Raw genomic sequence first — 72,089 nt, 5'->3', positions numbered from 1 at the left:
CCACTTGGGACATTCTTTAATTTGGTGAGTTTTATCACCACATTTAAAGCATCCCACGGTGGAGTTAGGTCGTTTCTTAGGAAAGCGTTTTTTCGAGTAATTATTAGTGAACCTTTTGTTACCTTGTCCATTGACCAACCCGGCTAGGTTCCTTGTGAACATAGCAAACTCGTCTTCCTCCTCATCTTCTTCATCACTTGGAGAAGATGTGAGGGTGAGACTCTTTCCCTTTGATGACTCACTAGAATGCTTATCGAGATTAAACTCGTGAGCCATTAGTGATCCCATTAGTTCATGAAGAGATAGGGTTGACAAGTCTTTAGCTTCCTCTATGGCGGTGACTTTAGGTTGCCATTTAGGAGTTGGACTACGAAGGATTTTTCGAATGATGTCCTCGGACTCGAAATTCTTTCCTAGACTTTTAAGCTCATTAATAATACAAGAAAAACGTGAAGAGAAACTATTTAAAGACTCGTCCTTTGACATTCTAAACATCTCATATTATTGCATGAGAAGGTCAATACGGTGTTTTCTTACTTGGGACGTCCCTTCATAGGCAAGTACAAGGGAATGCCAAATAGATTTTGCCGTAGGACACCCGGAGATTCGACTAACTTCCCCCTCACCAACACAACTTGAAGAATCGACATTGCTTTGGAATTCTTTTCGGCAAGCTTGAAGTCGTTCTCATTGTAATTTCTTTCCTCTTTTATCTTGGTGAAACCGTTTAGAATATCGGTTTCCTCAATGGCAAGAGGTCCATTTTGGATGATGTTCCAACATTGATAATCGATACTTTTGATGTAATGTTCCATTTTGAGTTTCCACCATCCAAAATTCGAACCGGTAAAGACCGGAATCTTGGAGTGTTTCTCGGAATCCATTACTCACGAATCAAACTCTAAGGCGATTAGCCTCGATCAAGAGCACGAGGCTCTGATACCAATTGTTGAGTTTATGGATTCAAGTACCTAAGAGGGGGAGGGGGTGAATTAGGTACTATTTAAAAATTTATAACTCCAACTTTATTGAATTAAAGTGAGTTACGAGGACAAAAGAGATGAGAAGATACTTTGAATAATATTGAAAGATTGAACAAGTATCACGATGAATGTTTGCTGAAGTATGAAAGTAACAATCGTTCTGACTGTATCTATTTGTCTTAGTTTATGGAATATGACTGCAGACCAAATGCGACAAAGATGATGAATCACTTCTAAGGTTAAGCAAAGCAAAACAAACAAACAAAGTAAATTGCAGCGGAAATAAAGTAAAAACAATGAACACGAGATTTTTGAATTGGTTCGGCAAATACTCAAGCGCCTACGTCCAATCTACCTTTTTATTGCTTTCTTTTAGTGATCTACTCCGACAACTAAAAGACCCTTACAATAAAAGACACCAACCTACTCCGGTTGTAAAGCTAGTACAAGAACTACTCCGTTCTTATGACAAGCTAACTCGCAACCTACTCCGGTTGCCAACTCACAACCTACTCCGGTTGCCAAGAGTTACAGACTGCTCCGTCCTAAACTCTACTAACACACTTAGAATGTTATAGGATCAAGTTTCCACTAACACATTCTTAACAAAGAATAGAGATGGACAACTTTTACAAGATCAACAATTCATAAGCAAGAGAGTTTAGTATAGAAAAGCAACAAAAGAGCCACGATCGTAACAACTTGAAGACTTTTAATGGTTTTGCAAATAAACACGATTTTTATGCTTTAAAAACAATTTGCAAAGTTGGAAAAATTAATTCAGAAAAGTCTTGAGGATTTATGAAGGAGGGGCTCGCCTTTTATAGAGGAAATGGGTGAGGGGGTTGCTAGGGTTTTGAAGGGTCAAAGACCTCACATGTGAAGGGCAATAGCAACCACCCAAAACTTGCACCAAAAAGGGCTCTTTTGCAAAGGCAAGAATAGGGAAAGATAGTTTGAAAGATATCCTTAAAAACTCATGCAAATTCAGAAAACAAAGAGAGAAAAGACAAGTCACATGATGACAAGTTAACACTAAAATGGCAAAAAGCATTCTTTGTTTTCTTAAAGAACCAAAGGGTTGAATTTGCATAAAGAGGAAACATTTTGAAAATAATAATTCAAACCACTCTTTAATGAAGACCATCTCCTTAATAAAAATCTGATTTTTATCTTTGAAAAATAAGAGTCACGTGAAAGGCTTTTGAAAGATAAAATGGGACTTCCAAGTTTTACGAATTGTGGCAATAATCCAAGCAGCTGTTTACTCGTGAAAGCAACAGTCGTCTGGACTGTTTCTATTACTCTAATATACTCTACTTTCTCACTTGTACATTAGATGACACTTGACTTAATACAATGGGATGATTAACAACTTCAACACTTCTTAATCCATGCTTGATATGATCATATATCCTGAAAAGGTAAACTAAGATGACACAAATCAAATGGGCATGTTATCATCAACATAAGGAACCCAACACTTACCCCTTACTCAAGATCTCTGTGAACATCCGTATTCATGGGCGCCACGAGAGTCATTCTAGACATAGAATGTTAAGGGTAACGAATTTCATAGTGTTCATATCACTACTTTGTGTCTTGACATGACGCGAAGTATTGGAACGATTCCAATTTTCCATAAAAATTGGTGGCAACTCCACAAATGCAGGCTTGTCAAACCTTTCACCGGTTTTAATGCCTTTGAAATCGGTAACGACCCATGACGTGCTTTGGTCCTCGTGCCGGAGTTCCGTAGGAGAAGTGCCGGCGGCGGCACGGGTGGTTGTGTCCACAGTTTGGCGACTCCGCTGGGGATGATACACTTAGACTAAGTCTAGTGTTACCTAGGGCGAAACTTTAACAAGGTTAGGGAATAGTTTATATGAGACAGTTGTCAGTTTTCATTACTCGACCTTCTTAGGTCGTTTCAGCCAGTCTTCCTAGGCTTAACCCAACCAATTCGGCCAATCGTCTCGTTGGACGGTGCAAGTTCCTATTTGTGCTCAAAGATGGATAGCGATTGATGTCAACCATACCACGATACTTTCACTTGTTTGTATCAAGAGGTTTCACTGCTCGAGCGAATGCACTAGGAACCGACCCGACTCATGTTTGGCACAGACCTCTCTACAGACCAGGGTACGATAGCTTGGTATGGAAACCCACCCTTTAAACCAAAACCCTTCTAAATACACTCAACATACCGTTGTAATGCCTATGTTTGTGTTTATAACTTATATGTTATCACCTTTTGTAAACAAAACTATGACGAAATTTACAAAACCTTTCTTCAAAATACAAAAATGTAAATCTTTCAAAATGGCCTAAAAAGCTCAAAGTCAACAAAATCAAGTCGAAACTCTGTCAAAATTTCAAAAAAAAAATCAACCATTTTCAAAAATCAACTTCAAAATCAACACTCCTACAATCACGCACAATGATTGTTTAGGACAACATTTCAAAATCAACTTTCTTTAACTCACACGTGTCATTTTCCCCTTTCAGTCATTCCACGAGTCTCTTCTTGTTCGGGTAAGTGTGCAAAGTAGTCGATTGTATCTTGATTCGTCGTCGGTTAAGGCTCTTCAAGCTCACAACTGGAGAAGGAGAGATGTTCAAAGGAGAAAAAAAAAGACGACGAGTTCGAATCTGAGTCAGAATCGGAGTCGGAAACTGAGTCTAAGTCTAGGGAAGTTATTAGAGAGTCTCCTCATGTTGTCACTCCCTATCCCATCGTTTCTCCTAATTTAACATCGTCTAGTAACAGTAGCTCAGGGAATGCCCTAGCAACTGTCCCTTTACCACCACTGACTACCGTGCATATGGGTTCTTTGTTTCAGCTACTTTCAAACATTAATATGAATAAATTTGATTCTGCTTACTCTTCGTGTTATGTGCATTCGGAGTCACATCCTGCAAGCTATTGGGATATGTAGTCAGTAAGAGGGGAATAGAGATTGATCCATCTAAGATCAAGGCTCTAATCGAGATGCCAAAGCCGCAGACAGAAAAGGAAGTTCGAGGATTCCTGGGCAAGCTACAGTACATAAGCCGTTTCATTTCAAAGCTCACTATGATTTGCGAACCCATAGTAAAAAAGCTCAAGAAAACAGACCACACCATGTAGGACAACGATTGTCAAAAGGCATTTGAGAGAATTAAGGATATATTGGCCAAGCCGCTAGTTCTAATGCCACCACAGAAGGATCAACCTTTGTCTTTGTACCTAACCGTCACAGAAATAGCCATGGGGGCTATGCTCGTACAAGTTGTCGGGAAAAAAGAAATAGCTATCTACTACCTTAGCAAGAAGTTCTTGGAATATGAGACTAAATATACACCATTGAAAAAGACATGCCTCGCTCTTGTGTGGGCAACCAAGAAGCTACGCCATTATATGTTTAGCTATTTCGTCAAGGTATACTCAAAAGTGGACCCTGTCAAATACATTTTCGAAAAACCTGTCTTAAATGGATGTTTAGCAAGATGGACTTTGATGCTCTCAGAGTTCAATCTCAAATACGTACCTATGAAGGTCATCAAAGGACGAGCAGTAGCCAAATTCTTTGCAGACAACCCCATTCATGATACCCAAGTAATAGATACATGGTAGTTTCCGGGTGAAGACATTCTACATACCAATGCAGAATCATGGGACCTCTACTTTGATGGAGCTTCCAACCTAAGAGGGTATGGTATGAGAGTGTTGCTCATTTCTCCTGAAGGCGAGCATACACCAATTTCTGTCAAACTCGACTGATGGGCGTGTCGTCTATGCCTTAAAACAATATTTATAATCTCAACAAACTACTCTTAGAGGAGCGGAAATTAGAGGTCGGATCCCAAGGGACGGGTATTGAGTTAAGCTATCAAATGCTAGTAGCTATATCTTTTGTGTCACAATTTGGTTTGAGTTGAGAATGTAACCTAAACTACTTAACAAAGGAAATGTAAACAAATTGGAAAGCAAATCAAGGCAAGAAAATGTGGATGTAAACAATTGATTAAAGATACTACGGTGTTTTGGGTTCATAGGGGAATCATGATGAGATCTCATAAATAAGTTACATAGATGAAACAATTATTGTTGTAATGGAATCGAGTTAGTTTATATCTTACAATTCCTAGGGAGGCTCAGGTCTCGGAGCCGAGTTGATCAATACTTTACAACATCTACATCGACTTGGGTTCTCCCTATTCAACTATATGCATGGTCTAACAAGCCTTGAGTTAGGTTATGTCTTACAAGTCTTGTTGAAAGGATAAGAGAATCCTGCTAGGTTGTCAATCAAGCATTTCATCAAGCATAACATGTGTATAAGTTGAAATTACAACAAGCAAGCATTCATATGAACTTATTAAGTAAAGATCTACCCCATGATTAACTCCTCTAATCCCCCACTAACCCTAGTTAGGGAACTACTCACTCATTATCCTGGAAATCATGTTAACAATGGTGTCAATCATCTTAACAAGTATAAACATGATGTAAGAGTAAAGCAATAAACAATAATTAAGTAAAGAGTAAAGAAATTGTACCAAACTTATGATGAACAAATGGCAAGGAAAGAACAATAGAAGAAAACTTGATTGATGATGAAGAGTTGTCAGTTCTCCAATAAACCCAAATAATCTTCAATTACCCAACTAGATCTAAGAATTCTTGAACGATAATTAAGGAAGGACTAAAGTGTAATTAAGCTAATAGATTTCTAATTAGTCTCTAATGTCTCCTATAATCTACTCTATATCTTGTTGCTAATCTCCTATTACAAGGTAGTATTTTAACTAAGTACAAGTCTTAGGTTAACTAAGGGCTTAAATGACGATTAAACCTCTTAAATGAAGTCCAACGCCTTGCAAGTCCTAGCATGGGATGCACAACCTTCCTCTTATGGACGCTCATCCTGCACTAAGGGACGCTCGTCCTGCTTTGGGGACGCCCTTCCTTAAATTTGGGATGCCCGTCTTGGCTCTTGGACGCCTGTCCTGAAGGGCAGTTTTGCTTCTTCTTTCACTTGGCTGCCCCTTAACTCGTGGGGATCCTTGAGGGGTCCTGGGGATCCTTCATAATTTCCCATTTACTTGTTTTATTGACTTAGGCCTTTAGTATTGGTCTCCTCCTTTTTGCTTGGTCCTTAGATGCAATCAATGTAGCTCCGTTTTGCTCCATTTAAGCAAGGCTAGCACTCCTCTCCTACCAAGGGCACAAAACCTCATAGAATATGCATAATAAGAAGCTAAAGATAAGAAACAACCCTAATGCATCCTAGAAAGCATAGGAACGAGGCTAGTTAGGGGAGTAAATGTGCGTAAATACGAGTCACATCAAATATCCCCATACCGAACCTTTGCTCGTCTCGAGTAAAGAGGTGACTAAAACATTGAGCTTTATTTATACTACTCTAATAACATAACCCGTGAGAGACAATTAGCGGGTCTCACTCCGCCCCTTCAACTCACAACAAGACATCTATGAGGTAAGATGCCTTCTTGCAAGGCAAGGTGAGGCTTGCCAAAATGGCGATGCATCCAAACAATAAGCACACAAAGCACGTCAAAGAATGCATCTACAAAAGAATAGCCACTCTTCTCATCTAAGTGGCGGAAATCATCTAAAAAGGAAGCAATTTAAGGGTACACATTCCACCATAGATATTAGTTCTCCAAGTTACTAAGTCCAAGAGGATACGAAAAAGTCACCTCCAAGTTGTGTTAAACTAGGCTACTTTCGTCCACAATTGCTAAATGCTTTCATCAAGGGCGATCAGATGGGGTGAAAGGATGATCCTTATGATGTTAGTGGCATATGATATGACACTCAGATTCTCCACAAGTGTAAAGGCCAAGGAACATCCCAAGCTCAACAAGGTGGCATAACAAAAGGTTTTTGGGAATGAAGTGCTCAAGTGAATTAAAACAAAAGTAGTGGATTTGACTAGCATTCAAAATTTGGCCTCATTTCAACTTCCGCATTTCACATTTCAAAACATTAAGGTGAGGTTTGTCCCACATTTGCTAGTGTCCTTTGCTTTCGCCAATCGGTTATTAGGCAACCGGTTAACCTCTAGACAACAGCTTTCGGGGTGATAGTCACTTTGTCTTTGGGCGGTTGAATTCACAACCGTGTGGGGGCCGAATTCAATGGATCCATCACCAAAGCACATTGAAGTGGTATGCCTCCATCAAATTTCTCGGCAATTCAACAATTCAAAACATTTGAGGTTTCTTTAGCAATTAAAAACGATTCCACATAACAAAACTTTTGAAATGAGCACTTCAAGCTTATTAATGAAAAGTATTTTTGGGTTTGTCAAACCACCAAGTCAATAAAGGTCCCCTAGATAAGTAGATCAAGTCCATATCACATCATAAGGTTGGATAAATGACACACATGCAAACCCTTGACTAGGCTTTAGACCATGGAACAAAAGATACTAGTATGACACATCCTAGGGTGTCTTGAGATTATTCTAGCAAACAAAGTTTCAAGCAGAAAGATTATCTACAAGGGCCTTATATACACTTGTCAAGCTTTCCAATTAGGCATTTTCACAAAATTTTTCTACCAAGCAACTACATGCCATGATGCAACTAACATATATACAACTCTAATGCATATGATTGTATCAACTTGTAGATACCTAGTATCTGCTGAGACTCCAACAAACACCCGATGATTATCGAACTACAACATGTTTTGGAATCGCGGCGTTTGATCGACAGTTTGTGTACAACTTTACGTCGGAAAACTTAAAACGATTTCGAAAATAAAACATTTAAAAACATTTCAAAAATACCTGGAGTGTTTAATGCACGTGATGTGACCATAATCAGCGCATATTTAGCCCCCGAATTAGCCTTGTTCCCATGCTTTTTAGTGCATATTTGGGTCATTTATTGTCTTTAGTTCTTTGTTTTGCATATTCTTTGAGATTTTGATCCCTTGGTAGGAAAGGAGTAAGAATCTTGCATTTTCATGGCAAAACGAGACTAAATTGATTGAATTCAATGACCAAGCATCAAGGAGAGACAAGATTAGAAGGCCTTTGTACATATTATAGTAGTTGGGCAATGACGAGAAAGGATCCTTGCATCCCCGAGGAAATCCCCAAGGATTTTATGAAGAAAAGGGAAGAAAAGAAGAAGGAACAAAGCTGAGCAGCAATCCGTGCGGATTGCCCTGAATCCGCCCGTCCTCCACAGCACAATCCGTGCGTCTTCTGCCAAAGACGCCCGGGCAGCAGCCACCAGAATCCGGACGTCTTCTCCCAAAGACGCCCGTGCCCAGACCATGAATCCGCCCGTCCCGAGCCTAAGACGCACGGATTCCAGTCCAGCATAATTTCGACTTCTTCAAGCCTCTGTGAAAGAAGCCCTTCCTTCGAAAAATACCGGCGTCTCCCTGCTCAAATCTAAAAAGTGTAATTACTAGTTTAGCCCTTAGTTAACCCTAATGCATCCACCTAATTTCCACTATAAATACCTCATTAGTCTAATTAGAAGAGCATGTTCTTCTTATCAATTCTTAGAGTAGTTAATATCAATCAAATCTCTCTTTAGTTTTGTATTCAACAATTAATCAAGTTCTAATATAAGTTTTATTTCCTTAATCTCTCTTTTGTTCATCCTTTATTTTGGGTAATTGAAGATTATTTGGGTTATTATTGGGAGATTGACAACCTCTCAATCAAGCATCAAGTACTTCTTTTATTCTTGCTTTATTATTGGAATCATTAGTAGGTATAATCCTCTTAATCCCTTTTTAATTATTGTTAATTACCTTCATTTATTCATCATGTTTTACTTTGTTGGTATGATTGACAACCTTGCTAGCATGATCAACATGATAATGAGTGAGTAGTCACCTAGCTAGGGTTAATGGGTAATTAGGGGAAACCAACATGGGGAATGATTCATGCTTAAATTAATATGCTTTCATGGTTTATTTGCTTGCTTGTTTTGATCTCAACTCATGCACATGTTATGTTTGATTAAATGCGAGCCTATGAATCCTTGCATTTTTTACCCATCACCTATCTTTTCAATGAGACTTATAAGACATAAACCAACTCGAGTCTCATTAGACCATGCATGTTGTTGAGTAGGGAAGACTAAGTCGACTTGTAGGTGTTGTACAATCTAATCGATTCGGCTCCGGGACCCAAACTTTCCTAGGATTGTAAGATATAACCCAACTCAATCCATCACAACAATAATTGCTTGCTTATAATTTGAGAACATGTTTGTATGATCAATTCCCATGATTCCCCTATGACCCCATGACACCCTAGTGCTTTTTATCAATTGTTTACGACCCTTTTAATTCATCTTGCTTTTTTACTTTCATTGCTATTTAGTTTAGTGACCTTCTACATCAACCCTAAATTGTGACACCCCTAAGACACCACTAGTTGCAATAGAAATCTCATCTCAATTCCCGTCCCTTGGGATCCGACCTTTAGTTTCCTCTTTACTAATTGTAAAGTTGTTTGTGAAGCTATAAATTGTGTTTGATTGGACGTGTGACGACCAACTCTTGTCCACATCAAAATGGCGCCGTTGCCGGGGATGGTGTTAGCTTGATCTAGATTTTCTTATATTGTTATTAGTTATGTCTTTCTTTGCCTTGGGGAAGTAAAACTCCTTAAGGTTTGTTCTAATTGTTTTCAAGTTGTTTGATATTTTGCATGTCTAGAAGGTCACAAGGTGATTTGTTACCTTTTGATCGTGAAATTGAAAGAACTTTGACAACCAATAGAAGACTTGCTAGGAGGAATTTGAGAGGTATTGGTGAGGTTGTAGATATTCAACCAACTATTGAGTTCATCAACCCTTTTGCAAGAGAAGGTGAGGAGAACCCAACACAAAATACCACACAAAATTAACCCACAATGCCTAAGTTTTCATCACATTCCATACCCACCGAGGAGAACCTACCCAACGGTACTCCCACACCACAACATCTAACCGGAAATTTTATTGCCAAATCCGCATTTATCCAATTAGTCGAAAGGAGCCAATTTGGGGGGATGCCTAGTGAAGACCCTCATTCTCATATGGAAACCTTTTGTGACTATTGTGATGCGATCTCTCAAACCGGTTTAACTCAAGACCAAATTCGATGGGTCTTATTTCCTTTTTCTCTAATTGGCACCGCGAAACAATGGTTGAAGGGCCTTGATAAGGCCACTCTCGGAATTGATTCTTGGAAGAAGTTGGCTCTAGCTTTCTACAAAAAATTCTACCCACCGGAAAAGACTAACATGCTAAGAGCTCAAATTACGGGTTTTAAGCAAAGGGATGAAGAATATTTGTATGAAGCTTGGGAGCGGTTCAAGGGAATTTGTCGCTCATGTCCTCATCATGGACTTAGCGAGTGGTTCTTGGTACAACAATTTTGGAACGGTCTATATGAAGACTCAAGGAACATTCTCAACATGGGATCAAATGGAATGTTCACCGAAGTTGATGACAATCAAACTTGGAACAAAATTGAGGAAATGGCGGTCCATAACTCACAATATAGTAGACCTCGCAAGGCTACTAGAGGAGGAAAGCATGAAGTGGACTCCGTTACTCAATTGGGTGCTCAACTTAGTGCTCACATTGACACAATCAATTTGAAGTTTGAAAAAGCTATGGCTAGACTTGAAGAAGCCTCAAAATCACCAAAGCACCATGTTAATGCCATGACGGCATCTTCATCAATCCCAAGTGGGATATGTGAGAATTGTGGAACTTTGGGACATGACCAAAGTGAGTGTAGGGGAACAAATGAACAAGTGAATGCTTTCCAAGCATACAAGAGTGGTACCCCTTATTCCAACTATTACAATGAAAACACCAAGTTCCATCCAAATCTCTCATACAAAAGCCAAAATGTTCAAAACCCTCAAACAACATACACCCCACCTCCCATGAGAAACCAAAATCAAAGACCCTTTTACAACCAAAACCAAGGTTACCAAAATCAAAATCCATACAATCACCAAAATGACCAAGGTTTTGATGTCCAAAAAGCGGTCCTCCAAATGCAAAAGAATCAACAAGAGTTTTTCACTCAAATGCAAAAAGATAGTCAAGCAAAGGAAACCACCATCAACAACATCCTAGCTCACACCAAGATGTTGGAAACCCAATTGACTCAACTAGCATCTTCAAGCTCACAAAAACAAAAGGGTCAATTACCACCTCAAAGTAATCCCCCAAGACATGAAACGGTTAGTGCCATTCACTTGAGAAGTGGTATAAGGTATGAAGCACCGAAGAAGCAAGTTGAGGATGAAGTTGTGGAAGCTAGTGATAAGGAAGAAATTGTGCAAAACTCCAAAGATGGAGAATCATCAAGAGAAGAGATTTCAAAGAAAAATGAAGACAAGGTCAAGGAGAAGGAGCCCATTGTGATTAGACTTCCTTTTCCAAGTCGTCAAGCCAAGCCCAAATTTGATGACCAACTTGGAAAGTTTATAGAAATTGTGAAGAATTTGGAAGTCTCGATTCCTTTCACGGAATTAATCAATCACGTGCCGGCCTATGCGAAATACATGAAAGACATCCTCACAAAGAAGAAGTCGATCCGGAAACTTGAGACTATCGCCTTCACTAAGGTGAGTAGTACAATACTTCAAGGGAGTTCACCTCCAAAACTAAAGGATCCGGGAAGCTTCTCAATACCGTGTACCATTGGCGACACCACGATCAACAAAGCCTTATGTGATCTAGGGGCTAGTGTGAGTGTTATGCCGTACTCGGTGAGTAAAAGGTTGGGGATGGGAGAGCTTAAATGCACCAATATCACACTCAAAATGGCCGATAGATCGACGAAGACGCCATTAGGGATATGGGAAGATGTTCCGTAAGAATTGGGAAGTTTTTCATCCCGGTGGATTTTGTCATTGTTGATATGGAGGGAGACTCCAACATTCCAATCATCCTAGGAAGACCTTTCTTACACACCGCGGGTGCGGTGATTGATGTGAAACGTGGTGAGCTCACTCTAGAAGTGGGAGATGAGAGTATAACTTTTAATCTTGACAAGACTATGAGAGCTCCACGTTTGCATGAACCATGTTTCATGATTGATCATTATAGCCGGAAGGATGATAGGAAGAAGTCGGAACTCCAATGGAAGAAGAAAATTGAAGATGCTCCATTCAAAGAGCAAGTGAATTGTAACAAAGAGAGCTTGCAAAGCTCATCAAAATCAAGCAAAGAAGAAGAGGATGGCCTCATTGGCCAAGACAAGAAAATGGGAGAGTCGTCTCCATCAAATCAAGAGATTTTTAATGATCAACTTAATGAAGTTTGTGGTCTTTGGGATAACAAATTTGAAGGGATTTTCAATCCCTACATTGGTAATGCCATCGATCAAGACCGACAACAAGGGCCAAGGTCTATTGAAGACCTTTATCATGACAATGAACAAGCTTTTGATTACTTTTTCAAGGTGTTGAGCAACATCAACAACACCTTGGACATGCCTCCTTGACATCTCATCAAGAATGAGAGTTTGGTGGAGTCCTCCCTAAACCACCATTTGTAAATATTTCTAACTCCCTAACTCGCATTTCAATTCTTGTATTGCATTTTTGTTATTTTTGGATTTTTATACCTTGATCAAGATAATTGTCATGTTTGAGAGAAGTGAGGGAGGGACTAATGATTTCAATTGATGTGTAGTGCTTTAGCTTAGTGTGGAGATAGCAATTGCCTAGGCTATTCATGCCTTAGTAGTGCCCTCACAATGAAGAACACGAGATATGAAGAAGAATGGAAGAATGACAAGGGATATGCATAGTACACGGATGAAACTGAATCCGGGTGAAAAGGGGTCGAGTCCAAGCGGAGTCAAGAGAATCCGCCCGTCTTCAGGCAATCCGGGCATATTGGGTAGAAGACGCCCGTCCTCTATGAGCTGAATTTTTGAAATTTCTGACTGTCAACGAATCCGGGCGTCCTGATACAGAATCCGCCCGTCTTCAAAAAGTCGCCCGTCTTCACTGAAAGACGCCCGTCTTTTAGGCCGAGGAAAACAAGAAAAATCCCTGTAAAGGAATCCGCCCGTCTTCTGTAAAAGATGCCCGTCCCGTGTTTGCAAATCTGAGCGTCTTCACTGAAAGACACCCGTCTTTAGGCGAGTTTTTCCCAACCCAGAAAAGGCCGAATCCGGGCGTCCCGAGCAAAAACCGCCCGTCTTACCCCTGCATTTCAAATTTTTCTGGTTTTTATAAACCCCCTCCCACATTCATTTCTTCATTCCTTCATTCATAACACTACTCATAAACCCCATAACTCCAAAACCCTCATCCTCTCCATCACAAAAACAAGATTCCTCAACAACATTCACCAAAATCAAATCAAAACATCCTTTTTACAACAAATCAATCACTCCTCTTTCAATAAAAAATCAAAACCAAGCACAAAATCTTCAACCTTTGAGTTGATTTTTGAATTCATAAAGGCAAAGCCTTTCATCTTTAAATCGATTTGGGTACACTACAAATTGAAGATTTTTCACTCTTTTCTTGGTTTATTCGTCAATGGCAAGGACTAAGGGAGCAACAAAAGCAACAAAGGCAAAGGCACCAAAGGCAAATGCACTTTCATCAAGACAAAAGAGTCTTCAAGCAAAGAAAGCATTGGCTATGGTGGTAGCTAACCCAAACTTGAAAGCGCAACAACAACAACCTCCCATGGGAACAACATCATCTACTACTCCGGAAATTGATCAACTTTCGAACTATCCGGAGGTAATTTTCATTTCCAAATCCCATAGGGACACTTTTGCCAAGTATGCTAGAAAAGCATTTTTATCCACCAAGTTTATTTGTGAAGATACCTTAGATAAGTTGGGTGTCCTTGAGCAAACTAGAGCCTTCTTTAAAGCCATGGGGTTGGAGAAATTGTTTGAATCAAAAGAATTGACATACCCCTCCCTTACCTTATAATTTTTGAGTTCTTTGAAAGTCAACAAGGTTGAGACTATGGAGACCATCGAGTTCCGTCTAGCTAATGTTAGTAGGCGCATCTCCTTTGAGGAAATGGGTAAAGCTTTGGGTCTTAGTGATTCACCAAGTTATTTTAAGAATGTTGGCAAGTATGACCCCGACCCTCTTTGGGAGGCGATTTCCGGAAGGAAATTTGAGGACTTTCATGCTAGTCGTGCTCTTTTAGTCCACCATACGGGCATTAGAGTATGGCACAAGGTCATAGGGAACACCATCATTGCAAGAAAAGACACCAACCATTTAACCAAACTCGATTTTGTTCTTCTTGAGTCGGCTTTGAACATTGGAAGGGAATTCACCAAGCCTTTCAACTCTCTAAGGATTTTGGTGGATAGATGGCTAAATATTGATTGTGGGAAGAAAGGCACTACTGTTATTGTGAATGGAGGCCTAGTCACTATCCTAGCTAAATACTTTGATCCAAACATCAACAAGGATAGCAAGTATGAGGCGAAAGAGGGTGGTCATCTCATTGATATTAATACTATGATATACAAGTACAAGTGGGTTACCCATAACCCTCTTGACACCAAGTATGGATGGCTCACTAGTGAGGCTAGATCTTTCACTTTGCCTTCAAAGATTTGTCGATTGAGTGTCCATCGGACCAACTATCTACTTCCCCTTTCAAAAGAGGCCGACTACATTATCCGACAACAAAAGGGTGAAATTGAAATGCCCTCCTCTTCCATTGTCACACCACCCTACCCTTTCGAGTTCCAAGAGTTCAAGCCCGATGGCGTTGAAGCAAGAAATGATTATTTGACTCTTCTCATGCAAGAGATGCACAAGCAAGCTTTCGAGGATCGGAAAAATGCTTACTTAGCTCAATATCCACCCCTCCTACACTTAGCTAGGCAAGGACTACTTGATCCTTCATGTCCTTTGCCTAGTTGGGCGGATAGGGAAGTCCTCTTTGCGAATGCATCTAGGGTTGTTCCGGGTGATAATGAGGTTGTCGGTAATGAAGAGGTTGATGATAACATTGATGAGGAAGCTAATGAAGAAGGAGAAGAGGATGATGAGCAAGGTGAAGAAGAAGGTGAAGAAGAAAGTGAAGAGGAATGTGGTGATGAGACCACTTCTAGTGAGGAAGGTGATGATATGATGGAAGATTAGCAAGCTTTGGAGGCTCCTACCCTCTCGAGGTTTGTTCTACTTCTTTCTTTGTTTTAATTATTTTTCTTGATTATTTTTGGAGTAGTCCTAGCACCATAGAGGACTCACACCTCGGCCCTATTGAGGTGTTCTCATTTTATTGTTCCCACTTTCAAAATCCAAAATGACAAATTAGTTTCATGCATTGCATAGTGTGTGCATGAACTACACCCATCCTTAGGACATTAGCAATAATGTCTAACTCGGTTTGGGGAAGTCAATGCATACACAACGGGAGGTAATCTAAATTATCCTCTCCGTCATAAACAAAAACCATGCATCATGTAGTGTAAATTAGTGTAGCTTGCATTTAGTGTAGAAATCATGCATCATGTTTGTATAATTTCCCATCATTTTGGCCATTGAGGACAATGCCCATATTAGTGTGGGGATGGGGAATTCTAACTTAACTTTTATTCAAAAATCCAAAAAAAAAAATTGAAAAATTTCGAAAAACCATAAAAATTTGAAAAATTGAAAAAAAACACCAAAAACAAGTTTATTTCCCTTTTAGTGTAGTCATGTATATATTGTGTTTGTTCTATCCTTGTTCACATTGATCGACTACGCCACATCCGAGACATGAGGATAATGAAGACCGCATGGTATGATCTTTCCAATCTCCTTTTTCCTCTTTATGTTAATGACTATGTGGCTTTATTTTGATTGATGCGGTATAACAATGTGAACTTAGGACTTGCATTTAGTTTATATGTCATATTAGTTGGTAGAATCACTTGCATTAGGATGTATATAATAGTTGCATCATGGCATGTAGTTGCATTTAGATAAAATTTTTTGAAAAATGCCTAATTAGGAACTTTGACAAGAGCAACTAAGCCATTACAAATACTTTTTCAACTTAAGACTTTGCCTACTATAATGGTTGTAAAACACCCTAGATTGTGTCATACTAGTGTCTTTTGACCCATGACCCAAAGCCTAGTCAAGGGTTTGCATGTGAATCACCTATCCAACCCCGTGATGCGATGTGGACTTGGTTAACTTGTCTAGGTGACCTTGATTGACCTTGTGGTAAGGCAACCCAAAAATACTTTCTATCAATAAGTTTGAAGTGCTCATTTCAAAGATTTTGTCATGTGGAAGTAATTTAATGCCAAGGAAACCTCAAATGTTATGAAATGTTGAAATGTTGAGAAATTTAGTTGTTTTAATGGAGGCGTACCACTTCGATGTGCTTTGGAGAGGGATCCATTGAATTGGGCCCCCACACGGTTGTGAATTCAACCGCCCAGAGACAGAGTGACTATCACCCCGAAAAGCTATTGTCTAGAGGTTAACCGGTTGCCTAATAAGCGATTGGCGAAAGCAAAGGACACTAGCCCGGAAGGGACAAACCCCATCGTAAATTTTTGAAATGTGAAAGTTGAATGAGGTCAATTTTTGAATACTAGTCATATCCACCCTTTGTTTATAACGATTTGAGCATTTCATTCCCAAAAAGCCTTTTTGTCAAGCCACTTTGTCGAGCTTGGGACGATCCATGACCTTTACTTTTGTAGGGAATTCGAGACTTGTCATGTCATATGCTACTAGAATCATAGGGATCATCATTCCACCAACATCCGATCGCTCTTGACGAAAGCATTTGGAAATCGAGGACGAAAGTAGTCTAGTTTAACACCATTTGGAGGTGATTTAGTGCCATCCTCTTAGCCTTAGTAATTTGTTGAACTAGTATTTGTGAAGGATTATATGCTCTTAAATTTGTTCCTCTTTAGTGCCTCCGCCACTTGATGCGGAAGTGGCTATTCCTTTTATAGATGCATCCATTATTTGATTTTGTGTGCTTAATGTTTGGATGTGTCGCCATTTTGGCAAGACCCACCTTGCCTTGCAAGAAGGCATCCTACTTCATGGTTGTCTTGTTGTGAGTTGAAGGGGCGGAGTGAGACCCGCTAATTGTCTCATATCGGCTATGTTATTAGGTTAGTTTAAATAATGGTCCTAGTCTTTGTCACTTCTTTACTCGGGACGAGCAAATGTTCGGTTTGGGGATATTTGATGTGACCATAATTAACGCATATTTAGCCCCCGAATTAGCCTTGTTCCCATGCTTTTTAGTGCATATTTGGGTCATTTATTGTCTTTAGTTCTTTGTTTTACATATTCTTTGAGATTTTGATCCCTTGGTAGGAAAGGAGTAAGAATCTTGCATTTTCATGGCAAAACGAGACTAAATTGATTGAATTTAATGACCAAGCATCAAGGAGAGACAACATTAGAAGGCCTTTGTACATATTATAGTAGTTGGGCAATGACGAGAAAGGATCCTTGCATCCCCGAGGAAATCCCCAAGGATTTTATGAAGAAAAGGGAAGAAAAGAAGAAGGAACAAAGCTGAGCAGCAATCCGTGGTGATTGCCCTGAATCCGCCCGTCCTCCACAGCACAATCCGTGCGTCTTCTGCCAAAGACGCCCGGGCAAAGACCACTGAATCCGGCCGTCTTCTCCCAAAGACGCCCGTGCCTAGACCTTGAATCCGCCCGTCCCGAGCCTAAGACGCACGGATTCCAGTCCAGCATAATTTCGTCTTCTTCAAGCCTCCGTGAAAGAAGCCCTTCCTTCGAAAAATACCAACGTCTCCCTGCTCAAATCTAAAAAGTGTAATTACTAGTTTAGCCCTTAGTTAACCCTAATGCATCCACCTAATTTCCACTATAAATACCCCATTAGTCTAATTAGAAGAGCATGTTCTTCTTATCAATTCTTAGAGTAGTTAATATCAATCAAATCTCTCTTTAGTTTTGTAATCAACAATTAATCAAGTTCTAATATAAGTTTTATTTCCTTAATCTCTCTTTTGTTCATCCTTTATTTTGGGTAATTGAAGATTATTTGGGTTATTATTGGGAGATTGACAACCTCTCAATCAAGCATCAAGTACTTATTTTATTCTTGCTTTATTATTGGAATCATTAGTAGGTATAATCCTCTTAATCCCTTTTTAATTATTGTTAATTACCTTCATTTATTCATCATGTTTTACTTTGTTGGTATGATTGACAACCTTGCTAGCATGATCAACATGATAATGAGTGAGTAGTCACCTAGCTAGGGTTAATGGGTAATTAGGGGAAACCAACATGGGGAATGATTCATGCTTAAATTAATATGCTTTCATGGTTTATTTGCTTGCTTGTTTTGATCTCAACTCATGCACATGTTATGTTTGATGAAATGCGAGCCTATGAATCCTTGCATTTTTTACCCATCACCTATCTTTTCAATGAGACTTATAAGACATAAACCAACTCGAGTCTCATTAGACCATGCATGTTGTTGAGTAGGGAAGACTAAGTCGACTTGTAGGTGTTGTACAATCTAATCGATTCGGCTCCGGGACCCAAACTTTCCTAGGATTGTAAGATATAACCCAACTCAATCCATCACAATAATAATTGCTTGCTTATAATTTGAGAACATGTTTGTATGATCAATTCCCATGATTCCCCTATGACCCCATGACACCCTAGTGCTTTTTATCAATTGTTTACAACCCTTTTAATTCATCTTGCTTGTTTACTTTCATTGCTATTTAGTTCAGTGACCTTCTACATCAACCCTAAATTGTGACACCCCTAAGACACCACTAGTTGTAAGAGAAATCTCATCTCAATTCCCGTCCCTTGGGATCCGACCTTTACTTGCCTCTTTACTAATTGTAAAGTTGTTTGTGAAGCTATAAATTGTGTCCATTGGACGTGTGACGACCAACTCTTGTCCACATCAGCACGACAACGGGGTCGCAATGACACTAACTAGAGTCAAAACCGACACCAGACCAAAAACCGACTCAAAAATTCAAATCCCGACTCCAACAACGAGTCAAACCGAGTCAACCACCAAAAACAAAACTTTTCAAACCTTCCACCTTAAGTTTTCCCGGATTCATGTTGGTCAAGTACCAAACATGTGACTACAAAACCTAGGATAGAACAAATCATGATTGCGTTTGTTGTGAAAGCGACAACACACCTCGAAGACCTGCGACGTGGCTCGCGCCTCTTTGAGCAGCCCAAGTGGCCACGTCGCTCAAAACTCACACAACCACTCATTCTCCTATAAATACCCCTCAAATGCCACCCATTTGAGAGTTATGCGAGTGTCCGCCCCCTCTTTTCTCCCTTAAAATTATCGACTCGACTTCTTAAGTCACAACCCGACGCGTATTTACGACCTACCGATCGTAAACACGAGCCTTACACATTGTTTGGTACCGTCATCGTGCATTAAATCACTTGACCGACCACTTCGACCACTACACCATCACTAAAGCTTAAAACACTCTTTTTACTTACCAAAACGGTTTTAAACCGAGTTTTTTCCGATCAAACGAGTTTTTACACTTACGTCGGTCACTCGCCATAACCAAACATGTAAGTATGAGGGTGTAAAAATCCTCTTTTATTATGTTTTGATTCGTTTCATGACTATAACATGCTAAAACATGCATAACATGAACCAAAACATGGAATAAACGAGCCAAAACCGATTTTTTTGTCTGAGGCAGAAGCCCCTTAGGTCGCCAACTAGCCCGTGCCTAAATGGGGTATTCAGACCAGAGATCAACCGTGTTTGTTCTCGTCATTTCCCTTAATCCATTTTTCATATTTGTAATCGGTTTTCACCATTCAAGTATTTTCGAACCATTGTTATTTTATTTCACATGTTTTAACCATAAAGCATTTTTCACCCTTGGTTCCTCATACCATGACGGTTAAATCCGAATTTCGGTGATAATATTTGGTTAATGACATTTAAAAGGTATTTTAAAGCCTTTTATTTCATTTCTTTACATTTTCAAACAAACATATTAGTCATCAACACAAAGTCATCCTTGGTTCTACATACCATGCCGGATTTTAACCCGGGTACGATGCGGGTATCGACTAATAACATTCAAATGGACTTAAAACAATTATTCCATAATCATTTCCAAAACTATTCATGTCAAGTTTGTCAAATCGAACCCGACACCGAATATTATCAAAATGATGATGATTATTCGAGTCTAGTTCTTTAAATCAACAAATGCGGTCTAAACGACCCCTTCAAATCAAACCGGGTTCAAATACCCATTTTCAACACGTTTTATAACGTTTTCTAAAAGGTCAGAACACGGCACATAAACCGTGGGCTAACCCGCGCCTAAACAGACTCTCCATTTCTTATTTTCAAAACCAGAGGGAGGCCCCTTGTATCGCCGGCTGGCTCGCGCCTCATGTAGGCGTCTGGTACAGGGCTTGTTCCCTTCCAGCATTAGTCTAGGACGATCCCGACTCCGGTTAACCCGGATATAGGACGGATCATATGACTATTTGATTATCCAAAACCATATTTGCAAAATGCCTTACTAAGACAAATGGATCATGTTATGCACCCTAAACCTAATACGGTAAATGGATGTTTAATTTCCGTCTTGCATGCAAATCAACCATTAATCCAACTCGACATCTTATACTTGATACTTGGATTAAATCAACCGACTTAGAAAGCTCTCACATGTTAGGTTTAAATCATTGGATGCGCATTCATGCATTTAAACCGTTTTATCAACTTTTGCATTCAACCAACCAAGATCGATGAGTAGAGGCCGCTAAACGCGGGCTGGATTGGGTGTCTGATTAAAGGGCTTCCCAATACGTACCTTCACCTCTTACTCAGAAACTTTGGATAGTGGACGACCTTATCCAGGGCGTACGAGAGTCATTCTAGAGATAGGATGCTAAAGAGGGACGATTTCCTTATCTTTAGTACCTATGTCAAACGCTGCTTTGTGCTTTGATTTGACCGAGGTATAAAGTGGAATTCGAACGGGTTCCAGGCTTCCCACAAATGCTTGGTGGCGACTCCGAACATCTCTAATCGTTTCGAGACCCTTACCGATATGAAACCGACCGATCTAAAACGATCCGTTCGAAAGCATTTTTACGCCGCCGAGCGTGGCTTTCAAAAAGACCGCTATACGTCCACAGATTGGCCTGGCGTGTAGGTGGCTATGTCCACAGATTGGCGACTCCGCTGGGGATAACTAGGACACTTACGTATTTGTAATCCCTAGATGGTGAGACTCGAACGAGGTCTTGGTTGGAATGCATTAATTGATATTACGGTCACGGTCGGGTTCCTTGTCCGGGCCCACAACCTAACCCTTTTCGACCAATTGGCTCGTTTCGTCGGCATGAGTTTTCTCATCCCCGCCTTTCGAATCCCGATTGAGTCAAGTATACCATTGACGTTACACATTTCTGTTTCATCAAAGAGCTTTCATCACTTTCGAGCACGAGGCTAGGGCACCCTCCTTACACATTTTGTTTGGATTGGTATCCCTCTCGCAAATCGGGGTTTGATTGCTTGGTGTGTAACCCACCCTTTTAAGCCAAAACCCGTGTCAGCATAATGCATAATATAATGAAACTGTGAGTGCTTATGTGCCATCTGATCATAAGTCCTTCCGTGTCATTTTCAAACTTTCAAAAACACCCTTTTCGAGCCGTTATAATGGCCATTTCAAACCTCGGTCTTTCGCCGACCGTTGCACGCCTTTCTTGGCCGTCGTAATGATGATTTTCAAACTCGGTTTTGTATAAACCATTTCAACACGCCTTTCTAGGCCGTCGTAATGACGATTTTCAAACTCGGTTTTGTATAACCATTTCAACACGCCTTTCTAGGCCGTCGTAATGACGATTTTCAAACTCGGTTTTGTATAACCATTTCAACACGTCTTTCTAGGCCGTCGTAATGACGATTTTCAAACTCGGTTTTGTATAACCATTTCAACACGCCTTTCTAGGCCGTCGTAATGACGATTTTCAAACTCGGTTTTGTATAACCATTTCAACACGCCTTTCTAGGCCGTCGTAATGACGATTTTCAATCTCGGTTTTGTATAACCATTTCAACACGCCTTTCTAGGCCGTCGTAATGACGATTTTCAAACCCGGTTTTGTATAACCATTTCAACACGCCTTTCTAGGCCATCGTAATGACGATTTTCAAGCCCGGTTTTGTATAACCATTTCAACACGCCTTTCTAGGCCGTCATAATGACGATTTTCAAACTCGGTTTTGTATAACCATTTCAAATCACCTTTTTATGCCGTCATAATCGCCGCGTCTAGACACGGATTTTAACCCGTTTCGCGCCGACAATGGCTCTTTCAAAACCCGAGAAAAGCACACGCCCTTTTCTCAAGACACTTTCGGGATCCCGAGGACCATGCACCGTCCCCGAGACCTCTTCAATTATTTCAAACTTGATTTTCAAAACTTTCAATTTTGAATTTCAAAAACCGTCTTGGGAAACAATGCACTGTTTTCCGAGCCGACTCAAACTAAAACCATCTTTTGCAAATAAACTGAAGACAACCCTTTCATATGATCGACTTGCAGAGATCCCTATTCTTCGGAAGCCGCCCATTAAAGCGACAAATGAATCTTTTTGAAAATTTCTATTTTCGAAAACTTCAGTCCACCATTTCAATTCCGCCTCGTGTCTATCGAGTCAAAGCAAACGTACTTATGGGTCTTTACTTATGAGTCGTCTCACCACGAGACCCGTCCAATGGCGTCACACCGTTATGTTGGACTCGTGTCATAGGTTCGGTCAAACACCGTCACGTCATAAATCGAATCAGCACCGAGGGACCACACACGGTCACCCCGTCTTGTTGAGTCTGATCTTTGTCTCGTCCTTTGTGTTGTCTCGTTCGCCTTGAACCGTGTCGGATTGAGTTGTAATGTGAGCCGTTTTTCGCCTCAGAGCCATGGCCCCGTCTTTGACTTCGTCCAACAACAACAATGATAACAACAGAGATGTCACAACCGATCGCTAGCCAGCCCCGCTTACCGCTCTTAAGGTCACCCGGATCGCGTCGAGACCCGTATCGACGCCCGGAGAACAAAGAAACTGGGGAACATAATACCCCACCTCTGACTGAAACTGAGAAGAGGCTGAAACTCTTGGAAGAACAGCTCTTAGCCAGGGGTAACAATATCCATCTTGAGAACAACCGAAGGTTCGAACCCGTTGGAGACCAGTTACCTGACAACTTCACCCTGACTGATGTGCCTAAGTTCAAGGGAGTGGAGGACCCACTCAACCATATCCGTGCTTTCAAGGACTACATGGCATTAAAGGAGTCAAACATGAACTTTTTACCCGGATCTTCCCATCCTCTTTGGAGCCGATTCCTCGCCAATGGTACTACTCCTTGGATCCGAAAAACCTTACTACTTGGGATGAGATCGCAGTTGAGTTTGCCAAACAGTATGCCGACAATGTCGAGATCCAGGCCAACACCCGTACTCTCGAAGTGCTAACCCAAAACAACAAGGAGGGGTTCACTGAGTTCCTAACCCGTTGGAGGAGGGTGAGTACTCAATTGGTCAGTAAGCCGAGTGAATCAACTCTGGTGGAAAAGTTTGTCAACAATCTCCGCCCGGTTTATGCCAACCTACTGAGGTATCAGAATATCAAAACTTTTCAAGATCTGCAGATTCTGGGGATGCGTATTGAGGACGACCTCCGAAAGGGTGTCTTAGCCAAGACCACTGGCAGAGGTTACCAGGGATCCACCTCAACCGGATCTCGCCCTTACGGTCAGACAAACAAGATTGATGAAGTTAACGTCGTCGAACCATCCGCTAAGAAAACTGAGCGCCCCCAGAGAGTGTTCACCAACATAAGATCGACTTATGCAAGTGCCCTGAAAAGGCTCATGGACCAAGGGAAGTTACAACCGATCAGACCCACTCCGGATCCGACCGGCGCCAAGAAGTCCTGATTATGGAACCCCAATGCCTACTGTCAGTATCATCGAGGGAAAGGGCATGATACCGAAAATTGCTTCAAACTCAAGCACCTCATTCAAGACATGATTGAGAAAGGAGATTTGCCACTACCCCCACCAACTAAACCGAACAACAAGACGAATCCTTTGGGAATCCACGCCATTTCCGATGATGAGCCGACCCTAGACCCCTCTCACCTCATCCTGCCAATTGACGACGAGGTGAATGCTTTGGAAAAGGATCCTTCAGACGGAGTGTTTGTGTTTAGTGCTGCCACTATGCTCACTATGTTTCAACAAGTTGAAGAGGCCATAGCCAACCTCTCTGAAAGAATCTGTAATACCTGCCATTTTAGGGACCCTTTGACCATCATTGACCGACCTTGGGAGCGGAAGTAGTCTTAGGAAAGTAGGCCAAAACCTGTTTGAGCTGCGTGTTAAGAGTGGTACTCGATAGAGTAGAGGCTACTCGATCGAGTAGCTAGGGTACTCGATCGAGTAGGGGGCCACTCGATCGAGTAGGTTGGGTACTCGATCGAGTACCGGGTTTTCAAATGAGGGTTTTATATCGCGTTTTGTTAAATCCGCAAATCACTTCCGCCACTTTCCTCCTATCCTTCAGTCGCCCCTTTCCCTTCCCTTCACCTCAAAACCTCCATGGAAGCCTTTTTGAAGATCTTTGAACCTTGGGAGGGCGTCACTGGTGTCGGGTAGCGATCTCTTGTTGAGTTTTCCCTAATAGGTATGTCACAATCATCATCCGTGTCTTTGTCTCTTTAGTTAGGGTTTGCTTGTTAGTAATAGATATTTGTATGGTGGTTATAGGCTTTGCTTGGTCGCTGGATGTGTTATCTGTCGGCATGGATTGGTTGCGGTTGCTTAAAGGTAGGTTCGCCTACTCAGTTTCTGTAGATGGTCTAGTGTGTCGGTCGTTATGGTAGTATTGTGGTTGTTTGATATAGTAACTGATTGTACTGTGTTTGTGGTTGTGATTGCTGGTGATGGTTCTCGAGATGCGTTCTCGGCTGAGTGGGGTCACTTGCGGGAGTGGCTTCACGCCCTAGTTTCGCCCTTCGTGGAACCCGCCACGGAAGGGGATGTGCACATTAATGGACAGGGTTATCTGTGACACCCCTCGATGAGGCATCAAAAGAACTATTAAATCTAAGCGGAAAAATAAGGGATTTTTAAAACCTTTAAAGTTTAAAGTGTGAAATCCACCATAAGTGATCAAACGAAAATGAAAAGTAAGATGAATAAGTTTTACAATTTAAAAATGAAGTGCGTTGGGGAAAAGATATCCCACGAATAAACACAAGTCTAACGATAGGTGAGTCTAAGCAAACTATAACTAAGGTCTAAGGTTCAACGTTCTCGCTAGCTCACACGTCTTCCCCATAATCTGCATCACAAACCTGTCATTCATGTAAACATGAACGCCACAGTCAGTGGGGAGTAACTCAGGGTTCTCCCGGCCACAATATGTCAAAATGCACATAAGCAAGAACTTAATTAAACATATTGATCATGCATCATACTTGAATAATATGAATAAGGGAATATAAACGATAATCATAATGAGATAGGCACATTGCATTCTTAATGAGATAGGCATGGTACATTATATTAAACATGCATTCAAGGTAACCAAAACATGGATATGAGATTAGGCATCGAATCATATGAAGAAGGTAAACAACGGATCAATTGAATAGAAAATACATGGATGGAAACCAATAGCCATTACTTGAAAACCTCTTAACAACCATAGCACGGGACTTGGCTACTAATGTCACATTCATACTTATGGCTTGCATCTCACCATAAGAACGGATGGGAACATCAATCCCGGCGATCATATCGCAACTAGGGGCTTGCATCTCACCACTAGTATCCGATAGGACCAAGACTCTCACAAACAATCATAGAAGACGTGCACTCTCGTATATAAGAACACGCCAATGACCATAATCAGCAAGACATTTACAAAGGCTTTGACTCAAACAAGACAGACCCCTAGACTCCAACCTCTTGGTAGGACGACGATCATAATACGGTCCTAGTCTAAACCTGGATCCAGACTCTCGGGATGGGCGACACCCGATTCGACAAACGATACCAAATCATATCCAAGACTCGGAACATGGCACGCACTCGTATCCAAAGGCCGAGTAACCTCTAATCGGAGACATGGCACGCACTCGTATCCAAAGGTCCGAAGAAAGGCGGAAGGATATCCTAATTCGGAAACATGGCACGCACTCGTACCAAAGGTCCAAAGAAGGAAGGATAACCCAATCCGGAAACATGGCTCACACTCGTGACCAAAGGTCCGAAAGGGGTAAATAGGGAAAGTCAAGTCGTCACACAATGTAAGTCGTCGCACTTGGGTCACAAATACGAGTGGAAAAGATTGCACAAACATAACGTAAACAATTCATGTGAAGCATGCATAAGTATAAAGGTATAAGAAACATCAAGTACTCCCATGATAAAAGAGTCTCAACACATCATACACAAGCATTAGAACCAAAGTTAAGATGCATACCCAACAAGAAACTCAAAACCCAATCTATAACAACAAGTTTAGTACTCGACTACAACAAGGGTCAACTTCAAGCGGTCATAACTTGAGTTCTATACATGATAATGAGGTTAAACCAGTTGGAGGTGATAGCTTATCCTCTTACGGTTCTAACGGTAGGTCATAAGCCTCAAACAAACAAGTAACGAAGAAGTTATGGCCATTTTAAGAAAACTGGTCCAGGCTGAGTGCGCAGCCTGCGCCGAGGTGCGCAGCCTGCGCCGTGGTGCTGATTTGCACGACACAACAACTCACCTTCATCCCCAAATCATTTTTTTATCATGCCAATACAATCCTAATTCCACCATATATTACCCAAGCAACTTTATACAAGTATTAAGGGTGAAATCAAAGCATAAAAGAGGGATTAAAACACAAGGTTCGATTCAAATTCAAACAATTCCAAACTAACAAATTCGTGACATAATTAAACACAATTACTAAGCATTATTAAGACGGTTTCTTTACTAATTCATCCATATAAACATTCATGTAACCCAAAGGATTGGAAATTCCTTCAACTAACCATGAGATGGTTTCTCATACAAACTCATTCAACAACAAACATGTGAAACAAGAAAAGATTCAAACTTTAACATACATATGAACAAACTACAGCATATAAACACACAAATTTGACATAATGTCGAGTAACCCATCACCGTTACCTTTTTGTACTTAAATCCACAATAGACTCGTCTACCTTTCAAGAATCCACTTCCGGGTCAACTAAACTTTCTCCTAAACATAAGAAAACACAAAATAAGACTAAGAATCAAAATTAGAAAAAGGGTCCCATGTGTAATATGGGTCGATAGCCCTAAATAAGGAGGAAAGTCGGATCTTTTCTTACCTAGAAAGATGGAGGGCGATGAGAGGAAGAGATAGACGCGAAAATCACTTGAATCGGATAAGAATTGAGCAAGTTATGGTGTTTTGATGATTTGTAAGGGAAAAAAAATGTGTAACAATGGTGGTGTTTGGTGAAAGTGGTGCTGAAATTGTGAGGAAGGAGGAGGGGTTAGGGTTTCCTTCATGATTTATATGAGGAGGAAGGAATAATATGTGAGCCCAATAGTCATACTAGGCCCAACAAGCAAAATTGAGTCGATATACACTAGAAATTACGTCTCAAGCCCACTACAACTCAAGACGAGAAATATTATTATTATTATCATTATTATCCGACCAAAATGTTTATTTTGTATAACTTAAGCTTTAAAAATATAATATTTATAAAAATCATGTTTAATAATGAAATTAATGAAATTATATAATTTAAAATATAAATAAGACCATAGAATGGTTAATTAAATTATAAATGTCAAAATGGAAAGTTCGCGGGTGTTACAATCACCCCATCTTTTAAAAAGTTTCGTCCTCGAAACTTGAAGGTAGAAAAGAAAGGTTATAAAAAGTAAAACTGAACTTTTAAAATTGGTAACCAAAACAATAAAAGGTTACTTATCGTAAGAATCAAAATCCTTTCGAAGTCTCAAATAAAATTTTCCGAATGCAACCGATTCTCATCAAAGGAACGAAAATGCTCTCGTTGCGCATTCAAGAACATCACATTCCAAATCGAAGATATGGTCAAAAGCAAATTATTTGTATAAATCGAAAATCAAAATACTTTCAAAAACATTAATGAAGAGTTTTCAAAGGTATAAGTCTCATTCATGGAACGAAATTGCTCTTGTCGTGCACACAAGAACGCTAACTTTCCAAGTCAAAGACAAATTTAAAACAGAAATCACTCGCCGACAAGCGTAGAACAAGTTATTAAACGTTTCAAATAACGAGTTCTAACATCCGATCAACGTCAAAATCGAAAGAAAAAGGTAATTCACTCAAATTTTCTTTTGCCAAAGCCAAATTAGAGATAGAGGTTTCACTTTTAAACTCAAATGGAGTCAAATTTCCGAAAATATAATATTAAACTCTGACAAAGGAATCTTAAGTAGGTCAAAGTTAGTTAGAAATTGAGCAAAATTAAAAGTAACTCGGGTTTAGCAATTAAAATCAATAAAAAGGAGTTGTACTCATAGAACAAAAGGAGAACTAAATCAAATTCCCATTTTCAAACCTTTAAAATAGGTAGGGTTTTATAAAAGTAACATAAACTTTTAACAATGGATCAAAAGTGGTAGCTTGAAATGTTTAGAAATAGTACGAAATGAAGAGAACTTAGATATCATGAACACAAGGTACGCTAAGAGGGTTCAAACTTTACCAACAAAAGAGCTATGATGAACTTCTTAGGAGAAGTGTTGAAATCGAGTCTACGAGGATATCAAAGATTGAATTTCACAAGTTAAGAGTATCAAATTTAAAGGAGGAGCATGATGAAGCGAAGAAGAGAGGTATGAACGGAAATGCTTATGCTTAAGGAAGGAAGGAATTTAAACAACAAGGAAACGCCAGAAAGACAAATCTCAAACAACAAAGTCATCCTGAACGGTAACTCATAACCACATAACTCCCAAGAATTTCCTCAAAATACTTGCACACTTTACTCCTATGCTATCCCGTGGGTCAAGTCACTCCACCACAATTGTGATTCCATAACCATCAAATATAAGTCATCTATAAACGATTTCCACGAAAGATCAAAACTACTAACAGAGTTGCACACATAACCAACTATCGACTACTAGGAGTTCTCACTATGGTACAATCCCTAATCAAAGGTCAAAATCTCAAGGTCTTCATACTTTCTAACACTCCAAACCAAAATCTTATTCACACCCGAATTCACAAGCATAGATGATCACATTCCCCAAATCATAAAGACCACCAACCAAAAGTAAATAGGTTTGTCATACAATTTTTCCTAACCAACTCAACTCGAGTTCCACTAATTCAATTTTGACGAAATCAAGGTTCACAAAGAATCCTCAAAGAGCATCTCACTCACTCTACAACGTAGCCAACAATGCCATCACTCCACTAAAGAAACAAGAGCAATAACTAGGACAAGAAATGATAGGAAATTTCAATGGGATACATGAACATGACGAGGTGTGAGATTAAAGGGGTCAATAGTAAAGGTAACTAGTTAACACCAGTAAGAGACATTAGAATTAGAGAGGTATTCAAGGCAAGGAAACGACAAGTAAACTTTTATACTTAAGAAATAAATCTAATCAAGGTATAAACGAAGGGAAGGAAGATGATTAGAGGTACGAGGGGGATTTTAGGGCTTAAACCATACACTTTCTAAGACATAAGGTTCTCCCTAACAAGGTCACGCCTATTAGGATATTATACCATCATAAAAAAAACGACCAAATTCCAAAACGAGGGTCAAGGCAATTCATCTCATACTTTATATGCAAGTCTCTCTTAAAGGATTACACCTCTATGACTGATCAAGGTAAAAATAAACGCTCGCTTAAGGGTTGATGAATTGGTTAGATTCGTTGTTCACCTATCCTATCACATATTAGGATTTCTCTAAAGCAAATCTACCACTCTAGTATAAAAGCACCCATTTACCTCAAGTACTTGACACAGCCTCAATGTTCCTAAAACCATAGGGTTAACAAAGACTTCTCAATACTAAGTCTCTCTCAACTCAAGAACCCCCAAGGGTCAGCTAATATCAAATCACATCACCAATCCATTATGGTCATCAACATACCATTATCCTTTCTTGTTACTAAAACAAATGCTAAAACTTTCCAATGATGTACCTTAGTCTCACTCTCATACCATACCTTAGGTGGTAATCAATATCACTCACTAAAACCAACTAATAATCCCACAATTAGCATTTCTCATATGGTCACATGTACATTATCAAACTCTCATATCTAAAGTGATTACGAAAGCCATTCACAAACTCGACTTACTTAATAAATCCTACATCCTCAAATCCACCATTCAGTTTCATCCATTTTAAGTCAAGTACTAAGCATTTGTATCCCAAGGCACGTCTCACTACACTTCCCAAGGTTTTCAAATCTCACCCATAAACAACAAGCCAAGTTCTATAACCTTAGTAACAAATGCAACTCACACTTGACAACATAAATAATGCCACCAATCAAGATTACTCACTTTACCAAGGATTTAGGTCTAAGAATCATTAAGTATGTCTCATCTCACTACCTAAGTCTTTCCAACATCAAATCCTCTCCAAACCAGGATTAAGAGTCAACCACAAACAATCTCCTCAAAGGTCAAATTTCCAACCAAGGTCAACATTCCTCAAAAGAAAGAGTATTATCAAAAGGCGTTAAGGGAGGATAAGCAAGGAACAAGGAACAAGTTATAGGGTATAGGAGTAGCTTCCAAGCAAAACAGAAGAGAGTTTAGAAGAAGGATAAGCACCAAGAGATAAAGAATAAGGCAAGATACACAAAGAAATGAGAAACATCTTTGAGGAAGTAGAAGCATTCTTCAAATGTTGAACAAATCTTCAATCCTCAAAGAATAGGCACCAAATCTTGATCACCACATTGGTAAGTTTACGGTTATTGATCCAAGGGCACACAAATTATTAAAGGACAATCAACAAACATGTTAGAACCTAACAAAGAGCAAACACACTACAGACTACCACCTTAGGTCCTTAAGTCTACCCATCTCTCATTCATTATTCAAGGTCAAGTTCAAATTTAAATTGGGGGTACACGTGTGTGCGTCGGGAGCAACATATGCTCGATACCAATCGTGACACCCCTCGATGAGGCATCAAAAGAACTATTAAATCTAAGCGGAAAAATAAGGGATTTTTAAAACCTTTAAAGTTTAAAGTGTGAAATCCACCATAAGTGATCAAACGAAAATAAAAAGTAAGATGAATAAGTTTTACAATTTAAAAACGAAGTGCGTTGGGGAAAAGATATCCCACGAATAAACACAAGTCTAACGATAGGTGAGTCTAAGCAAACTATAACTAAGGTCCAAGGTTCAACGTTCTCGCTAGCTCACACGTCTTCCTCATAATCTGCATCACAAACCTGTCATTCATGTAAACATGAACGCCACAGTCAGTGGGGACTAACTCAGGGTTCTCCCAGCCACAATATGTCAAAATGCACATAAGCAAGAACTTAATTAAACATATTGATCATGCATCATACTTGAATAATATGAACAAGGGAATATAAACGATAATCATAATGAGATAGGCACATTGCATTCTTAATGAGATAGGCATGGTACATTATATTAAACATGCATTCAAGCAATGTTGTCAGGATCGGGATTCTACTTTGGATCGATGGGGAGGGTAGGATCGAATCGGTAGAATCGGATCGTAGAATCGCAAGATTCTACAAACTCACTAAATATAATTTTTTATTTGGTAAAAACATATAATTGAAAATCAAAACAGTTATTTATTAATATTTATTCATAAAATATTGGTAATTAATGATTTTAGTATCATTGTATGAACAACTTACACGAAATTTGGGTTTTACGGTATCATTATATAAAAATATATATTAATTTTTTTTATTATGGAATCGGATCGTAGGATCGTAAAATCGTAGGATCGTATTATAATCTCATCTCTAGAAATTTTCAAATTAATAGGATCGTAAGATTCTACAACTATGATAGAATCGTAGGATCCAGGATCGGTCAAGCATTTTTGGATCGTAAAATCGTAGAATCGTTGGATCGAATCGCGATTCTGACAACAATGCATTCAAGGTAACCAAAACATGGATATGAGATTAGGCATCGAATCATATGAAGAAGGTAAACAACGGATCAATTGAATAGAAAATACATGGATGGAAACCAATAGCCATTACTTGAAAACCTCTTAACAACCATAGCACGGGACGTGGCTACTAATGTCACATTCATACTTATGGCTTGCATCTCACCATAAGAACGGATGGGAACATCAATCCCGGCGATCATATCGCAACTAGGGGCTTGCATCTCACCACTAGTATCCGATAGGACCAAGACTCTCACAAACAATCATAGAAGACGTGCACTCTCGTATATAAGAACACGCCAATGACCATAATCAGCAAGACATTTACAAAGGCTTTGACTCAAACAAGACAGACCCCTAGACTCCAACCTCTTGGTAGGACGACGATCATAATACGGTTCTAGTTTAAACCTGGATCCAGACTCTCGGGATGGGCGACACCCGATTCGACACACGATACCAAATCGTATCCAAGACTCGGAACATGGCACGCACTCGTATCCAAAGGCCAAGTAACCTCTAATCGGAGACATGGCACGCACTCGTATCCAAAGGTCCGAAGAAAGGCGGAAGGATATCCTAATTCCGAAACATGGCACGCACTTGTACCAAAGGTCCAAAGAAGGAAGGATAACCCAATCCGGAAACATGGCTCACATTCATGACCAAAGGTCCGAAAGGGGTAAATAGGGAAAGTCAAGTCGTCACACAATGTAAGTCGTCGCACTTGGGTCACAAATACGAGTGGAAAAGATTGCACAAACATAACGTAAACAATTCATGTGAAGCATGCATAAGTATAAAGGTATAAGAAACATCAAGTACTCCCATGATAAAAGAGTCTCAACACATCATACACAAGCATTAGAACCAAAGTTAAGATGCATACCCAACAAGAAACTCAAAACCCAATCTATAACAACAAGTTTAGTACTCGACTACAACAAGGGTCAACTTTCAGCGGTCATAACTTGAGTTCTATACATGATAATGAGATGAAACCAGTTGGAGGTGATAGCTTATCCTCTTACGGTTCTAACGGTAGGTCATAAGCCTCAAACAAACAAGTAACGAAGAAGTTATGGCCATTTTAAGAAAACTGGTCCAGGCTGAGTGCGCAGCCTGCGCCGAGGTGCGCAGCCTGCGCCGTGGTGCTGATTTGCACGACACAACAACTCACCTTCATCCCCAAATCATTTTTTTATCATGCCAATACAATCCTAATTCCACCATATATTACCCAAGCAACTTTATACAAGTATTAAGGGTGAAATCAAAGCATAAAAGAGGGATTAAAACACAAGGTTCGATTCAAATTCAAACAATTCCAAACTAACAAATTCGTGACATAATTAAACACAATTACTAAGCATGAATAAGACGGTTTCTTTACTAATTCATCCATATAAACATTCATGTAACCCAAAGGATTGGAAATTCCTTCAACTAACCATGAGATGGTTTCTCATACAAACTCATTCAACAACAAACATGTGAAACAAGAAAAGATTCAAACTTTAACATACATATGAACAAACTACAACATATAAACACACAAATTTGACATAATGTCGAGTAACCCATCACCGTTACCTTTTTGTACTTAAATCCACAATAGACTCGTCTACCTTTCAAGAATCCACTTCCGGGTCAACTAAACTTTCTCCTAAACATAAGAAAACACCAAATAAGACTAAGAATCAAAATTAGAAAAAGGGTACCATGTGTAATATGGGTCGAAAGCCCTAAATAAGGAGGAAAGTCGGATCTTTTCTTACCTAGAAAGATGGAGGGCGATGAGAGGAAGAGATAGACGCGAAAATCACTTGAATCGGATAAGAATTGAGCAAGTTATGGTGTTTTGAAGATTTGTAAGGGAAAAAAAATGTGTAACAATGGTGGTGTTTGGTGAAAGTGGTGCTGAAATTGTGAGGAAGGAGGAGGGGTTAGGGTTTCCTTCATGATTTATATGAGGAGGAAGGAATAATATGTGAGCCCAATAGTCATACTAGGCCCAACAAGCAAAATTGAGTCGATATACACTAGAAATTACGTCTCAAGCCCACTACAACTCAAGACGAGAAATATTATTATTATTATCATTATTATCCGACCAAAATATTTATTTTGTATAACTTAAGCTTTAAAAATATAATATTTATAAAAATCATGTTTAATAATGAAATTAATTAAATTAAATAATTTAAAATATAAATAAGACCATAGAATGGTTAATTAAATTATAAATGTCAAAATGGAAAATTCGCGGGTGTTACATTATCGCTCGGTATGATGAGCGGGGCTTAGGTGGGAACGGCTGCGGTCCCCCACTGGCAGGGCTGGTCCAGTGGACAGTCAGTATTGAGTTGATGGGAATTGGTTGGATTATGGTGGTTGCATTTGGGACTGATAGTAGTGTTGTATTGATAATTGTAGTTGCCGTTGTTTTGTCTTATCTCAGTACTGACCTTGTGTGGTTGTTTGTTTGTTATGTGTCTGCCGTGATCCCTTATGGTGAGCAGTCGGTCTTAGCAGGTGTTGATGTTGTTGATAGCTGAGGTCCGGGCAGGGATGAGTCTTCACGAGATAAGATGGTCATAGCGAGTAGTCTTTGCATTGTACCTTTGTATCGTATTTTGGTTTGAATCACTTGTAATATAACTTAATAGTTCTTTTATTGACGTTTGATAATTACTTTCCTCGGGCAACCGAGATGGTAACGCCCTTATATGCTAAGGAAGGCCTAGTTAAGGCTCCTCTGGATATGGGGGTGTTACAAAGTGGTATCAGAGCGACGATTTTGGAACCTGTAACAAATGAACATAATGAACGTAGAGAGTCTAATAAAATGAACCTGGTGTATGTGTAATGGGAGCCCCAAACATGCTAGATTTTGGGTGAGTAGGCGCCCTCATTTCAAAATCTTGGCCCCATGACACTTAAGCCAATCACATGGGATGGGAATGTGGAGTCCGTGTGTCTATGTGTCTTTGTGTATGTTAATTGTGCTTTGAGCTACCTCCTTAAGTCTTTGTTAGAATTAATAGGGGTGTGTTAGTAATATATCGGGCCGTGTAAGGTAATTGTTGATGAGATTAGTGAGTTCTTTGAATGATTAGTGAGCTTATATGACAGCTATGAGATACGTGACGGAAATTATACGTCATGGAGATGCGTGAAAGTGTGAAATCGAATGTGTAATATGAATAGTGAACACGTAGGTGTTTGCCATAAAATTAATGATGACAGAAGTTATACGTGAGATTATAGATCCTACCGCGATGACTATAATGATAATTATAGTATAGATGAGTAATAATCCGAATCACGGTATGTGGTAATGTGTTTATGCTTTGCTATTTAGTTGAAATTTTTCCGCTGCGTATTATTTGATTTATGCAAGATAGATTGTTTGGGATGGAATGTAAGACATAATTGAATAAGTGGGTTGCAACGTGTATAATTATGTGATAAGTGAAAGGGGGAATTAATGTAAATTATACGTTTCAATTTGAAGTAAACACGAGTTTAGTAATAGCACGTAAAGTAAGTTTAAGTGTAATAAAATGACACGACTAGGTTCATAAATAACTCGGTGACAGGTAGACCGAGTTGGGTAATTTGTATAACGTAACGTGATATGTCTCTTAATTGTTGAAGGGTTGTATTTTGTGTGACAATGGTTATAAAACGTGATTGAATGTGATAATTAGTGTCGAATCCCGAACTTAGTTTGGAATCGACACGCGGCGTTGTTTTGCAGGTATCTTCGAGTTACTTAGTGTTCGGACCGAGTACTTAACTATACTTGACCGAGTGCGAGTGCTTACTTGACCGAGTAGACCTCACTCGATCTAATTAGGAAGCTATGATGTCGGGATGTGGGAAAATCCCTGCAGTTACTCGACGATTTAGCTCCTACTCGATCGAGTAGGGTGGTACTTGATCGAGTACCCAAGGCACTCGATCGAGTAGGTTCTTGACAAATAATCCTACGGGTTTTCTTAAAACCCCTAATCTTTCTATTTCTCCTTCTTATTCCTCTATATTTCGACACACCTACACCTAAATCACTCTCAATTCCTTATTTCCTCTCAAATCCTCTCTTTCTCTTGGGTTAGTAGTGATTCTTGGGGTTGATTTCTTAGTTTAATTTCGTTTCTCTACTTTGTTCATCAATCACGGTATGCTATTCTTCCTAATGTACATGGTTTATTGTTTTGAATGTGCTAGGAAAGTAAAACAATCTGAAATTTTCGATTATAGTGACCAATTTGGTGCTTTTAATTGTTGAAACATGATTCACATGCCTTCTTTCCATGTTTGTTGGTGGTTAATTGCTGTAAATTAGATTAGAAATTGCAAAGATGAACCCGAAATTTCTAGGGTTTCCAAAATTGAAATCGATTTTTGGTTGTTTTACAATGGTTAGATGGTAGAATTGAGCCTTAAGTATTGTTTATATCATGTTGGAGGATAGATTTTGATGATTTTACCCTTAGAAAGTTGCCTTAGAACTCCGTCTTAAAGGTGCCTTAAATGGAAATTCGTGATTTATAACTGAAAAATTGATGTTGTAATTGACAGTACAAGCATGAGTTGAACTTCAATATAGTAATAGAAACGATGCTTGATGAAAATATGCCAAAATTGTCTCAGCTGTAAAGACCGTCTGAAAATTTTAGTTGAGTTGTTGAACATAATATGAAAGTGATGATGATATGCCATAAATTATTCTTTCTCTTGAATTAGTAACATGTAATTAGCAATGTAAATGGAACGACCTTTAGAAGCATGCTAGGATATTCGAATTGCTGAGTATATGTGTTCACATGCCAAATTTTCATAATTACGGTTTATAAGTGGCTACAAACTGAGACTATATGTTAAAATTGAGGAAACTATTGATGAAATGTGTGTACCTAGCTGAGCATCTAAGTTTAATGGCATGATTTATGAGCTTCAAATATTGAACTGGTTGATGAGTTAGTGAACTTGCTAAGTATATAGAACTCAAATTGTATGAAGTATATGCCTACATGTTTTATACAAATTGTTTGAACTTATACCTAAAGCAGATGCCGAGACTGAACCTTGGAACCCGCCAAAGTAAACGGGGGAGGGGTAACCCACCTGATCTAGGGGAAGGAAGTGGACCTGTGGTACCCGCAGTCCCCGAATACCCTACAGTTGTTTTTGTTGACTTCAAGCAAAGGGAGCGTTTTGTAGCCTTACAAAAACGCAAAATGAGACCTATAAAGTGTATAGACACCAGTGTGTTAGAGGAGTTGGAGATAGAGACGGATGTCCGTCACATATTCGAGACCTTGGGTTTTACGGGTTTGTATAGGCTGAGGAAGCATACTTACCCTTTTCTTACCTTGGAGTTCATGAGCTCTTTTAACTATGACCCAAATGGGTCGACTGTCGAGTTTAGATTGATGAATACCGTTTTACGTGACCATGGAATTGTTTGCCTCTCACCTTGGGTTGGCCAAGCCTCCCAAGGACTCCATCACCGACATTCCAGCTGAGTGCGGCGTCTGCCGCCTAATGCCTTGCTTGACTGGGAAGCAAGCTCCCACCTCGAGCAACATGCTGATTAATGATGTTCAGCATATTACCTTGAGGATCTTTCTCCGTTCTCTATCAAACCTCCTCTATGACCGAAAGGATATCGGTAAATTGAATAACCATGAGGTCTTACTTTTGATGTCGTACCTCAGCCCGGAGCGGGCCAGGAAAGTGGTCTTTAATGCTCCTTCTATAGTCTCAGTCTTTGCCCTTGCCTTGATGGCTTCTTCCTCTTCCCGGTACCTGAGTTGTGGTGCTATTGCCACTCGGTTAGCTGAAAAGCTAACCTCCTTTGAGGCTTCTTCGGCGTACGTGCCTCTAGCTACCCCGGTGCCTACCATGGATCGTGAATACTATCTCGACCAGAAATGGTTGAGGACCTTGGCTGACGGTAGCCTAGCATGGAGGGTGTATGGGATGAGTTGGATGAAGATTCCAGCTCCTGAGCACCTCCCACCCACGGAGCCCTTGGAGCCGACAGTAGTGACGGTGGACTCCGATGACGAGGAGGAGGAGGATGATGACGGACCCCGCCAGCTACAGACCTATCTCATCGACGGTGCCATCCTTGAGGAGATGCCGGAGCCAACGAAGGGCGAGAATGCGGGAGTTCAGGCGGTAGAGAGACCTAGAGTGGTGAGGGGACCCCGTCGAGTGAGAGAGAGGGCCTCGGAGACTAGGCCACAGCCAGTAGCACCGCAGTAGCAGCAACAGTCTTTTCCATGCTACCCTTACCTCGACACCCCGGAGTCGCGATCCAGCTACTTGGCGGAGAGAGTGTCATCTACTCTGACACTCAGGAACATGCACGAGATGGCGTACACTCAGGGGATAGGGACCGAGGGACCCCACCCGGTTTGGTGGAGTGGAGTCGGGGACTACACATGGGTTTTCTATTCCTACGGGGTGGATCAGTCGACGTGGGGGGCACCTCAGTCCTTCCCTTACGGTGGCTTGACTCCATGGTACGTGGGCCCGGGAGCAGGAGCAGGAGGTGATGCGGGAGTGGGTTCATCAGGTGCGGGTATGGCTGGAGGTGGTGGTGGTGATGATGAGGTGACGTTTGAGCAGCAGCAGGAGTGATACTCCTTGTTTCTATCTTCGTCCATGATTGTTAGTGGTAGTTGTTGTTGGTAGCGTGGTTAGATTTTCGGTTGTTTTAGTTGAAACTTTATTTATGAACTTGTATCGTTAGGCCATAAGGCCGGATTAGCTACTTTAACCGTTTGCAGGATGATTGAGAGTCGGGGCGTCATCCCGACTCAATTTATGTGACAGTCATGTTTATATATGTTGGTCTATAACGGGTTGTGTAAGGTACTTGACCTGCAGGTACTCGACAGAGTGCCCCACACTCTATCGAGTAGCTGCAGGAAAGGAAGAAAGGAAACATTCTGATCTCGGGCTACTCGATCGAGTAGCCAAGACACTCGATCGAGTAGCATGGCACTCGATCGAGTACCGCTACATACTCGATCGAGTAGCACTGTTACAAGAGGTTTTGAAAATTAAAAATGTTCAATTGTTTTATAATTGCGAGTTTAATGTTTAAAGTAGTTGTGAGTGCGTAGTAACGCCTTTGAACCGTTAATTTCATATGTTACAAGTCGTGATTGAAGTGTTATAAGCATATTTGTCACAATTAGTGAAGCGGTAATGATTTCTGGTTACTTTAATATTCCATACGTCTCATTACGATCTATTTATCGGAGTTGTAACTTCGCCTATATTTGTGCATATCATTTTAACGTGTGTTGTCAACGGTAACTAGTTATTCCGGTGACTTGGGTACGATTTCTAATTTAACGAGTATGTAGTTAGCGAGTAATGTCCACAACAAATAATATGGTTTTCTTTAATGATTAAGATGCAAATAATAAATAATATGCGTTGATATTTGGGTGGTGAACTTCGGGGACGAAGTTCCTTTTTAGAGGGGAAGAGTAATGTCGCGAAATAAAAAGGTTGTTTTGAATAATGTTTTGCTCGTTTATAATGTTATTGGTAATTGTTTATAATGTGGTTGGTATCATGTAAAAAAAAAAAAAAAAAATTCCTGAAGTATAACGACTTACTTTCTTTAGTTCTTTAAGGTGAGTGTGGTCGTATTTGAATCGCGTTGCCAAGTTACATGGTGGCATTAGTTGTACCACATGAAAGTTTATATGAGACATGTGCTAGATTGATGGTTGGATAGTAATTATTGTATGTTGGGAGATCGTGCGTGGCGATTCGCATTGCGAGTTGGATGCTTTATATATGTATATAAAGTAATGGTTAACGGTAATAGTGCTTGCATGATAGTAGTAAAAGTCATTAGATATAAGTATAGACGGTGATGATGATGACATGGGGGGGGGGGGAATGATATTCCCAGGGAGTAATGGTTTGAGCGGGAAGATGAGTGAGGACGTGTTGTTCTCGTGTCTCGAGCGGGAGATGGGTGAGGTGAACTTCGAGGACGAAGTTCTTTTTAAGGGGGGAAGACTGTAATACCCGCCCTTTTAGGGACCCTTTGACCATCATTGACCGACCTTGGGAGCGGAAGTAGTCTTAGGAAAGTAGGCCAAAACTTGTTTGAGCTGCGTGTTAAGAGTGGTACTCGATAGAGTAGAGGCTACTCGATCGAGTAGCTAGGGTACTCGATCGAGTAGGGGGCCACTCGATCGAGTAGGTTGGGTACTCGATCGAGTACCGGGTTTTCAGCGAGGGTTTTATATCGCGTTTTGTTAAATCCGCAAATCACTTCCGCCACTTTCCTCCTATCCTTCAGTCGCCCCTTTCCCTTCCCTTCACCTCAAAACCTCCATGGAAGCCTTTTTGAAGATCTTTGAACCTTGGGAGGGCGTCACTGGTATCGGGTAGCGAACTCTTGCTGAGTTTTCCCTAATAGGTATGTCACAATCATCATCCGTGTCTTTGTCTCTTTAGTTAGGGTTTGCTTGTTAGTAATAGATATTTGTATGGTGGTTATAGGCTTTGCTTGGTAGCTGGATGTGTTATCTGTCGGCATGGATTGGTTGCGGTTGCTTAAAGGTAGGTTCGCCTACTCAGTTTCTTTAGATGGTCTAGTGTGTCGGTCGTTATGGTAGTATTGTGGTTGTTTGATATAGTAACTGATTGTACTGTGTTTGTGGTTGTGATTGCTGGTGATGGTTCTCGAGATGCGTTCTCGGCTGAGTGGGGTCACTTGCGGGAGTGGCTTCACGCCCTAGTTTCGCCCTTCGTGGAACCCGCCACGGAAGGGGATGTGCACATTAATGGACAGGGTTATCGCTCGGTATGATGAGCGGAGCTTAGGTGGGAACGGCTGCGGTCCCCCACTGGCAGGGCTGGTCCAGTGGACAGTCAGTATTGAGTTGATGGGAATTGGTTGGATTATGGTGGTTGCATTTGGGACTGATAGTAGTGTTGTATTGATAATTGTAGTTGCCGTTGTTTTGTCTTATCTCAGTACTGACCTTGTGTGGTTGTTTGTTTGTTATGTGTCTGCCGTGATCCCTTATGGTGAGCAGTCGGTCTTAGCAGGTGTTGATGTTGTTGATAGCTGAGGTCCGGGCAGGGATGAGTCTTCACGAGATAAGATGGTCATAGCGAGTAGTCTTTGCATTGTACCTTTGTATCGTATTTTGGTTTGAATCACTTGTAATATAACTTAATAGTTCTTTTATTGACGTTTGATAATTACTTTCCTCGGGCAACCGAGATGGTAACGCCCTTATATGCTAAGGAAGGCCTAGTTAAGGCTCCTCTGGATATGGGGGTGTTACAGAATCACCCGACTCGACGATGCCTACCGTCGACTCATCTTCAATCCCCCAACACCACGCCCAAGGGAGAATTCCCCAAGCATTCAAAATTACCCACCCCAGGATGGATTGCTCCCGCGACCATTCTGGCATAGACCCCACGAAAACTACCCTAAAAATAATCACCTTCAAAATAACTACCCTCAAAATAAATACCCCCATAAAAATCGCCCTCACAAAAATATCCCTAACAAGAAGTACCCACCGAGGAATACCCCTCCAAGGTATCCTTGAGACTCTGAAATTAACGACATATGGAGAGATGATGTTGAGGATGTCTATATCATCCCAGGGAATGAGAAGCGGGCGAAAGAAATCGGACATCTCACCCGGTCCGGACGTCCCTATCAAATTCCGAACAACCCAACGGTCGTTCCAACAACGAATGACCAAATCGTCCCAGAGGTGGACACTCAACCAAAGGCCCCCGAGAACTCAATCCTGAAACAGCTCCAGAAAGCAAAAGCCGAAATCTCAATTTGGCAACTGATCGTAACGTCTTTTGAGCATCGATAGGCCTTGCTGCAGGCCTTGGGAAAATTAACCGTGCCCTCCACCTCCTCCCCAGAAGAAATAGTGGCGCACATGACGAGGTACGCCCCTGATCTGAATAACCCGGTCGTCTTCTCCGACGAGGACATCCCTCCATTCGGAGCCAATCATAACCTGGCCCTGTATATTACCGTACAATGCCTCCAGAAAAATATACCCATGGTCCTCGTGGATAACGGTTCCGCCGTGAATGTCATTCCTCTCAAAACTGCCCACAGGCTGGGTATCAAGGAATCTGATTTGATCCCAACGAATCAAGGAGTACGCGCCTACGACGGCACTCGTCGCAAGGTCGCTGGGCTTGTCACTTTGACCGTCGCAACCGGACCACTAGAAAGACAAACCAGTTTTCAAGTGGTCGAAAACGACGCGTCCTTCAACATGCTCCTGGGGCGTCCCTGGATTCACGCAGTCAAGGCGGTCACATAAACTCTCCACCAGAAGATCAGGGTCCCCTTCAACGGGAAAACGATCACCATTCCCGCTTCCCCAATCAAAGCAGTTATGAGGAGGACGACAATGAAATGTGGGGTTTCCAAGCCGTGAACGCCATAACTGATGAATTGACGCCCTCTGATTGTGACCCGTTCACCAACCTTACGGTCAACCGTATCATGATGCGTCAGGGTTACTTCCCGGGTTTGCCGCTCAATCCACTAAAGGACCCATTGCCTCCCTTGAAGCAGGCTAAGGTCCCCAACATTCCCTTTGGGCTGGGATACGAACCTACTGACGAAGATATCCGGGAGATGAACCTCCTAGTCCGAAAACGCAAGAAGCACGGGGTTATCCTCCGTCCCTACCACCTGACTCTCAACGGATACTTTGTCCCCGAGGGAGAGTCCGAGCTCTACCACGGCTTTCCCGAACCAATCTATGACTCTGTGGCGAAGGCTAGGTACCCGGGAGTGGAAGTCTTCCAGGACTGCTACTTTATCCCCGACAACATCGAAGCCGCATCAACTGAGTCCAAGTCGTCACCATGCCTTGACGGACAAGCTGTCACACTCCTGTTTGGGGAAGATAACGTCAAACACCTCGACTATGAGGACATCATCAACATCGCCCTAAAAGACAATCAATTTGATCCAACCGCCTTGATCTCCGATACTGACCCGGAGAAAGCTACCCAAGGCTGGAGGAAGACCGTCAAGTGGACCGATCGCCAGGGCCGCATTCTCAAGATAACAACTGGAGAAGGCCCTATGTTCAAGGAGGGAAGTGAGGGAGGATCGAGTCCGAGTCGAGTCGAGTCGAGTCTGTCGTAGCTCCTAACGCTCCTGATGTCCCAGTCAAGGTCCCCTTCCCACTGTTTTATCACAAAGTCGTGGCTGATTCAGAGGCTGAGTCTACTAGGGTCACCTCCACTCCCATGAAAGGTGACAACCTGGAGCCTGTTCCAAGGGCCACTTCCTCTATTGTGTCGCCTCTGACTGATCACGAGATGTCTGTCCTTTCCGAGCTTTTCGCTCGTGTCAACTTAATGAACGCTAAGTTTGCTTATGACTCGTCTCAATTTAACTGCAATGCAATTATGAATGACTATGAGGAATTTGACTTGAGTGACTACCCACCTCACTTAGCCAAAGAACTTGACAAACGGGAAATCAGAACCCCCATCATTGAGGAGACCGAACCTATTAACGTAGGAACCGACAATACACCTCAAGAACTTAGGATAGGGACAACCCTGGACCCCTCGGAAAGAAAACAGTTCATTGACCTTCTCCACGAATACAAGGACGTGTTCGCCTGGTCTTACAGAGACATGCCTTGGATTGACAGAGAAATTGCAGAGCACCGGATACCCATTAAACCCGGGGCTAAACCTGTGAAACAGAAGCTACGCCGGATGCGTCCTGAGTGGGCACTAAAAATCAAGGAAGAAGTGGACAAACAGTTCAAGGATGGGTTCATCAAAGTGTCTGAATACTCGGATTGGGTGGCCAACATTGTGCCGGTACCGAAGAAAGACGGAAGAATTCGGGTTTGCGTCGACTTCAGGGATCCGAACAAGGCGAGTCCAAAGGACGACTTCCCTTTGCCACATGTTGACATTCTGGTAGACAATACTGCCGAGCATGCTCTCCTGTCATTTATGAACGGGTATGCTGGGTACAACCAGATTAAAATGGCTGAAGAAGACATGCACAAGACTGCGTTCACTACACAGTGGGGTACATACTGCTACACGGTCATGCCTTTCGGCCTCATCAACGTCGGGGCAACCTATCAGAGAACCGCTACCACTCTCCTACATGATATGATGCACAAGGAGGTAGAGGTATATGTCGATGACATGATTGTCAAATCAAAAGAAAGGGATGGCCACATCAGCGCCCTTCGGAAATTCTTCGCTCGTCTGCGGAAATATAACATGAGACTAAATCCTCAGAATTGTGCATTCGGGGTCACCTCCGGAAAACTCTTGGGACATGTTGTCAGCGAAAGAGGCATTGAGATTGATCCAACCAAAATCAAAGCCCTTCAACAAATGCCTCGGCCTAGGAACGAGAAGGAGATTCGGGGATTTCTCCGTCAGGTCCAATACATCAGCCGGTTCATTGCCAAGCTCACTATGATTTGTGAACCAATATTCAAAAAGCTTCGTGCCTCCGATCACACCGATTGGGACGACGACTGTCAGAAAGCCTTCGACAGGATAAAGGAAATCCTATCAAAACCTCATGTCCTCATGCCACCTCAACCGGGGATTCCTCTATCCCTATACCTGACTGTTACCAACACAGCCATGGGAGCAATGCTAGCACAAACAGTTGGCAGCGAAGAGCGAGCCATCTATTACATCAGCAAAAAGTGCATTGAGTACGAGACGAGTATACCCAACTGGAAAAGACATGCCTTGCCCTAGTATGCTTAACAAAGAAGCTGCGACATTACATGCTCAGCTACGCGGTCCACATCTACTCCAAGATGGACCCGGTCAAATACATCTTCGAAAAACCCGTGCTAAACGGAAGACTGTCTAGGTGGACACTGATGCTATCAAGGGAAGAGCAGTCGCTGATTCCCTGGCAGAAAATCCCGTCAACGAGGATCCAACGACCGACACATGGTCACTTCCTGACGAAGACATCCTTTGTGCCGACTCCGACGCATGGGACCTATACTTTGATGGTGCATCTAATCTGAGAGGCTTCGGGGTAGGAATCCTTCTAATATCACCAGAGGGAGAACATGTTCCGATCTCGGTCAAGCTAGACTTCGCTGTCACTAACAACGCCGCTGAATATGAAGCATGCCTCATCGGCCTACATGCAGCCATCACACTTGGCATCAAGAGACTGAGGGTCCACGGCGATTCCTCGCTCATCATAAATCAGGTGTCCGGATCATGGAAAATCCGATCTGACAGCTGAGCTCCCTACCGAGCAAGGATTAATCAAGAGGCCGAGTTCTTTGACCAAGTCGATTACTTCCACTTGCCACGAGAGGAAAATCAATTTGCTGATGCCCTGGCAAAACTTGTCGCGCTCGTCAACATACCTGACGACATGACATCAATGCCCCTATGTGTCGAGAGACGGAGCGAGCTAGCTCACATTTGTGCCATTATCGACGACGAGGAAAGCCATGATGAACCTTGGTACCAAGCCATCCTCAATTACAAAACCAAAAACGAATTTCCTCCCAACTCTGATCAAAGAGGACAAAGAGCCATCCGTTTACTTGCATCACAATTCGTGATAAACCAAAATAGACTCTACAAAAGAACACCCCAAGAAATTCTCCTCCTTTGCATCGACCATCACAAAGCCAATAAAGTCATGGGAGAGGTTCACAACGGAGAATGTGGCCCTCACATGAGTGCAATGATGCTTACACGGAAAATCATGCGGCTAGGTTACTACTGGACCACCATGGAAGCCGATTGCCGTAACTACGTCAAACATTGCCACAATTGCCAAATCTTCGCCAACATAGAACACATACCACCATCCCTTTTGTACACCATGACGTCACCCTGGCCTTTCTCAACCTGGGGCATCGACATCATCGGGTTGTCAACCCGATTGGCACCAAGGGGCATTGCTTCGTCCTCGTCGCCATCGACTACTTCACCAAATGGGTGGAAGCACAGTCATATGCAGTCTTGACCGCCAAACAAGTGGCCAAGTTCATTCAAAACAACATCATCTGCCGATACGGGGTACCCCATGAAATCATCAGCGATCAAGGCTCTCACTTCCGGGCGGAGACTCAAGCTTTGCTGGACAAATACAAGATCAAACGACATCAATCATCCCCCTACCGTCCCCAAACCAACGGAGCGGTGGAGGCAACGAACAAAACTCTTGTCACCATTATCAAGAAAATGCAAGACAACTACCGCGATTGGCCGAGCAAACTCCCATTCGCACTCTGGGGATACCGACCTTCCATTCGAACACCGACAGGCGCCACACCCTTCTACCTAGCATACGGTATGGAGGCGGTCCAACCGGTGGAGTTAGAGGTCCCATCTCTGCGCATCCTACTCGAGAGTCAAGTCCCTGAGGCGGAATGGACCCGTCAAAGGTACGAACAACTCACTCTTCTAGACGAACAACGACTCAACGCCTTGCACAACGTCCAGCTATACCAACGACGTATACAACGGGCATTCAACAAGAAGGTTAAATCCAGGAGGGCGACTTGGTCCTCAAGTCAGTTCGAGCACCATTACCCGTCGATCCGAGGGGAAAATTCAAACCCAACTTTACAAACCCGACCAACCTAGACCAACTCAAGAAATACTACCCTTGAGCCCTAGTAACCAACGACCTAGCCTAGTTTTACAACTAGCAACGACCTCAACCCTTTTCAAGTCAAGTTCCTCAACGTGTTCTGATTTGAAATTGCATGTTTTATCGAGTCTAAGCTGCGGCACCTTGCCCGTTTCGAATGTCCTTTGATCTGTCAAAGGCAACGCCCATTTGCACTAAAACAAAAAACCCCCTGAACTACGAGCATGGTTTGATTTCACCTCTTCAGTTGGATACGTAGGCAGTCCCTCTTATGCATGAGGGATACAACCACAAAACCCAATTCAAATTCACAAAACATTTCGAACTACGATCATAGTTTGATTTCACCTCTTCAGGTGAATACGTAGGCAGTCCTTCCTTACACAATGAGGATACAACCATTCCCACAATAAAAAAAAATCCCCACATACAAATACATCCCAAAAAATGAAGAAAGGGAAAACCATTCCCTTTCCCACCAACATACAAAAATGAGCCTTTCTTCCTTTCCACAAAATACCACTTTTCCAAGTGCAAATGTTTAGGACGATTCAAATCGAATTGCCTTCACCAAATGGATGGAAGAAACAAGCGTTCACAATTTTCGACACGAGAATCCTCTTATTTAATTAATAATGGGAGGGATTACAATTTCAACAACAAATAAAGCTCGACGAGTCTACAACTTGTCAAGGCTAAGGTGTCAACTAACACACCTCACATAATAAAACTAGCACAAAACACACAACAACTAGCTAGTACAACATAATAAAAACTCACAACAATAAAACAACATAATAATAAAGTGGGTAATGGAGGTCTTCACTCTTCCATTCTACCCTTGCCTTTTCCTTCGGGGTACATCTTCCCCTTGCTCTTCTTGTTGGCCCGCCTAGCATGGATTTCTTCCTCGGAACGGATCCTCAACGGATCTAAGATGGTGATGGCCTCCGGTCTAGCACAAGACCCCATATTCGACCCAAGACGGGCCAATGCGCGACCCACCATATTCTTGGGACCGGAACTCCTCCTCTTCGGTGGTCTCATCACATCGGGAGTAGCTCCATCAACATACTCCCCAAAGAAGGCACGGTTGGCCTTGCCAACCTCTCGGTACTTCAAGTCGACAACCTCGTCCTTACGGAATTTGGATCTCTCTTCCAAGGACGGAGCACACGACCATTTGACATAAGCGGGAGTCACCCATGTCGTGGCAACGGGGTTTGGTACCTCCCAAAGTGGCCGAGTGGCCCACCATCTTTCGAAGAACCCCACAAGCTCGGAGTTCCGGAAAACATTCTCTTGGACAAGAGTGTCTTGAGCGGGCACCTTTTGTTGACGCCCCATTTGCCGCATGAGCCTTTCGGGATATATGAAGGAAACAACCTTCAAGCCTACCACCATCAAAGAACGAGGACTAGCACCCGAAGCGGGCAACCCCGTGAAGGACCTAAAGTGCCACCACGACACCACCCAACGGATATGAGGACCACCCTCCTCCGCCAATCTTGCGGCCCAATAAGCCTCGGTGGAAGCAAAACTATCCGGGTACAACTTCTTCCTCATAGTAAGGTGACGGAAGGAGTAAGAAGAAGGATCAACCGGAGGCTCTACATACCTTAGCCTCTCTAATAGCCACACTTGGAGGATCCTTGGGGATCCAAAAGAGGGAGCTTCTCCAGAAGAGCCTTCCTTGTCCAAAGCTTGGATAATCTCTCCAAGCACCAACCATGATGGATCTCTACCATACTCCATTTGCTCAATCACATGGATAAGGGTCATGCTACCATGGCATCTTGGCCTCTCCTTCTTCAAGACATCAACAAAGAGGTACACATGGACAAGGCAAAATGCAAGAGCCCTTCTCCTAGCCACCTCCGAGACATTAGCATCTAATCGGTTCGAAAAGATGTTGATAAGAGCCAACATATCCACACCATGTGGAGCAAGAAGAAAGTTGATTTGGCTTGTTGATAAGCCCAACATGGAACGAAATTTCTCCTTGTAGCACAACCGAGTCGGGGAAGCACCGGAACACAACCCGACCACCCACCAATGGCTCCAACTTCTTCGGCAAGAGGACAAAGCTCACCTTTCGGGAAAACGAAAACATGGTGTTTCGAATCCTAAAACCGAGAACATGCTTCAAGAAACGAAGGTTGCACCTTGACTTGACGAAGCACTAACAATTGACCGACTCCCATGCAAGCGAGTTGATACTTTTCGGGAGGCGACAAATCCCGGCACCATTGTCGCAAGGCGTTCTCAAAAGCATCCATGAAATATTTTTGTGGAAGAAGAAGAGGTTTTGTAGAGATGATTTTGTGTTTCGGATGATGAAACAATGAAGCGCAAACGTCCCTATTTATACAAGATGATCAGCGCATTTTTCAGAAAAAGGGGAGAGCCGGCTTCCATCGCCAGGCTGCTCGCGCCTCTTTGAGGCTTCTCCAGGATTCCCGCTGTTGACTTGTCTCTTTCAACATGTGTTTTCTCCTGACACCTCAAACCTCCCGCCAGGAAGCTCGCGCCTCTTCGGGATGATCCGGGACATTTTGTGTTTCCTCACACTCACATTTCCTTGTTTTCGCGTTTTACGAAATCTGACACGGTTTCCATGACGCAGCTTTAAACATATGGATTTTTATTTCTTTTTTTAAGGGGGGAAGGGCTAGTCGCCCCGATCCGCGATGGATCCTTTCCATGTCAGTCGAAATTCCGGAAATTTTTCGCTTTTTCGCAATTCAAAAATCAAAATCGAAGATTGATAACACGACATCAATTTTCCTCAAAAATTCAAGCACTCACAAACTCGAGTCTTGACCTCAAAAATCAAATATACTCGCAAAAGTCCTTTTCTAAAATTCTTTCCTGACGGTTTGAGTTTGATTTTTTCGAGTCAATTTTCAATAATTTCGATGCAATTTAATTCACAACACGAGTTAATTGCTCAAATTTTCAAATTAATTCTTTTTGAATTCCGAACGTGACGATTTGTCACGGAATTTTCAAAATTCATTTCAAAGTTTCAATTTTAACTTCAAGTCATATTAATTAATTTTGGTTTTCAATCAAATGCTTTACGTGTTTTCAATCAAATGCTTCTACGTGTTTGCATTTATGTATATGTGCTATCTGTTGCCTGTTTTCTATACTAATGATGCAGGAATTGGTGCAAACATCAAATGGAGAATCAGCAGCCGACAGCGCTCCTCTAAAACACAACACAAAAAAGCCAAAAATCACAAAATAAACCACAATCCAAAAACACATATATACAAACCGCCTCACGTAAAATGTAAATATGTACAGACAAGAGTCCAAGACACGGACAAACTACAAAATCTACTCGACGTCTCCCGTCGGACCAGTCCTGGTCTCACTAGGGGTCAACGCCAACACAGACACCACCATCTGCTCAGGCTCCCTCTCCGGAGAACTCTCCAGCGTCTCCTCTTCCATCACGACGCGAAGCTCCTGCGCCGCAGCCAACTGAGCCCTAAGGGAGGCAATCTCCGCGTCTCGACTCTGCAGCTCGTCCTCACGACGCCTCAAGTCCTGGTCCCGACGGATGATCCCCAGCTCCTGGCCCGCGATCATCGACCTGGCTGCCTCCAACTCAGCACGGACCCGAGCAAGCTCCGCCGGATCCGCAGTGCCCTACAAAACACAATAAAAGTTCCTCAAGATCTAAAAACGTGAAATACAACACCAAATACAGAAAAACAACACACAAAACGTACCTGAGAAAGCCGAGCCTCCCTCATAGCCAGGTCACCAGCAAGCGCCCTCCAGCGGTTAGTCATCCGCCACAAGCCCTGGTGACTAGCAGTCGTCACCTGCAAAACAAAAATGTCCTTCAATACAATGTAAGGCAAAGTATAATTGGAGAAAGTGTTCAAGTCAGGAACTCACCCTCAGAACAATCAACCTCCACTCCATGCCGGCATCGGTCACCTCGGCCGCCGCGGGCTCCGGTAAGCGCAACTGAAGCTCCTCGCCACCCGGCCCCTGAAAAGTGGTCTCCGTCGGGAAAGCTGGGGGCTGAGTCCTCATCAGCGGGTTGACTCCCTGCCATTTGGATCCACATCAAAGATGACAAACCCTCCTATCAAGAGAGGCAATGAAAAACAAAAGAAAAGAGTAAAACATACCTAAATCGGGTACCAAGCAAGCCTCGACAACCGGAAGGTGTCGTAGTCGACGTCCCGCATTAACAGCTCCTCACCTCCCCGACCGTGAAGGTGCTCCTCAACCTCGTCAGGGGTCGACTCCTGGAACAACACCCTAGGCGGGTCAACCGGTAGGACGAAAGTCTCGGTAAAGCACTGGCGAACTAAACGCTCGCCCAAGTACCAAACCGGCTCAATCGTCGTCTCCAGGTACAGACACAGAGAGCTGCGAGGCCGCAAACACTCCCTGATGGCAGCCGGTACACCCGTGTAGTGCTCCCAAGGCCGCCCAACAAACTGCATTCAAAGCAAAGCTATTCAGCTAACTTGGGGCTTCATGAGCTACCTAATCATCCTATCTCTATCTATTTCTATAAAGGAGAAGGGGAAGAGAGCGGAAACTTACATCAGCAACCCGAAGCTTGTTCACGCGACGCCTGCAGTCCTCGTAAGTCGACTTAATCGACTTCTTCCGAGCCACCGTCCAACCCCTCACGGCAGGGTAGGCCGAAGGAACACCGTCTGAGGTCCCCGGACGCAGGGGAATGAAGTAAGCATACAACCAAGCCTGTAATCAAACACAGCAAACACAAATCAGCCAATTTCTCAAAAATTGCCAAAATCAAAATCAAAATCAAACTAAAAAAAAAACTACCACAAAAATACTCGTACCTCAAAGATGAGGCCGGGACCAACCAAAGCAGGTGCACTACCCGCCCCCACTGTCTCCGGACGCACCGCCGCGTACAAGTACCGGGTGAAACTCGCCAAAGCCGGCGTAACCCAGTCAAACCGACCTAAAGTGTCAAGGTCGGTGAGGAGAGGAAGCACCTTGGCCGACAAGCGCTCGCCCTTGTCACCAAAGTACGTGGCACCCAAGAAGTACCACAACCACAGCCGCGCCTCCTTCGTGTCGGCCTCAACCTCCGCCTCCGGGCTCGTTAACGGCGCCGGAGTAACACCTGTCCCCCTCCCAGTGAAGTGGTCCTTCACCTACGAACTCGCGATCAAGTACGGAGTGACGTCGGAAGGCTCCGGCAAAGCAGTACCGATCAAAGCAGTGACCGCAGGAGAGGACACTCTCTCCGGCGTCTCGGTAAACTCAATGGGCAACTCGCCACAGGGAAGGCCGGATACCATGGCAAAATCCTCTAAGGTCACGCCAACATCCCCAAACTCCATATGGAACGACGACGTCGAATCCCAGTACCGATCCAACATAGCGCGGATCAAACACAGGTTCGCCCTAATCGAAGACCTGTGAATGTCCCGCCAAGCGGCCACCAACGGCCCAAAAGCCGACCTCTCTATCAACGCCCTCGACCCGGCTCGGAGAACGTCGTAGAAACCCAAGCAGGTAGAAAAGCCCGAGAAAGTCCTCATGGTGCCAATCTCCTGAAATCAAAAACAGACAACGTCAGAATGCCTATTTAGGCCCGACACTTCAAAAGTGACAAAATTCAACCGGGGAACACGACTCACCATGCCCTCGTGAGCACGGTAGGAAAGGTGTCGGTCCAGTCGAAGCAACAACTGGCTACCGTCAAAACCCTCGGCCCACTCAGGCGCCGCCCGTAAAAGCAACCCCCGCGGGGCCGTAACTCGCCTGGCTCTCCAACTCGCAACAGCAGCATCATCCTCGGCTGTCTCCACTCTCCGTCTCTTATGGCCGCGAGACTCGACGTGGTGGGTAGGGCCCAACACAACGACCCTGTTGACATCCCGCAACGACCGTCTGGTCCCTCGAGGACGACGCTCCCTCGTAGAAACCCTCCTCCCGGAGGTATTCGCCTCAGCCCCAGTCTGAGCTCTCCCAGTACTAGCAGCCCCAACAATGGGCTCCTCACGCTCCTCGACGGCCCCTGAGGCCCCAACTGTCTGCTCAGGAGGTCTCTCCTCCTCGGTGACGTCCTCCACAACCACGACGGGCGTGCTAACCGGGCCCGTCCCGAACAACTCCCCAAGAGTCGCAGCCATGAACTCGGCCTGCCCCGAACACTCTCCTACAAACAAAAGACGTTAGCCGGAATTTCGGCATTACGACGGCTTGAAATGGATAAACCCAAAAAAAACATAACCTGCAATGCAAAACAAGGGCAATCCCGCCCAAAATACCAACCAAACAAAGTTCACAAAAAACAAACACAAAAACGACTCGTCCCTCTTTTCAAGCAAAAGACGAGTCAAAATCACAAAAACAGCATTTCAAGACCCATACAAGGTCCGCCTACAAACCAAAATACATTCCCGACACAATGGGGTATTTTTCTACGTCTCAAAAAGGCAATTCATACGCTAATTTGAGCCCAAACCGGTCAAAATTCAAAAACGACCGCAAAAAGGCAAACGTGATTTTATCACTCCTCAAAATGACCTAAATTACCAATAAGGTCCATTGCAAGGCAAACTGACTCAATTCAAGCCCAAACAGGCGCTTATTTTTTCAGACGTAAGACCGTCACAAAAGGCAAAAATCCAATTTTGCCCACAAATATCCAACAAAGGTCCATAAATGGCGAATACGGGTTTTCCCAACTACAATGCAACCTAGTGGGCCCCATTACCCAAGCAAATAAACTTGGCATTGCAAATTGAGACGGTTTCTCGCCTCACTCACGTTTTTCGAGCATAGGGAGCGGGAACGGGGACCAAAATGCAAACTAAAAGCACCCCTATACTCCTAAACAGGTTTCTAACCTAATGCAAGCATCAATTTCACTCGAAATAGGCTCAATCAAAAACGCCCAATTCGATTTTTAGGGTAAAATTCGCCCTAATTCAATCAAGCTAAAGATCAACAAATTTGAATGAATTCAAGAGGAAATACTTACCTTGAGATGACATTGTTGATGATGGCACGAGTAGAAGCTAGCAAAGGTCCTTCAAATGGCGATTTTTGCGGGTTTTTGTGTCGAAAGGAAGAAGATGAAGTGATGTTGATATGTGGACCAACCTCGCGTCTTTTACAGAAAAATAGGGAAGCCCCTTTGGTTCGCCAGGTTGCTCGCGCCTAAACCAGGCCTCCCCTTTGCTCTTTCAGCGAATTTTGGGCTTTAGCCCAATTTCCCGTGTCAACTTCGAATTTTCTTCGACGATATTAAAGGTCGTCATTTTCTCAAAAACAAATAGTGAAAACTTAAATTCACTATTTTCGAAGGCTTTAAACGACGGCACATAAACCGTCCCTCCAATCGAATAGTGAAATTTTAAATTCACTATTTTCGAAAATTTTCAAGCAAACAGCGATCAAAACCGCCAATTTCAAAAATAATGGTGAAATCAAAATTCACCATTTCCCTTCAAAATTTCAAAAAATAATAGCGAAAATTCAAAAACCGCTATTTCTCCAAATTTTAAGCGACGGCAATTAAAACCGTCATTTTTAAGATAATAGTTGGAAATTGAATTCCACTATTTTCACCACATATATCAGCGGCGGCATATAAACCGTCACTTCAATTAATAGTGAAGATTCCAATTCGCTATTTCCATCAAATGTCAACGGCGGCACATAAACCGTCACTTCAATTAATAGTGATTCCAAATTCGCTATTTCCATCAAATGTCAACGGCGGCACATAAACCGTCACTTCAATTAATAGTGGAAATTCCAAATTCACTATTTCCATCAAATGTCAACGGCGGCACATAAACCGTCACTTCAATTAATAGTGAAGATTCCAAATTCACTATTTCTTACGAACGTCAGCGGCGGCATATAAACCGTCACTCCAAACGTCATAGCAAACTCAAAATTTGCTATTTTCCTTCAAAATTAAAACAAACGGTGATCGAAACCGCCACTTCAAATTCAAAGAAGAACGACGAATGGTGAAGATTCCAAATTCACTATTCTTTCAAATACCAGCAGGGGGCTTCCCCGCGGAACCCGCTCATTTCAAAAAACAGTGATAGTGAAAATCCATACTCACTATTCCCACAGCGGCATCACGAGTTCGCTACTTTCAAAACAAGCCCATTCGACGCGGCTACTCCCATGGTCCATTAACCGACCGTACCCATGGCTGGCGAGCCTTTGTCCGCAAGCAGTCGAGGACAGATCCCGAAGATGCCTCGGGTACATTTCCTTACCTTTAGCTGGCGAGCCTTTTTCCGCAAGCAGCCGAGGACAGATCCCGAAGACGCCTCGGGTACATTTCCTTATCATGGCTGGCGAGCCTTTATCCCCAACCTTTCAAGGACAGATCCCGAAGATGCATCGGGTACATTTCCTTACCTATGGCTGGCGAGCCTTTGTCCCCAACCATCCAAGGACAGATCCCGAAGATGCCTCGGGTACATTTCCTTACCTATGGCTGGCGAGCCTTTGTCCGCAACCATCCAAGGACGGATCCCGAAGATACCTAGGGTACATTTCCTTAACGTTGGCTGGCGAGCCTTTGTCCGCAACCATCCAAGGACAGATCCCGAAGATGCCCCGGGTACATTTCCTTACCGTTGGCTGGCGAGCCTTTGTCCGCAGATACTCAAGGATAGATCCCGAAGATGCCTCGGGTACATTTCCTTACCACAGCTAGCGAGCCTTTGTCCGCAAACGTGCGAGGACATATCCGAAGATGCCTCAGGTATGACTCCTTCCTATGGCTGGCGAGCCTTCGTACGTAGTCTAACGGACTTTAAACGACCCGCACGGACAGTCGACAGACTCTAAACTGTTCCCGACGATAGGTCCTTGATTCGTACCCTCGAGTCGTCTTGGCGTCGCACTTACCGACGGCAGGTCCTTGGCCCGAATCCTTTCGAGCCACCTCGACGTCGCTTGGGTCTCCAGGTTGTAATCTTCGATTGACCTAGGGGCTCTACTTTGACTTTCGCCCTGTCCAAGCCTCAGTCAAAGTGGGGGCTCAGAGATACCAGATCTCTGTTGAGACTCCAACAAACACCCGATGATTATCGGACTACAACATGTTTTGGAATCGCGGCGTTTGATCGACAATTTGTGTACAACTTTACGTCGGAAAACTTAAAACGATTTCGAAAATAAAACATTTAAAAACATTTCAAAAATACCTGGAGTGTTTAATGCACGACGACGGGGTCGCAATGACACTAACTAGAGTCAAAACCGACACCGGACCAAAAACCGACTCAAAAATTCAAATCCCGACTCCAACAACGAGTCAAACCGAGTCAACCACCAAAAACAAAACTTTCCAAACCTTCTACCTTAAGTTTTCCCGGATTCATGTTGGTCAAGTACCAAACATGTGACTACAAAACCTAGGATAGAACAAATCATGATTGCGTTTGTTGTGAAAGCGACAACACACCTCGAAGACTCGCGACGTGGCTCGCGCCTCTTTGAGCAGCCCAAGTGGCCACGTCGCCCAAAACTCACACAACCACTCATTCTCCTATAAATACCCCTCAAATTCCACCCATTTGAGAGTTACGCGAGTGTCCGCGCCCTCTTTTCTCCCTTAAAATTCTCGACTCGACTTCTTAAGTCACAACTCGACGCGTATTTACGACCTACCGATCGTAAACACGAGCCTTACACATTGTTTGGTACCGTCATCGTGCATTAAATCACTTGACCGACCAATTCGACCACTACACCATCACTAAAGCTTAAAACACTCTTTTTACTTACCAAAACGGTTTTAAACCGAGTTTTTTCCGATAAAACGAGTTTTTACACTTACGTCGCTCACTCGCCATAACCAAACATGTAAGTATGAGGGTGTAAAAATCCTCTTTTATTATGTTTTCATTCGTTTCATGACTATAACATGCTAAAACATGCATAACATGAACCAAAACATGGAATAAACGAGCCAAAACCGATTTTTTGGTCTGAGGCAGAAGCCCCTTAGGTCGGCAACTAGCCCGCGCCTAAATGGGGTATTCAGACCAGAGATCAACCGTGTTTGTTCTCGTCATTTCCCTTAATCCATTTTTCATATTTGTAATCGGTTTTCACCATTTCAAGTATTTTCGAACCATTGTTATTTTATTTCACATGTTTTAACCATAAAGCATTTTTCACCCTTGGTTCCTCATACCATGACGGTTAAATCCGTGTTTCGGTGATAATATTTGGTTAATGACATTTAAAAGGTATTTTAAAGCCTTTTATTTCATTTCTTTACATTTTCAAACAAACATATTAGTCATCAACACAAAGTCATCCTTGGTTCTACATACCATGCCGGATTTTAACCCGGGTACGATGACGAGTATCGACTAATAACATTCAAATGGACTTAAAACAATTAGTACATAATCATTTTCAAAACTATTCATTTCAAGTTTGTCAAATCGAACCCGACACCGAATATTATCAAAATGATGATGATTATTCGAGTCTAGTTCTTCAAATCAACAAATGCGGTATAAACGACCCCTTCAAATCAAACCGGGTTCAAATACTCATTTTCAACACGTTTTATAACGTTTTCTAAAAGGTCAAAACACGGCACATAAACCGTGGGCTAACCCGCGCCTAAACAGGCTCTCCATTTCTCATTTTCAAAACCAGAGGGAGGCCCCTTGTATCGCCTGTTCCCTTCCAGCATTAGTCTAGGACGATCCCGACTCCGGTTAACCCGGATATAGGACGGATCAGATGACTATTTGATTATCCAAAACCATATTTGCAAAATGCCTTACTAAGACAAATGGATCATGTTATGCACCCTAAACCTAATACGGTAAATGGATGTTTAATTTCCGTCTTGCATGCAAATCAACCATTAATCCAACTCGACATCTTATACTTGATACTTGTATTAAATCAACCGACTTAGAAAGCTCTCACATGTTAGGTTTAAATCATTGGATGCCGTTTTATCAACTTTTGCATTCAAGCAACCAAGATCGATCAGTAGAGGCCGCTAAACGCGGGCGGGATTGGGTGTCTGATTAAAGGGCTTCCCAATACGTACCTTCACCTCTTACTCAGAAACTTTGGATAGTGTACGACCTTATCCAGCGTGTACGAGAGTCATTATAGAGATAGGATGCTAAAGAGGGACGATTTCCTTATCTTTAGTACCTATGTCAAACGCTGTTTTTTGTACTTCGATTTGACCGAGTTATAAAGTGGAATTCGAACGGGTTCCAGGCATCCCACAAATGCTTGGTGGTGACTCCGAACATCTATAATCGTTTCGAGACCCTTACCGAGACGAAACCGACCGATCTAAAACGATCCGGTCGAAAGCATTTTTACGCCGCCGAGCGTGGCTTTCAAAAAGACCGTTATACGTCCACAGATTGGCCTGGCATGTAGGTGGCTATGTCCACACAACTATTATGCCATATAAACTAAATGCAACTCCTAACATCATATAGGTTCATACCGCATCAAGAAAAGTAGCCACAATTTCATTAACATATAAGAAAGGGAGAAGGACATTGGGAAAGGTCATACCATGCAGTCTTCTTTATCCTTTATGCTTCGAATGTGGCGTAGTCGTCCCCATGTGATAAGAGTGACAAACAAACATATATATACAATTCTACGCTACAAAGGAAGAACATGTTTTTGGAATTTTTAAATTTTTAAATTTTGTTCATTATTGTAATAGGTTAGATGTCGGAATTGTTAGATGTCAGAATTTCTTATCCCCACACTAGTGTGGACATTGTCCTCAATGGACAAAACGATAGGAAATGTATGCAAATGAAAATGCATGAAGCTATATGAAATGCATGAATTCTACATGAAGAGTCTATCCAAGTCGAAATACTCGAGAAAGGGGGAGGGGGGGAGGGGGGGGGGGGGTGAATTGAGTATTTAAAAATTATGCCCACCTTTTGTTTTATATCTAAATAATTAATTACTTAAAGTTTATTGATTAAACTTTAACTAATTAACCAAACGATTTTTAAACGTAATGAAATGAACGATAAAGAAAAGTTCAAAGACACACGATATTTGAAGTGGTTCAGCTTCACACGTCGAAGCCTACGTCCACTATTCTCGATTAATAATATTAGTACTTTTCTCTGGATTACAAAATTACAAACCCACGCGAATAACTAACTCTAGCTATAATTCAATTTGAATATCACTAGATATTCGATTTTGACTATCTTAAGTTACTAAGAAAGCACTTGATTGTTCCTCTAGGTGTTCACACAATTGAACAAGTAGAAATAATATGAAGTAATATTATCTTATAACGTAACCTTAAGAATTAATATACAAATTAAAGAGCACGACTTTTTGTAAAAGATTTTCAAATGCAAAACAAATAAAATACTCGATTAGAATTTAAACTCAAATTGTTTGCAAGGAATTTATATTTCGAAAGTCTTATTTAAATTAATGAACATCATGAGTATATATAGTGGAAGAGAGACACTATGGTTTTGGTCGAAACTCTAGGAGTGCCGTGAGGCATGGTAATTTGTTTTATAAGAAACAAATCTTATCTCTTCTTAATTTAATCTACTAAATATTTTGATTAAGTAAATAAGGTAAATCTAATTAATAAGATATGAAAATATCTTATGGCAATATATTATAGAAGGTCCCGGGTTCGACTACCAGCTGGGCGATGATCACTTGGCCACTGCAGCCCCCGAAGGGGTGGCTTACATGGTCCATGTGATGGTGCGGGAATTCATGGGCCAGGGGGGATTCAACCCTCTCGTCATCAAAAAAAAATATATATATTATAGATTTGACCTAATAATATTTACTTGCATAGGGAGTTAACTCGGCCTCCATACGGCTCATAAGCCCATCTTAGCCGAAACCCTAGGTCAAAATATGAAGGAGTAGATTAGGGTTAGGTTTAGATAATTTAGCAAACCGTAGGTAGCATGACGACTCATAAGTCCTTTTACTAGCCAATAGGATAATGTAAATCATTTGTCCTAAACAAACCTTATTTCATCTCTATCACATATACACATGATTTCGAAACATATTTGAAGAATTTTATATTTTGAAAATTGATTTTAAAACTATTAAAATCGTGCCTTTAAAAAGCAACCCAAAGTTATAACATAAATGGCTATAACCTTAAGTTTGGTAAGTAAAGTTATAGGTGAAATAGCTATAACTTTACCTTCTCAATATTACTTCTTAATATATCGTTATTAGACGATGTCCTATACTATCTAATCTTCTTCGAGATCTTCAGGGGTAGGATCATCTCTTTATCTCGATCATAAGCCCTTCATCTGGAACTTATTAAAGACTTGATCGAGCCTTTTGCTTGAATGATCATCATACTTCAAACTTGTTACAGTTACTATGATGCTTTAAGAATCTTCAATGTTATAGCTCAAGCTGCTATAACATTACTGAACAATGCTTCACAAATCTTCAATGTTATAGCCAAGATTTCTATAACATTACTTGCGCAAATTGTAAACTTTAATCAATCTATTAAAGACTAAACAAACGATTACGAGCAAGAGTATATATAATATCAAATACACACTTGTCATTATCAAAACTAATCATATGTCTATATGGTTCAACAAATTCCCCCTTTTTGATGATGACAAGTCTCTTACGATTTGTGACTAAGTGTAAGTTTCCCCTCAACACAATACTATAAAAGTCATAGTTAGTTAAACGCAAGAACAATCCACTTATGTACAAAGTATAGCATCTAAGGACCTTAAGAGATTAAAGGTTCTGACAAGGAGCAAGCTTAGCCAAATACTTAAGTCACGGTCATTTTCTTCCCCCTCTTGACATCATCGAAAAGACGAGAAAAGACATAAAACAAGTAGAATAATATAGATCAAGACACGTATTAAACATGCAAAGAAAGATTATAAAACGAGAAAGTAATCTACGATAAGCATGCAGAATATAAAATATGTATAATACAAACCAAGGAGTTTAATGCCAAAGGGCCGAATATGATAACAAGTATTAGTCCCTAACGAGCCGAATAGAGTTTAAAGCCAAAATGTGCCGAATTAGACAAATACACAAAATAAAGTCTAATGATGGAAAGCAAGGATAAAGACGGTCTAGGGTATGTTGTGGTTGACACGGTGGGGGTTCACATAACCAGGACGGGTACGAAACTCAAGGGAGGTAAGACGATCAAGACACGAGCCCACTTGAGTTGCTTGGGCCGTAAGACATCGATTGAAATTGAGCTCCTTCATAGACAAGGCTTTAGTAGCCTCAAAGATTTGTCACATCTCGGCTCTCATAGCTCGTCCTGCTAGCATCACCGCTTCTCCTTGACTACACAAATTGGCCAACGAAGTGGATTGACGAATAGCCTCATGCATACACGAATCAGCAACCCTGTCCACAACCATGAGATGTGCTTCAAACTCCTTTAAGCGAGCTAACAACTCGTCATAACCACGACCCAAATCCATAGGAGCCACAACCGGTTCCTTACCCACACCCGCAACCAATTGCTCCAACAACTTGGTTTGAACATCCATCTTAACATCAACACTTGCCATAAACGAGTCCAACTTATTTTCGAAAGCCACGACAGCATCGGAGGATTTATCCACCACAACCCCTTTTGAGAAAAACACCAAATTGGGTCCTATCGCCTCTATTTTCATCAATCGCAACACCGAGTCATTCATTTCATCCTTAATTAAAACACCATAACTTTCACCACTAACGACACCCTTGTGCTCCAACAACCAAGAGATCCAAACACCATAGGGCAAGTCCAAGGTAGAGTAGAACTTGTCCTCGGTAACTTGGACACTCGTTTGAAGGATACGATGACAAACAAGCATAAAAAGATTAACCTTTTGCCCTTCCAACCACCGATACAAAAGTACCATCTCATAACTTGAGAGCTTATCACGACCACCACGGCGAGGAACCACTGTATTCCATAAAATGGTTTAAGAAAAATTTAATTTTTGGCGAGAAGAGTCCCCCGAGCATATTACTAGTGCCGGTGGGACTATCATCAAAAGACTTTTGATTAACAACTTTTCCTCCTCCGACACATCTCCCCATTCAGCACTTGGCTTAATTTCAATCCCATCATCAGGGACTGAAAACAGAGTACAAAAGTCAATGGCGTAGATTTTTACTCCTGACCCGTTAAAAATCGCATGCATGACACCCTTTCTAACTGAAACTAAAGCGAAAAACTAGATTACCTTAATCGGATAAATAGGACGAGTCAAAGAGCTTATCTTGCTCCATTCTTGAAAGTTCAATAAATCCTTGAAAAATCCCAAAGCCTCGATTTTTTCGTACAATTCCGGTGGATAAGAACGGCCTCCATGAATGTGATACCGAAGAACATTATTTATTCGTTGTCTCTCAAGTGCTGTGAGACGAAGCTTATCCAACCCGACCACCGTAGCATTCGGCATCAGAGATTTGAACAAAGTTCTTTGTTGACCGTCTCTACTCATCACCACCTCCACGTTTTCCTCCGGCTCCTCCGTTACTACCATCTTTTTCTTTCCCTTATTTAGCTTGCGTCGCTTTCCCTCGACTCTCGTATCCTCCCGGTTATGGTCGGGATTTATCGGTCTTGGGTTTGATGGAGGTGAAGGAGTGGTTTCGGGTTGATTGGAGGGATTGCATGTGGGTTTTGGGGTCTCGGTCTTACATTAAGACCAAGTAGATGGTGTATGAAGACGGGTTTGTGGTTTGATGGCCATGGTGATGAAAGTTGAGAGGTTGAGAGGTTTGAGGAGAAAAGAAATTTTTAGAAAGTGGTGAGGGCGATGGAGACGTGAGGAAGGTGGGGCTTTTAATGAGTGGTAAATGCAATTTACATTATGGAGAAATTAGGCTAGGGTATCGACGGCTAAAGATATGATTAGGGTTCTTTCCCCTTTTTTGTTTTTGTTTTTATATCATATATACATAAAAGATTAGGAAAGATAGTTAAGGTAAATCTTTTTGGAAAATATGGTAAGATAATATTAGGTAAAGATAGAATTTAGGTAAAAATTTCGGTAAAGGGGATATGGAAGAATAATTTGTTACCGAAGTTATGGTTCGTATTAAGACACAAAATATTTATATGTCTAGCAAACGGAATATTCTTGTATCATAATATAACATTTAACACAAATAAACTTGTAACGAAAAATACGGACACAGTCATACAATCTCATCAAATCTAGTCAGTCATATAGGAAATAAAATAGTTATGACAAGTTTAGTTGCCACCAATTAAACCAATTTCCAACCGTAAAATCTTAAAACGTTCTCTAGCCAATGCTTTGGTAAAAATGTCAGCCCATTGTTTTTTAGTACTACAAAATTCCAGTCTTATGTTGTCCTTATCTACATGGTCACGTAGGAAATGGTGTCTAATGTCTATATGCTTAGTACGCGAGTGCTGCGCAGGGTTCTTAGATATAATTATAGCACTCGTATTATTACATAAAATGGAAATACACCCAACGTTAACACCGTAATCACATAACTGTTGCTTAAGCCATAAGAGTTGAGAACATACCAACCCAGCGGTAATATACTCGGCTTCAGCTGTAGATAACGCAACAGAATTTTGCTTCTTTGACCTCCATGTAATAATGCAAGGTCCAACAAATGTAGCTATGGTGGAAGTACTTTTTATATCAAGTGAACAACCTGCATAGTCTGCATCTGAATACCCTATGAGATCGAAATTACACTCAAGAGGATACCACAGATATAATTTCGATGTACCAATTAAATACTTCAAAATTCTCTTAACTGCAATCATATGCGATTCTTTAGGGCACGATTGAAATTGAGCACATATGCATACACTAAACATTATATCAGGACGACTTGCAGTTAAATAAAGAAGTGAGCCAATCATACCTCGATAAGTTGTCTCATCGACAGACTTACCGTCTTCATCCTTAGTCAACTTCTTATCTATAATCATAGGTGTTGGCTTAGAATTAGAATTTTCCATACCAAATTTCTTGATCAACTCTTTGATGTATTTCTATTGGTGTATCATTATTCCTTCACTAGTTTGTTGAATTTGAAGCCCAAGGAAGAACTTGAGTTCTCCCATCATGCTCATCTCGAATTCAGAGGTCATCAATTCTGAAAGGTACTTACACAAATGATTATTAGTTGAACCAAAAATAATATCGTCAACATTAATTTGTACAACTAATAGATCGGAATTTTCGGATTTCAAGAATTGGGTTTTGTGGACAGATCCTCTTTTAAAACAACTTTCAAGAAGATATTTTGATAATCTGTCATACCAAGACCTAGGAGCTTGTTTCAAACCATATAATGCTTTATCGAATTTGAAAACATGGTTTTGAAACTTGCTATCGAGAAATCCTGTAGGTTGCTCAACAAAAACCTCCTCATTCAAATAACCGTTAAGAAATGCTGTCTTAGCGTCCATTTGAAATAATTTAATTCCTTGGTGAGCAGCAAAAGCTATTAATAGCCTAATAGCTTCAAGTCTGGCTACGGGAGCGAAAGTCTCGTCATAGTCAATTCCTTCTTGTTGATTATACCCTTGTACAACCAATCTGGCTTTATTTCGTACAATAACTCCCTTATCGTCCAACTTGTTTCTAAAAACCCATCTTGTACCAATAACAGTTCGGTATTTAGGTCTCGGAACCAAATGCCAAACTTTATTCCGTTTGAACTGTTGAAGCTCTTCTTGGATGGCCACGATCCAATCTGGTTATGCAAGTGCTTCTTTGATATTTGATGGCTCAATGGTGGAGAGGAAGGAGTCAAATGAGCAAAAGTTTTTAAGTTTTCTATGAGTTCGAACTCCTTTATTTAAACTTCCTAGGATAGTTTTCATTGGATGAGAATCTTTATATCTCCATTTCTTAGAGACAGGAGGCACATCGTCATCTGAACTTGGCTCACCTTCTTCGAATAATTGAGGTCCAACCCTCGTTTCCCCTAAATCCAATCCTGGGGTTATAACAGAATCAGGTATAACTCTAGATCTTGTTCTTTGATTTGGATTTGATGTTATAGCATCATCAGCTATAACTTCAGTTTCCAATTGCTTGGATTGAGAAGAGGTTATAATATCATCAACTATATTCTGAGTTCTCTTTCCTTTATCATTCGAAGGGCTTCCTTGTTCATCATTTGTGCCCTCAATTTTTTTATATTCCTAATCCAATTCTGAAAGATCATCCCTAGATAGTCGAAAATCATGTTCGTTCAAATCTTCTTCTTCATCCTGTCCAGCTTTGTCAAACATGTTATTCTCATCAAACACAACGTGAACACTTTCTTCTATGCATAAGGTTCTCTTGTTAAAAACCTTATATGCTTTACTATGATTAGAGTAACCCACAAATACAGACTCATCACTTATAGGATCAAATTTGCTCAGTCTATTTTTGCCATTATTGTGGACAAAACACTTACTCCCGAAGCAACGTAGATGTGATATGTTGGGTTTACGTCCTTTAAGAAGCTCGTAAGGAGTCTTCTTAAGAATTGATCTAGTCAAAGCACGATTGTGTACATAGCATGCAGTACTAATAGCTTCAGCCCAAAAATTACAAGGTAGACCACTACATAACAACGTAGTGCGTGCCATGTCATCTAATGTTCTATTCATACGCTCAACAACACCATTTCGTTGTGGGGTTCGTGGTGCTGAGAAGTTATGCCCAACACCATTCTCCATACAATATTCTATAAAGGCATGGTTATCAAATTCGGTGCCATGATCCGTACGGATAGAAACTAATTTTGATTTATACTTATTTTGGGCAAGCTTCATTAGAACTGCAAACTCTTCAAAAGTTTCATCTTTTGAATTGAGAAAGAATGGCCAAATATATCTAGAGTAATCATCAACTAGAACGAAGACATACCTGGATCCGCCTCTACTTCTTACCTTCATTGGGCCACATAGATCCATATGCATGAGTTCTAGTGGTTCATTGGTGTTTACCATTCTCTTAGGTTTGAACGATCATCTCACATATTTGCAACGAGCACACGAGTCACATAAAGTTTCTTGATCAAATTTGATTGAAGGAAGTCCTTCAACCAATCCCATCTCTTTAATTTATTCAAAATAGTTGAACTAATGTGAGCAAATCTTTTGTGCCAAAGACAAGGATCATCTGTTGTAACTTTCATGCATGTGAACGAGTTAGTAGGAATATTATTTAAATCAATCATATAAACATTCCTCTTACGCTGTCCTTCAAGCAAAATACTGCTTATTCCTTCAATTATTATCCGACAAGAATCTGAGTGAAAAACAACTTTATTTTCCTTGTCACATAATTGAGAGATACTTAAAAGATTGTGCTTCAGACCACTAACAAGATAAACATCACTAATAGCATGAGAAGAAGATATGCCAACTTTACCAATACCAATAACCTTACCCTTCTTATTTTCACCAAATGTAACTTTACCTTTGTCAAAGGGTTCAAGTGAAAGAAATAAATTAACATCTCCAGTCATGTGCCTTGAACATCCACTATCAAGGTACCATAGATTATTTTTTTTCACCACAACCTGCAAAATAATTAGATACAGTTTTTAGGTACCCAAGCTAAGTTGGGTCCTTTGACGTTAGTCACTCTAAAAACTAAATCTTTTCTAACCTAAACTTGTTTAATAATCTTTTGTTTTGGAAACGAATAGGTTTGTCTGGGAACCACCTTTGGTTGTGTCTTAGGTTCTTCTTGACGTGGACTTTCAGGTTTTTTTGGGGGAGCCTTTGTTTTGAAAGACTCTTTAGACTTAGGTGTTTGTTTTGATTCAGTAGCCTTCTTAAAGTCAAAGCTCATATCATAGAACCAACGATGATTATTGTTACGTTCTTCTCTCGTGCTAGGTTCAGATGGGGAGAAGTCATTATCCTCTAAAACAGTGTCAATTGCTTTAACAAAGTTGATTTCTTTTCTTAAATCCTGAACATATTTGACAAAATTTTCTTGGATATGACCCGTATGACCACAAAAATTGCAGATCAAGTATTCTGGTAGATTGACATATTTTCTCTTCCTGAAATATCGTTCGGGTGTTGATCTGCATTTAGAGTGGTCTCTACGACCATAGCACTCATGTCCTAATCCCATTTTCATATTATTGCCTGATTGCTCAGTTAGGAAATTTAGAACACGTGTGCTACCTTCCCACTTGTAGCGGACCTTTCTAGCATGTACGAGTAAGTCTTTTAAAGACTGGATCTCTTTATCGCATTTGGAATGGTCTGACCCAATAACCTTGGGAGGATGAGTCTCTTCATAATTGTCACGAAAGTTTTGGAATCTCTCGTCAAGAGCTCGTACAATTTCAGTATGCATTCTTTTTGTATTTAATAGAACGGTTTTAGATTCCTTCAATTGCTGAGTTAGAGAGTCAATTTCCTTCTTTTGATCGGAGATCACAGCTTCTCTAGCTGTAGCCTTTGACTCAAGAAGCTCTTTGACTTTCCTCAATTCTAAGGTTATAGCTTCAATAGCTGTAACCTTGGCTTGAAGATGCTTAATGTTGAGTTTCAGATATGAGGTTATAGCTTCATTAGCTATAACTTTAGACTCAAGAACCTTTTTCCTAACATTAGTCACATCTGAAGTTGTAGCCATATTGGTTGTAACTTTTGATTTGAGCTTCTTGGCCTTGACTTTAAGGAGATGATTCTCTTCAGCAATATCGAGAATTTGTTCTTTTAAATCTTTCAACTCCAGATCTTGTTCATGACATATAATAAGAGATTGCTCAAAGTATTCGATTAAAGCATTCTTAGACAATTTCTTAAAGCTTTTCTTGAGTTCAAGATAGCTTACCTCTTCTTCTTCTTCTTCTTCTTCTGAATCTGAATCTCCTAGAAAGCAGCAATAGGAGTCCATGCTATCTTTATCATCGTCTGAAAATAGATCAAGGATTAGCTTGCTTAGGCATAGGTTAGCACCTTCTTCTTCTTCTTCAGATACCTCGTTGTCCTCCGTGCCAAGATTTCCCCAGTACGATGCCATCATTACTTGCTTGAACTTTTTCTTAGTCTTCTCACGCTTTGCTTTGTCTTTAATTTTCTCCCATGTGGGTATGACTGGATTCTCCGCACTTGAAGCATCCTCTATTAGCAAACGTATTCTTAGACTCAGAGCTTTTCTTATTATAGGACTTGTTGTTGTTATTGAACGATTTTGCATGCTAGTTTCTAAAAATTCGTTTATTGAATCGTTTAGCAAACAAAACCGTTTCATCCTCTATTTCAGCATCGACATCTTCCTTGGCAGAAGCAAGCCATGCTGTTACTGTTACTGGACTCGGCCTCATCGTCATCCAGGACGAGTTCATGAGCCATAAGAGCTCCAATTAGTTCTGCACAAGGTAGAGAGGTGAGATCTCTAACTTCCTCCATAACCGTGACCTTGGGACGCCATTTCTTGGTCAAACTCCTAAGTACTTTGCTAGCAATATCCTCAGAGTTAAAAGTTCTAACAATATTTTTGAGCTCATTAATGATAGTAGAAAATCGTGCTGACATGCTATCGAGTGATTCATTCTTTTCCATTTTAAAAAGTTCAAATTTTTGAATCAGCAAGTCAATACGATATTTTTAATAGCTGACGTTCCTTCATATGCCAATTCAAGACCATCCCATATTTCATTGGCCGAAGTGCAAGAAGAAAAACGATCGAATTCAGTCAATGTCATGCCGTTTTGCAAGAGGCTTATCGCCTTTGAGTTTTTTCTGTCTTCTTGTAGTCAGCCTCAATATAGTCTTCTTCCTTTTTCTCATAGGTAGTGCCTTCCGAAGATCCGACCAAAATTTTGTGTGGTCCATTCTTAATAATGGTCCAGCACTTCCAATCATGTCCTTTTATGTAGTGTGTCATCATGTTTTTCCATAGTCCATAATTATTTTCATCAATGATAGGACACTTAAGATAATTGGAATCCATTTCACACGTGTAAGGCAGCGGAAATAAAACAAAATAAAAAGATAGACGGATCAGCCTCTTTGCGGTTAGGCAATCAAGAGCACGAGGCTCTGATACCAATTGAAGAGTCTATCCAAGTCGAAATACTCGGAGGGGGGGGAGTTGAGTATTTAAAAATTATGCCCACTTTTTATTTTATATCGAACTAATTAATTATTTAAAGTTTATTGATTAAACTTTAACTAATTAACTAAACGATTTATAAACGTAATGAAATGAACGATAAAGAAAATTTCAAAGACACACGATATTTGAAGTGGTTCAGCTTCACACGTCGAAGCCTACGTCCACTATTCTCGATTAATAATTTTAGTACCTTTCTCCGGATTACAAAATTATCAACCCACTAGTATAACTAACTCTAGCTATAACTCAATTTGAATATCACTAGATATTCGGTTTTGACTATCTTAAGTTACTAAGAAAGCACTTGATTGTTCCTCTAGGTGTTTACACAATTGAACAAGTAGAAACAATATGAAGTACTATTATCTTATAATATAACCTTAAAAATTAATATGCAAATTAAAGAGCACGACTTTTCGTAAAAGATTTTCAAATGCAAAACAAATAAATTACTCGATTAGAATTTAAACTCAAATTGTTTGCAAGGAATTTATATTTCAAAATGCTTATTTAAATTAATGAACATCATGAGTATATATAGTAGAAGAGAGACACTAGGGGTTTTGGTCGAAACCCTAGGGGTGCCGTGAGGCATGGTAATTTGTTTTATAAGAAACAAATCTTATATCTTCTTAATTTAATCTACTAAATATTTGATTAAGTAAATAAGGTAAATCTAATTAATAAGATATGAAAATATCTTATGGCAATATATTATAGATTTGATTTAATAATATTTACTTGCATAGGGAGTCAACTCGGCCTCCATACGGCCCAGAAGCCCATCTTAGCCGAAACCCTAGGTCAAAATATCAAGGAGTAGATTAGGGTTAGGTTTAGATAATTTAGCAAACCCTAGGTAGCATGACGACTCATAAGCTGTTTTACTAGCCAATAGGATAATGTAAATCATTTGTCCTAAACAAACCTTATTTCATCTCTATCACATATACACATGATTTCGAAATATATTTGAAAAATTTTATCTTTTGAAAATTGATTTTAAAACTATTAAAATCATGCCTTTAAAAAGCAACCCAAAGTTATAGTATAAATGGTTATAACCTTAAGTTTGGTAAGTAAAGTTATAGGTGAAATAGCTATAACTTTACCTTCTCAATATTACTTCTTAAGATATCGTTATTAGACGATTTCCTATACTATCTAATATTCTTGGAGATCTTCAGTGGTATGATCATCTCTTTATCTCGATCTTAAGCCCTTCATCTTGAGCTTGTTAAAGATTTGATCGAGCCTTTTGCTTGAATGATCATCATACTTAAAACTTGTTACAGTTACTATGAGGCTTTAAGAATCTTCAATGTTATAGCTCAAGCTACTATAAAATTACTTGAACAATGCTTTACAAATCTTCAATGTTATAGCCAAGATTGGTATAACATTACTTGCTCAAATTGTAAACTTTAATCAATTTATTAAAGACTAAACAAACGATTACGAGCAAGAGTATATATAATATCAAATACACACTTGTCATTATGAAAACTAATCGTATGTCTATATGGTCCAACAATACACTAAATGCATACTACATGATATATATTACATGCTACATGATGCATGCTTTCGATTAGGTTGGAGAACTAATTTGAATTAACTCGGGATGCTTGTGATAAAACTTCACAAAACCGGTTAAAGCTATGAGGGGAGTTTGGCCACAAGGTTATGCATGATATGCAATTTTGTCATTTTGGATTTTCCTTGTGGGAGAGAGATTTGTCTTCACCTCGATGTTGCTAAGGTGGAAAAGTCCTTGATATTGCTAGGACACTCATTAGGCAAAATCCAAAAAAACATGAAAACATATTAATCTTAACTATACTAATATGCAAGGTAACTTTTGACATGTGAAAAAGAAAGAAAGAGCTTACAAAAGCCATGGTGGGTGCCACTTTGCCCTCCTCCACCAAGTGAATGCTAAAGAACTCTTTCACTCATCATCATTGCTCCTTCCATGCTCATCACTCCAATTGACTCTTGATTCATCACTCTCATAGAAAATCCATGAATTCGGCCCCCTCAATATTCACCTCTACGGTATCATCGTCATTTGAGGCTTACGCCTTTCCTTTACCATTGCTATTAGCTCCTTTATTCCCATGGACAAAGTAGGGAAGAGTATGTCGATTTGAGCCCATGAAGGAAGCGCTCCTTCCTCATTGATTCTCCCTTGGCGGGCTAAATGATGGAAAGTGCAGTAAAGAGCATAGTAAGCATCCACTCGGTCATCATATTATTGCCTATGCATTGCTTGAAGTAACCCCGTACCAAAATCATCTTTTGGTGGAATAAATAGGTTAGGGCGGTTGTAGGGCTGGTAAGGGAAGGGATAGGGAGGAATAGTGATTTACTCCTCCTTATGTTGTTGTTTCTCATTTGCTTGTTGTTGAGTAGGTGGGGTAGGTTGATCTTCTTGTGTTGAACTTCCCGACACTAAGTATAATGGTACTCGGGAAATGGGCCCTCTTCTTGGTGAGATTCTTGTTAATCCTTCTCTTGGAAGGCTCAGTGGGGTGCTCCCTTTTGTTAACCATTTAATTTGCCTCTCATACCCTTCATAAGCTATGCAATGATGTTGTTGGAATATGAGTTGTTCATTAAGTCGAGTATTGCCCGGAAGATGGACATAGGAATTGTCTTTGTTGAAATTCGGATTAAACTTCTTGGCAATTCTTGTTATCAAACCTCTATTTACAATATGTCGCATCCCAATATCACATCCATTTCTAAATCGTGCCCACCGTTCAAGCAAAACCAAAGGGGCATTGAAATTGTACCCACTTTTACCGTGTATTTGCAAATAAGATTCTATAAAGGTAAGATCGAGCTGGTTGACCACAGCCGGGTCGCGTCAAGCTAGTAGGGTACCAGTGATGAAACGGTATGTGAATCTTATAATGGGGTTTTGTATGTAAGAATCCGAACAATCCTTTATCCTCGTCAGGTCACGGCCCGTTAGGGCTCTCCAAAGGGGTGCTACACTATAGT

At 41.2% G+C, this 72,089-nt stretch overlaps 2 long non-coding RNA genes and 1 other non-coding gene across 3 annotated transcripts; all 3 read right to left on the bottom strand.

Moving 5' to 3' along the window:
* Positions 1-10,252: 10,252 nt before the first annotated feature.
* LOC141616171 (small nucleolar RNA R71) lies at positions 10,253-10,359 on the bottom strand. The gene has a single exon (XR_012530535.1). It is a non-coding gene; the product is annotated as a small nucleolar RNA R71 (small nucleolar RNA).
* Positions 10,360-25,097: 14,738 nt separating this feature from the next.
* On the bottom strand, positions 25,098-27,527 carry LOC141614920 (uncharacterized). Its single transcript, XR_012529468.1, has 3 exons — positions 27,411-27,527; positions 27,226-27,298; positions 25,098-25,388 (listed from the first exon to the last, which is right to left on the bottom strand). It is a non-coding gene; the product is annotated as an uncharacterized LOC141614920 (long non-coding RNA).
* Positions 27,528-31,365: 3,838 nt separating this feature from the next.
* Positions 31,366-34,248, bottom strand: LOC141614919 (uncharacterized). Its single transcript, XR_012529467.1, has 3 exons — positions 34,019-34,248; positions 33,834-33,906; positions 31,366-31,524 (listed from the first exon to the last, which is right to left on the bottom strand). It is a non-coding gene; the product is annotated as an uncharacterized LOC141614919 (long non-coding RNA).
* Between the last annotated feature and the right edge of the window lie 37,841 nt (positions 34,249-72,089).

The sequence above is a fragment of the Silene latifolia genome, chromosome 11 (assembly GCF_048544455.1).
Source record: "Silene latifolia isolate original U9 population chromosome 11, ASM4854445v1, whole genome shotgun sequence".
Lineage (NCBI taxonomy): Eukaryota > Viridiplantae > Streptophyta > Magnoliopsida > Caryophyllales > Caryophyllaceae > Silene > Silene latifolia.
This window is presented reverse-complemented; position numbering and strand designations above follow the sequence as displayed.